Source organism: Piliocolobus tephrosceles, chromosome 14, assembly GCF_002776525.5.
Source record: "Piliocolobus tephrosceles isolate RC106 chromosome 14, ASM277652v3, whole genome shotgun sequence".
NCBI lineage: Eukaryota > Metazoa > Chordata > Mammalia > Primates > Cercopithecidae > Piliocolobus > Piliocolobus tephrosceles.
In genome coordinates, this window is record NC_045447.1 from 44,550,613 (window position 1) to 44,619,653 (window position 69,041).

General features: G+C 46.9%; 6 protein-coding genes across 12 annotated transcripts in view; 3 read left to right on the forward strand and 3 right to left on the reverse strand.

Moving 5' to 3' along the window:
- Positions 1–2,146, reverse strand: part of TMEM8B (transmembrane protein 8B) — a 25,560-nt gene extending 23,414 nt beyond the window's left edge. The window contains exons 1-2 of one of the 3 annotated variants that reach the window (XM_023203200.1): positions 2,059–2,146; positions 1,423–1,501 (exon numbers count right to left, since the gene is read on the reverse strand). Coding sequence is in view for 1 of the 3 variants with exons in the window: in XM_023203199.3 (XP_023058967.1) it covers positions 1,423–1,930 (508 nt within the window). In the remaining 2 variants the exon portion in view is untranslated. Of the gene's footprint in view, positions 1–1,422 lie in introns of all 3 variants that reach the window. The other 2 variants (XM_023203199.3, XM_026456149.1) reach the window with 2 other exon arrangements.
- A 3,157-nt stretch (positions 2,147–5,303) lies between these two features.
- Positions 5,304–12,799, forward strand: FAM221B (family with sequence similarity 221 member B). The gene is made up of 6 exons (XM_023203202.1): positions 5,304–5,901; positions 6,095–6,238; positions 11,265–11,375; positions 11,875–12,072; positions 12,259–12,378; positions 12,762–12,799. Exons 1-6 carry the CDS (start codon positions 5,304–5,306, stop codon positions 12,797–12,799), a joined length of 1,209 nt encoding a protein of 402 aa, XP_023058970.1.
- A 3,024-nt stretch (positions 12,800–15,823) lies between these two features.
- HINT2 (histidine triad nucleotide binding protein 2) lies at positions 15,824–18,351 on the forward strand. Its single transcript, XM_023203203.1, has 5 exons — positions 15,824–16,404; positions 17,528–17,668; positions 17,763–17,867; positions 17,973–18,045; positions 18,166–18,351. Exons 1-5 carry the CDS (start codon positions 16,324–16,326, stop codon positions 18,255–18,257), a joined length of 492 nt encoding a protein of 163 aa, XP_023058971.1. The 5' UTR covers positions 15,824–16,323; the 3' UTR covers positions 18,258–18,351.
- Positions 18,352–19,080: 729 nt separating this feature from the next.
- Positions 19,081–21,507, forward strand: SPAG8 (sperm associated antigen 8). 4 transcript variants are annotated; one of them, XM_023203217.1, is made up of 7 exons: positions 19,081–19,216; positions 19,316–20,165; positions 20,290–20,464; positions 20,665–20,710; positions 20,794–20,908; positions 21,037–21,099; positions 21,214–21,507. In XM_023203217.1, the coding sequence occupies exons 1-7, from the start codon at positions 19,179–19,181 to the stop codon at positions 21,394–21,396; spliced, it is 1,470 nt and encodes a 489-aa protein (XP_023058985.1). In that variant the 5' UTR covers positions 19,081–19,178; the 3' UTR covers positions 21,397–21,507. The 4 variants fall into 4 exon arrangements, with proteins under 4 accessions (XP_023058985.1, XP_023058988.1, XP_023058987.1 ...); XM_023203218.1 differs by having other exon boundaries at positions 19,179–19,216; positions 21,055–21,099; positions 21,214–21,396; XM_023203220.1 differs by lacking the exons at positions 21,037–21,099; positions 21,214–21,507 and having other exon boundaries at positions 20,633–20,710; positions 20,794–20,893.
- A 103-nt stretch (positions 21,508–21,610) lies between these two features.
- NPR2 (natriuretic peptide receptor 2) lies at positions 21,611–39,521 on the reverse strand. The gene is made up of 22 exons (XM_023203204.3): positions 38,030–39,521; positions 37,007–37,212; positions 30,908–31,021; positions 30,480–30,615; positions 30,154–30,248; positions 29,796–29,928; positions 29,486–29,570; positions 28,878–28,998; positions 28,641–28,715; positions 28,358–28,435; positions 28,010–28,114; positions 27,814–27,885; positions 25,570–25,729; positions 25,255–25,410; positions 25,007–25,175; positions 24,701–24,847; positions 24,087–24,210; positions 23,835–23,903; positions 22,623–22,797; positions 22,453–22,551; positions 22,093–22,184; positions 21,611–21,960 (listed from the first exon to the last, which is right to left on the reverse strand). The coding sequence occupies exons 1-22, from the start codon at positions 38,694–38,696 to the stop codon at positions 21,895–21,897; spliced, it is 3,144 nt and encodes a 1,047-aa protein (XP_023058972.1). The 5' UTR covers positions 38,697–39,521; the 3' UTR covers positions 21,611–21,894.
- Positions 39,522–68,879: 29,358 nt separating this feature from the next.
- RGP1 (RGP1 homolog, RAB6A GEF complex partner 1) overlaps positions 68,880–69,041 on the reverse strand; it is an 8,954-nt gene continuing 8,792 nt past the window's right edge. For both annotated transcript variants that reach the window (XR_002729814.1, XM_023203215.1), the window contains one exon: positions 68,880–69,041. This exon is cut by the window's right edge. The gene's annotated coding sequence lies outside the window, so the exon portion shown is untranslated.

The following is a 69,041-nucleotide window of genomic DNA, read 5'->3' on the forward strand; positions in this document are numbered from 1 at the left end:
TTCACAGCTTCGGTGATCTGCTCATATGATGAGCAGGCAGAGCTGAAGAGGAGTGTACATGGGCCAAAACATGTCCCCTCCCCTTCATACCATAACACAGGCGCTCAGAAGATACACTGGCTCACATGCACCCCACACACATGCATGTGTCTACACTCACCAACACACAAGCATGTACACATGCTGCCAGCCTTCCCACAATCCCTCAGTTACACACATAGACACATAAGTGGCCAGACATCTCTGCAGGGGCTATGACTTTTCATGTGCATTCATCTCCTTAAGTTTGTACACTGAACCAGGCCCCCAGAGCTCACTCATACCCACTCTCCACCCCCAGCTGCTCTGTTGGCTGTTATTTCCTAAGACTCCATCAGGCACATCTCCATCCTAGAGTGACACACACCAGAGCTGACTACGGACTTGGGCCATGAAGACTAGAGTCATTTCATGATGTAGCCATCTTCATGGCACATCCCTAGACCAGGACACCCCCTCCTCCTCCCACATTCCACCCATTAAAATATTGGACCTCTCTCCTGTACAAGTCACTTCCCCACTGGAGGGTGGCCCCTGACTGACGCCCAGCAAATAAGGAACAGTTTGTGGATAAAGCCCCCTTGTGGGCAGACTGGGGAGAAGGGAGGTTATGCTTTGAGCCTTTCCCCACTTGGGTCTGTTTTTCTATTAAGTATACATTGCAGTGGAGGGAAAAAAAAAAAAAAAAAAACCCACTAGTATGAGACAGGAATTAGGAAACCTTTTTTTTAGCCCCAGCACGCAGCCTATCACAAGCTATCTGAACTTGGACAAATTGCTCCCTCCCTGAGCCTCAGTTTCCCCATCTGTAAAATGGCCTCCGAGTTTCAGCCCTGCTCTAAAAGTATCAGGAATTATTCCTAGGCAAATCAATCTTCTTTGGAACAAGAATCATTACAAGAAGAAAACTCATTATAATGGCAATTAATCCATATTCATCTGTTTGCTACATATTATCTTTAAAACTCTTCTTCATGCTGTTTGAATGTATGCCCAATATCTCAAAGGTTTAGGCTACATATTCCCACACTGCACTAGGGGCTTCTGGTGTGGGACTGTCTCTCCCCCATCAAACTTTGTGAGCAGGGACAAAGCCCACAAGATTTCCCTGGAAAAGCAAGAGTCAAAGTGGGGTCAGGACAGACACCAGAAAAAATCTTGGAGTCTCTGTCCTAGAAACTGTAAGCCACCTGCTGAGCCTCAAACCCAATTAATTACCACTCTTTTGATCCTGCCAATCCCTCTGCTCTGTAAGACCTCACTCCTCTCTATTGCTCCCCAATGATCTAGTTCCCCAGGTCCCACCACTCCTGAATCTCTCCAGCCCACCCCTCCCTGCCGGAACCCCATTCCTGCCTCAATCTTCCCTGCTTCTGCACTCACCAGCCCCCGGGCCAAGGACAGAGAACAGCAACAGCAGCAATAGGGCTGGCGGCAGCTGAAACCCAGACTTGAGTCTAGGCTGGGAGAGGGGCAGAGTATGAGAGATGGGGGGGACTAGCGGGAGAGACTTGGGTAAACACAGAGATGAGGGCAAAGGCTGGGATAATGGGTTGGGCTGGGCTGGACACTGGGGCTTGAACAAGGGCAGGGAGTGGGATGGAAGGAGGGGCTGTGATGGGGACTGCAGCAAGGGACGGGGTTGAGCCAGGGCCTTAAGCAAACACTGGGAATGGGGTTGGGACAGGGCCTGGGCTGAGATTTGTGACAGGGGGTAGAACGAGGGCCGAGGCCGGGATGGGGGCCAGGCCAGGGGCAGGGACTGGAAGGGGGTCCTGGATGGGGACCTAGGCAGGGGTTGGGGCTGATTTGGGAAGCGGGGCGAGGGCGGGACTGGGGGCCAAGGCGGGGATCGGGATAGGACGAGGGGCCGGGACAAGGGCTGGGCCATGGCCCGGGGCGGGGGCGGGGCCGGACAGGCCAGCGCGGGGCGCTCGCAGAGCTGACCCGCGGCTCCGCTCCCCACCCCCGGGGGGTGACCTCCGGTGTCCTCACGGGCCCGGAGTGGGGGCCGGGGACCTGGGTGGGAGTTCAGGCCTGGGCGACTCCGGGCTGCGCTGAACCGGCGATAACCAGGCCCCGCGGCGGCGGCCTCGGCTTGACGTCGTATGACGCCCCGCCCCCCGGCCGGCTCAATTGGTCCCTGTCAGTAAAGCCCGCCCCCGCCCTACTCTATTGGCCTCCAACTTAGTCCTGCCGGGCTTCGAGGACACACAGACTCCGCCCCCGCCCCGCTACCCGAGACCCTGCCTTTCTCACCCAAGCACAGAGCCCGAGATCCCCTCAGATCCTCACAGCCCCCAACGACCGGCCCACAGATGTCTCAAAGGAACCCTATCCTCACAATCCCAGACTCCCCCGGATGTACGCACAGATCTCCGCAGACCCTACCCAGACACTCGCTCACAGAGATCCCGCAACACACACCCCACTTTTCAGAAGTAAACCCTCTGGGCTCGCCCCCTCGAGGCCCAATGCAAGCTCCTCAGGAGACCGCACCCACCGGGGAGGTGACTAGACCGCCGTTGCCACGGAGACTACCAGGCGTTCCAGTTGCCCTGGTGACCTGTGCCTACTCTCCTGGCCCGGGTTCCAGAGGCTTCAGTCAAGCCCCTCCCTCATTGGCCCTGGACCCCTTGTCCCTACCCAATTCCCCAGGTCATGCCAGATCGCCTTTGCGAAGTTCTGCAGATATCCAAGTCCCCTCCCCAGATAGCAGACTTTCAGGCAAGGCATTTCAACACTCCGCGCCTGCAGCTGGGGCACGTCCACAACCAAGAGCTTTCCCTCTCTGAGGATCAACACCTCCCGCTGTCATCCTAAGGCAAGGTCTTGACCTAAGGACTTGTAACAACCAAGCCAAAACCCAGAGGTAGGTAGTTTCTCCAACGGCCCTCCCCCTCATCCCCCTAAGACCTCTGTCTCTCTCCCACCCCTCAGTCCCTTCACATTCTGTACTTCTTGTTGTCGTTTGTTGTTGTTGTTGTTGTTGTTGTTGTTGTTGTTGTTTGAGACAAAGTCTCGCTCTGTCCCCCAGGCTGGAGTGCAGTGGTGCAATCTGGGCTCACTGCAACCTCCACCTCCCAGGTTCAAGTGATTTGCTTGCTTCAGCCTCCCCAGTAGCTGGGACTACAGGCACGGGCCACCATGCCCGGCTAATTTTTGTATTTCTCGTAGAGATGGGGTTTCACTATGTTGGCCAGGCTGGTCTCGAACTCCTGACCTCAAGTGATCCACCCGCCTTGGCCTCCCAAAGTTCTGGGATTACTGGCATGAGCCACCATGCCTGGCCCACATTCTGTACTTTTCATCCTTACTCTCCTCCTCCACCCAATTTCCTCCTCCCCTTCTCTTTCCCCTTCCTCACCTTCCATCCTCTGGTTCTCCACCCATAGGCCCCTTTTCTCTCTAGCTGACTCTGGTCATCTTCCTCCCCATAATCCTACCTCTGCCCCCAATTCCCTTCCCAAACGTCCACTTCAAAAAGGCTCTGATTAGTTTAAGGAGTGATATACCTAGTGTCTCTGGAACATGGGGGGAAAGTAGGGAGCATGGAAATTTAAGGCAGGAATCCTCAGGCTGTATTGAAAATGATGACAGGCCTTGAATGCCAGGGCCAAGAAATTTGGACTTAATCCTTTAGACTGAGTCATGGAATGTTTTTAAGCCCCAAAGTGCCAGTGTTGGGTTTGCACTTTAGAAAGATCCTGATTGGGTCAGGAAGGAGGACTACATCCTTACAGGATAAATTAGGTATATCCCCCTCCCCACAGTATCCTAGGCTCACCCTAGCACAACATCAATTTATTTGTATTGCCATTGTTGGTTAATCAGTCTTTCTCCCAGACTCAGCTCAATCTAGAGCTTAGCACAGTGGCTCAGTAAAAGCATCACATTAGGCTCTTTGTAAAAGTATAAGTTACATAAATCCATGAAAGAATGGGTGAATGGATTAAAATGCTGTAGATGGAAGTAGAGGGGCAAAGTTATCACACAAAGGCTGAAGATGATGAGAACTTGAATAAAATTGGAAGGGAGAGGAGAGAATGCATTTGGGGAATATTTAGAAGATAGGAAATACAGTTATTGGTGCCTATTTGAAGATGGAGTCTAAGGGAAACGGAGAAGACTAGGATAATTCCCAAAGTTCAGTTTTGATGCCTGTGGAAACACTCAGTTAGAAATGGCCAGCAGGGGCCAAGCATGGTGGCTCACTCCTGTAATCTCAGCACTTTGGGAGGCCAAGTGGGGCAGATCACCTGAGGTCAGGAGTTCAAGACCAGCCTGACCAACATGGTGAAACCCCGTCTCTACTAAAAATACAAACTTTAGCTGGGCATGGTGGCACATGCTTGTAATTCCAGTTGCTCGTGAGGCTGAGGCAGGAGAATCACTTGAACCCGGGAGGCGGAGGTTGCAGTGAACTGAGATTGCGCCACTGCACTCCAGTCTGGGCAACAGAGCGAGACTCCATCACAAAAGAAAAGAGAAGGGAAGGGAAGGGGGAGGAGAGAGGGGGAGGGCAGGGGAGGGAATGGGAGGAAGGGAAGGGAAGGGAAGGGAAGGGAAGGGAAGGGAAGGGAAGGGAAGGGAAGGGAAGGGAAGGGAAAGGAAGGGAAGGCCAGCAGGCAGGTGGATATGAGTGTGAAGTACAGAGGTTGAAAAAGGTCTGAGTTAGAAATTTGAATTTAGGAGTCATTGATACACAACTGGAAGTAGTTGAAGCTTTGAACAGGAATGACATCATTAAGGGAGGAAGATGTGTGTGGTGCTTAGACAAAACCAGGCTGAGTGCAGAGTCTTGCCTTATGCGACATAGCATTCCCCTGCACTCTTAGGAGCCAATCCCAACTTTGGCTTGGTATTGCCAGTCTCTAAAACTCCATGGTCTGACCGCCAGGGTTTTACGAAATGCCAAGGACCCTGCTCTTGGACTGGCCAAGTGGCGGTGTTCAGACTCCCTCCTGGGACATGGTTCTCTGCTACCATCTACTGATGAGATTCTAACTACTTCAGTCTTTCAATCTTTAAGTTCCACCTCCCTAACAAGCCACAGCAGCATGCCATATGAGGTCTGGACACATGGGTGAACCTCCTGGCATCACACTCTAAGACCCAGAGTTCATGTTGTTTCCCTCTTATATCTCAGGTGCACTGAGAATCTTATCCAAATTCCATAATGCACTGCGAACCCCGGGCTGTGCCCTGATTTGCAGGCCCTCTATTTCCAAACTAATGAAGCCTGTACCCTGTTCTACCACTAGATGGAAGCAGATGAGATCACAGAAGAGCCTCATACCACCATGGATGCAGAGGAGCACCCCATTTCAAAGGACCCCTCTGCTGAGGACTTACAGGAGAACCGTATCTCTGAAAGCTTCTTGGAGCCTTCTACCTCTGAGACCCCCTTAGAACCCCATACCTCTGAATCCCCTTTGGTGCCATCCCCTTCCCAGATCCCCTTACAGGCCTATTCCCCTGAAACCCATCAGGAGCCTTCCATCTCTGAGACTCCTTCAGGGACCCCTACCTATGAGGCTTCATTGGATAGTCCCATCTCAGTGGTGCCAGAGAAACACCTTACTCTTCCTCCCCAATCACGAAACTATGTCTCTCTGTCTTCCTCTGATACTTTGAAGGAAGACCTCTCCTCTGAGTTTTCTTCCAATGAGGTCCCATGGACAAGGAGGTCTACCCATCTCTCTGAATCTGAGAGCCTTCCAGAACACTCTCCTTCAGGCCCTTCAGCCCAGGTCCAAATAGACGCATCTGAAAAGCAGGAGGAAGAAGCAGGAGAGGTTGGAAAGGGAGTAGACGCCAGTGACAGCACTGATCACACAGCCCAACTTGGACACCAACTAGGCAAGAAGAAGAAGAAGAAGAAAGGAGTTAGCTGTAATTGCACCTGTCCTCTTCCCTGTCCTGTTCTCACTACTGTTCACTGTTCTTGACTTGCCCCAGGAGGAGGAGACTGGGTTACTCCTGGACATGGCCCCTTCTCTTAGTTTTAGGGCCTTCTCACTTCCCCCTGGTTACTCGTCCCCTCCCATCCTAGGTTACACAGCCCGCCCAGTGGTCCCTGCTAAGCAGACAGAGCTGGTGGAAGTGGCTAAGGCAATGCATAGAGAGGAGTTTGGTGCTCAGGTGAACAATCTTTTCCAGTGGGAGAAGGATGCAGCCCTGAATGCCATCCAGACAGGTAAGCCCATGTGGCCTTACAGAGGCCTGTGACAGGCCCATGGGCATCCTCTAATCCAAAAGATCTGGGAACCTGAACATTCAGCAGATAGCTGCCCCTTTTGGAAATAGCAATACCACCTGTGTGGAAAAGGAGCAGGCAAGTGGGCCAAGGAATACAAGGGTGGATGCAGACAAAAAGTGGGGAGATTCATATAAAGCCCAGGTAGAAACAGGTAACTGAACTAAAATTATTAAAAACAGAAGGGTCACGGGCCCACCGCAGATATAGGGCCTAGAGAGCCTACAGACCCTAAAGCAATGATGGCCCAGGACCCTGGACAGTCCCCAGGAAACTTGCTGTTCTGCTATGACAAAGACCTCAGTCCCTTTGGTGGAACTCCATTAAAAGGCTGACACCCCTGCATGCCAGGCCCATGCTGGGTGCCCAAAAACTTTTGAGTTCTGTTACCAAAGGGGAGAGCTGTGTCCTCTGGCCCTGCTGATTCCAAGCCTCAGCCTACGATTAGTCCTCCTGACAGTCCTGTTAGTGGCATGCTGCGTACAGATGAACTTGTAAAAACATGCCATCCTGTGCATGAGCATGTCTACCTGTGTTATGGAAATTCATATCTGTAGGGATTACCTTCAGTAAGAGGGCCACTCTGACCTGCTATAAGGATTCAGGTCTTTCTAGACTGAATTCAATAGTTATGACATTTATTTCGGTCCTTCATACTTCCTTTCCCTTTATGATGGGAACAGAGCTATGATGACAGGCCTAAAATATAAAGACAACTAGGTAATTCTAAATGCTTATCCCTCCTCCATGAAATTTACTTTCCCCTTTCCCATGCAGGGACCCTCCACCTCCCCGTCCTTGCCCCCCACCCCACCCCGTCCTGCCACCGAGCCAAGAAAGTCATAGTGATCTCATTTGTTTCCCAGTCTCAATTCAGGCATTGAAATAGCTTTGTTTGCTATATTAACATATTCGGTTACTCTTATTTTCTTGCAAATTCTGGCTGGCAAGGTGGCTCACATCTGTAATCCCAAAACTTTGGGAGGCTGAGCCAGGAGGATCACTTAATTGCCCAGGAGTTAGAGACCAGCCAGGATAAGATAGGGAGACCCCATCTCTATAAAAATAAAATAAAACAATCCAGGGATAGTGGTGCACACCTGTAGCCCCAGCTACTTAGTAGGCTGAGGTGGGCGGATTACTTGAGCCCAGGAGGTCAAGGCTGCAGTGAGCCGTGATTGTGCCAGTGTATTCCAGCCTGGGTGACAGAATGTCTCAAAAAAAAAAAAAAAAAAAAAAAAATGCAGGATGTGTTCAGTTCTCTTATTCCCCTTCTTAGAACCTCCTGTCTACTCCCCACTCCTCAAGGCCACTGTATTTCTTTTTCTTCTTCAAATTGAACTTCTTCATCTTCCTGTTAAACAGGAAGTTTTATAAAGAAATTCATGTCATTCAACCCTGAACAATTATATTTGAGGTCCCCTCCTAATAGTGGGGATGTTGAGTTCTGGGTAGTCCATAACAGTGTATGTGATGTGTACAGAAATATCAAGTGTAACCTTTGTTTTTATTCATTCAACAAACATTTATTGAGCACCAACTATGTGCCAGGCATTGAGCTAGCTATGGAAGTGGTAATACTGGTGGGGGTTCAAAGACAAAATACTTGGTACTCTAATGAGTACCAATAAGTACAAGGACAATTATAAGTCACTCTAATAATTCCTACAATCAAGGTTATCCTAGACTGCTGCATGAGCAGGAAAAAAGGGGCATCTTATCTGGAGTGCCTGAGGAACAATAAGCCTTGGAAGGAATGACTTCTCAGCTGATATCTGTAAGATGAGTAAGAAGAGGTGGCCAAGTAAAGAGTGCTGTAAGATGAGACATGATAGGGTAAGGCACAGCAGGAATCTACAGCAATGCACTATGCCTGATGCACAGAGTGGTGGGGAGAAGAGCCAGCTCTGTTCTAGAAGGGCAGAATTCTGTAGGCATTTCTGTGCCAAGCTAAAAGCTAGAATTATATCCTGAGGGCAACTGAGGGTCACTAGAAGGTTTAAAGTAGGACAATAACATGAGCGAATTTCTGTTTCTGAAAGATCACTCTGGCAATAGGATAGACCGGAGAAAGACAAGACTGGAGTTGTGAGGCTAAGAGAGGAGGTATGGAAAGGCAAGTGAATACATTGTGAGGCACTGGTCATAACCAGGTAAGAAGTAGATGGGCTTAGGTGGAGAGAAGTGGACAGGTTCAAAAAATGCTAACAGGCCAAGCATGGTGGCTCGCACCTGTAATCCCAGCACTTTGGGAAGCCAAGGTGGGTGGATCATCTGAGGCCAGGAGTTCGAGACCAGCCTGGACAACATGGTGAAACCCTGTCTCTACTAAAAATACAAAAAATTAGCCAGGTGTGGTGGTGGGCACCTGTAATGCCAGCTACTTGGGACGCTGAGGCAGGAGAATTGCTTGAACCCGGGAGGCGGACATTGCAGTGAGCCGAGGTTGCACCACTGCACTCCAGCCTGGGCAACAGAGCAAGACTCTGTCAAAAAAGAAAGAAAAGAAAAGAGAAAAGAAAAGAAAAGCTAACAAAGTGAAACTGACCATTGGAACACTGGATGTATAGGATAAGAGAGAGGGCAATGCCTGGAATGCCACCTAAGTTTTTGGCATAAGTGGTAGGATGATGGTGCCATTAACTGAATGCCTGGAAAAGGGTAGATGCTTGGTAGACATGTGTTGGATGAACAGAGGACAAAGGATGAGAGCCAGGTTTGGAGGGAATAATTGGGCATAAGACATTTGAAGTGCTTATGAAACATGCTGGCCCAAGAATCTAGTAGACAGCTGGTCATATGGGTCTGAAGCTCAGGAGAAAGGGCTAGGCTGGAGACATTGTTCCTGTAAAGACAGCTGTGTGTTTTATGGAGCCATACTATGCATAAAGAGATGTCATCATGCAAATGTGATTATGTGATTGTGGAACTGGACTGTATTAGACAGAATCAAAATGGCATCCCAAACAATGTCTCCTCCCCTGCCAGGCCTTGTCCACCCACAACAGGAAGGGAGTTTGGAATCAAGACAGAGAATAGAGGGTCCCACTGGAATCCACAGCCACCTTCCAATTGTCCCACTTTAAGAGCACTAACACTTGTAACAGAATCTGAAGTATAGTCGCCAGTCTCCCTGTTCAAACTCCAGTCTTCTTCATCTGAATGCTGGGCACTGATTCCTACACTAGTGCTTGGACTTGACTCCCCCTCCCCGGGCCCTCCAAGCAGGCCTTGATCTATGGGCCTCACCTCCTGTTTTTTTAATGTATCCTGCTACTCCAGACAGAATTCAGAACTCCTCTAGTGGAATCCTGGCTCCCGCCCACCCGCATTGTGACTGCCTATACCCTGCTCTCTCAACAAAGCCTCCCTGGTGTAAGGGGGCAGTGGCACTACAGGCAATCAGCATCAAGACAGAAGCAGCAAAGCCAAAAGGCACGTCTAGACAGGCTTTAGATCCTGACAGACTATGGGTAAGACAAGAAAACTTAATCTGTGGCACGGAATTGTGAATTCTGGCCCTGACCAGAGTCAAAGACCAGATGATGCCACTCTCCTCATTCATGTTACGGAGCCTCGGGGTTATGCCTGAATACTGGCTCTCTCTTCCTCTTGAAGGAATGAGCTCATTTGTTTAATCAGGCAATCTACATTCTCTCAGCAACCATTTTGTGCCAGGCCCTGTACTAGGATTAGAGATATGGGTGAAAAGACAGCTCCCTTGAAGAACTCATGGATTAATAGGAATACAAGGGAATGGCCTATTATAATGCACTGTACTGCGATGGGAGTAGCACAAGGAGCTACGGATGGCAAGAGGAGGAGCCCAGACAGACAGGGGAAGTCAGGGACACCTTTTTGGTGGAGGTGACATTTCAGTTGAGCCTTTAATTGGGACTAAGAATCCTACACCTGGAGGTCCACTCCATGGGGCCTCATACAGGATTCTTGGCTAGAAGTTGGGGTACTCTCGGCTCTCATGGAGAATGAGAAAATCTGAATGGTGAGGAGTACCACCCTCACCTCAAGACTGGTCACAAAGTCAGGGATTCAGACCTTACTGCTGAATACCAGCTCTCAAGGGTTGTGACCTCTTACTGGTGCCTACTCTCAGGGACACTTCTTAGCCTTACTTCCCTTTCCATGCCTCCTTGCTTAGCCTCACAATGTATAATTTTTGGTCTTCACCGCTCATGACTGCTACCTACCCCTTTCTCCTGACCCTTGAAGAACCTTTGGCAGCCCTTCTTAGGTACAAAGAGGACACTGGGACAATAGCACCAGGAACACAGAGGGAGGTATTAAGGTACCTGGAGACTTGAGAGGAAACCCTCCACCTACCTTCCAGCACCAGGGCTATCCAACCTCCTCCTCCTCTTCAGGACCTTCAATAACCATGCTCCTTAGGAGCCAATCCCATTGACGGTACACCTAGCCAATCATCTTCCCTTTCCCTCACCTCAGACACTTCAAGAAAACAAAGCAAAGTTCAATCCCATTGTCTGTACACTTGGCCAATCATCTTCCCTTTCCTTCACCTTAGACACTTCAAGAAAACAAAGCAAAGTTGGGCTTTAGTGGGATCAGGAGAGGAGATGAGAATCCCTGTGGTCACAGAGAACTCAGTGAGATTCATGTTCATCCTCAAACAAAATTTCATCTCTAATCTTCCTGCTCAGAAACTGAAGACTCTCTTGAGTCATCTCTGGCAGGCTGACAGAGATGGAGTGGATCCTGGGTAGAAAGAGAACTGAAGACACTTGTGGGGTAATGAGAAAATCCCAAGGAAAAAGAAAATCTAAGGGGTAGAGGTGAGGACTTTCAGGTGGAGATAAAGATACCTGGGGGTGGGGAGAGGTAAGTTCCCCCCACCCCCTCACCCCCATCAAGGGATAGGTAAGAACACTTTGGGGGAGCTTAGAATTTTTTTGCTTCTCACTTTTCCTTATTAATCCTGCACACCTAGGTCTCTACATTGGCTGGCGCTGCCCCCATTACCTATGGGACTGTTTCCGGATTGGGGATGAGTCCAGATGCTTTTGTGGACACTTGTTGAGAGAGCACCGGATCATCTCAGGTAGGGGAGAACTGACCAGCCCCTCTTGAGCGTGGAGGAATAACTGTACTCTGTCATGTCTTGGGAAGTATGAGAGAGAGCATGTGGCTGGGCACAGTGGCTCACCCCTGTAATCCCAGCACTTTGGGAGGCAGAGGCGGGCAGATCATAAGGTCAGGAGATCAAGACCATCCTGGCTAACATGATGAAACCCCGTCTCTACTAAAAATAATAATAATAATACAAAAAATTAGCCAGGCGTGGTGGCACGCACCTGTAGCCCCAGCTACTTAGGAGGCTGAGGCAGGAGAGTCACTTGAAGCCAGGAGGTGGAAGTTGCAGTGAACTGAGATCATGCCACTGCACTCCAGAGCAAAACTCCGTCTCAAAAAAAAAAAAAAAAAAAAAAAGCATGTTTGAGTGCGTAGGGGGTGGCGGGGATGGAGGATGGGGTTGGCACAAGAAGGCAAAGTCCTTTCAGATACTGGTCTAACCCTACCATCCATCCCCAATCCCACAGACGTATCGGTGCCCTGCAAGGTGAGCCAGTGCCGCTGCCTCATGTTCTGCTTTATCCCATCACGTCCAGAGGAGGTGGGTGAGTTCTGGCTCAAGAGACGGGCCACCTTTGACCCCAAGGCCTGGAGGGCCCAATGTCGCTGCAAACACAGCCACGAAGAACATGCAGCCAGTGGGCCCCATCCCTGCAGGCATCATGGTAACTTCTAGGGCAAGAGGCGTATTGGGAACTGGGTAGGTGGGGATAGGATGCAGTGTGGGGATCATGACGGGAGCGAGTATGAGAGCCTTGGGCATGCGGTCACTGAGGAAGAGATGAGAATGTGATCAGCTCCTGGGGATACCACCATTTCCTAAACGCTTCTTGGTTGCAATTTTGCCCCAGGCTGTTGTTGCGGCTGTTTTGAGTCTAATTTCCTCTGTGCGGCCTGTGACCGGCGCTGGGAGGAACATGAGACTTTCTTTGAGACCCAGAGGACCCGGCGACGAGGAGGGAGACCTCATGGTGAGGCAGAAACCTGGGACAGGGGGCCATTCCAGGGTCTGTAGTCAGAAGGCCAGGCAGGAAGGCACTCCCATCCTCAACTATCCCCTCCAGGACTAGCGCGCTTCCTCAGCCCACCTCCCCACCACCCACCTACCTGCATCCCACATCTGCACTGGTTTTCACCCCCAGGAGCAGACTATGTACCTTTTGCAGAGATGTCTGTGCTCCGAGAAGCCATCCTCAGCAACTCCGACTTCGAGGCCCTGCAGATACAGGGGCCCTCTGGCCTTCCCAGCTCCCACCCTAGTCCCCCGGGACTCCCTGCCTCACACAACCTCCAGCCTGGCCTCCCTTCTGACCCCCATACCTGACCCTTTCACCTCTGCTCTTCCCTCCTCCAGGGACAGACACTGTCAGCAACTGGCACAGGCCTTTGTGAGTCTGGCCCAGATCAGCAATAAAAGAGGAGTCACTGGAACCTGACTTGGCTCCATATGGGGCAGGTAGATCCCAGCCCAGGGAGAGACTGCCTAGTAACTTAGAGTTGACACCTATTAGGCACAGGAGAAAGCCTGGATCTGACCATCTGCCTCCATCATACCCACATTCAAGCTGCCTGCTTGAAGGAAAGTGGCTTCAAGGAAGCCAAAAGGGAGGAAGTTTCAAGAAGGATAGAGTGGGAAGTGATGTTAGATGCAGTTGGGGCACCAATAAGATAAAGACTGAAAAGTATCCATTGGGTTTTGCAGTTAGAAGATCTCTGGAAGCTTCAGAGAGTGCAGTTTCACACTGGTGCAGTGGAGGCAGGAGTCAAACAGCAGTGAGTTTCAAGGAGTCTCGTAAAGAAGCTTAAGTCAGACAATATCCAGAGGGAGTTGTGGAGTCAAGGAAGCACTTTTATAGAAAGGAAAAGGGAAGGAGGCCAGTAGACTAAAGGACCTTGTAGGACTCAGAAGAGAGAGAAGAGATACCTTGTGAGACAAGATCCCAGAGACAGAGGAAAGGGATGAGGTCAAAGTGGAGGTAAAGGGATTTGCTCTGGACGGGAGAAACACCACTTCCTATGACCGAGACGAAGGAAGAAGATGGAGCCTTCCCAGAGTTTCAGGGAACAAGAATCTGTGGAAGTTCCCCTCTGATGGCTTCTATATGCCCTGTGAAGTAGGAGATAAGGCCAATGGCTGGGGGTCCAGGGGGAGAGGGAACAGAGTAGGGAGTAGGAGACAAGAGAAGAAAAGGGAAGGTTTGGGAAGGCTAATGTAGGGAACTGGAGAAAAACCTGATCAGTGGGTAGTTTAGGATTTGGGCATGGTTGGAAGTGAGAACCTAGTTAGAGGAGCAGAGAAGCCAAATATTTAATGGGTTGATGATGTGAGGGTATCAGGGAGGATGATCAGGAAAACTAAGCAAAAGAAGGCGTGAGGATGTGAAGGGAGCATACGGTACCAAAAGGGAAACAAAGTGATGCCAGGAGGCAAATGTCAGATTGAAAACGGGAGCAGTCAAAGGAAGAGAAGTCTCTAATGAGGTACAGTAGCAGACATAGGGGCAGGGGTTGAAGTACAGGAGACAGTGTTCAGAGCCTGCAGAGCATAACACCTTTCAGATGAGGGCAACTGTAGGTGATAAGTGCTTGGAGTAGAGAAGACTGTGGGGCAGGGATCAAAATCAGTGAATGTGGGAAGCGACTAGGAAGTCCATAGGTTCTTATGGGAGTAGGAGATTCTAACACTAATAGGCTTTGTGACCCCATGCAAGTGACTGTCCCTCTTTAGGCTGAGTTTCTGAACCTGTAAAATAGGAATAACCTCTGTGTTGCCTGCTTTCTATGAGAACCAAAGAAATAACTAATTTCAAAGTGCTTTGTATCCACCTATCCTCCAGACTGGCTTCCTTCCTCTTCCTAGATCCCAGATCCACTTATCTCTTGCCCTTCTCCAGGACAATTCTAGGGTCTCCCAGTGTCCCAGAGGCACCACAGAGAACTGCAACCTCTGGGGCCCAGAGAAGAGGCCATTCATTCTACATTTCCTCACAATTAGGGGGGCCATCTGTTCCTCCAAAGGAAGGAATGTAATCTGGACTGCTAGGATCCCTGGGGAAAATCACAGAATCAAATGTCTGCCCTTTGGAGGAGAAAGGACTTTCTAACAATAATATAGCTATACAAAAGAGATTGTACTATCTCTAGAAGAGAGTTTCCCGACAGTAGTTATATGCACCATGATAACCATTCACCTAAAACTAATTCAACTAATAGTCAACAATAGAGTTAGGATTACTCTATTAATACTCTATGATAAACTCATTGAAGGAAATAACAAGCAGCTAATACAAACTATATTTACATAGACTGTACAAATATGAAAAATTGATTACACATGGGTTAGTATCATATGCAATACATAGTATTACATATTGTGAAAAAATGACAGGAAACACCAGATGTTATTCATTCAACAACTACTGAGCACCTATATGTATCAGGCCATGTGTTAAAAAAAAAAAAAAAAAGAGAAAAAGAAAAACCAAAGAAACACAGTGGTAACTTGTTCTATGTGATGTCAGACTAAAACTTACTTAGTGTCTGAGAACATTAGTATTTTGTGACCCCACGTTTCTTATGTCAAAAATATATATTCCAGCAGTGCAAACTTGACTCATTGAAAACGCCAGGCACCGGCCGGGCGCGGTGGCTCACGCCTGTAATCCCAGCACTTTGTGAGACCGAGGCGGGAGGATCACGAGGTCAGGAGATGGAGATCATCCTGGCTAACATGGTGAAACTCCGTCTCTACTAAAAATACAAAAAATTAGCCGGGCGTGTTGGCGGGCTCCAGTAGTCCCAGCTACTGGGGAGGCTGAGGCAGGAGAATGGCGTGAACCCGGAAAGTGGAGCTTGCAGTGGGCCGAAATCGCGCCACTGCACTCCAGCCTGGCGACAGAGCAAGACTCCGTCTCAAAAAAAAAAAAAAAAAAAAAGAAAAAGAAAAAGAAAAGAAAACGCCAGGCACCGAGCTAACTGTATCACACACCTTTTCTGATTAGAAAAGAACAATGAATACATACTCCTTTGCTTATTATAATAGTTGTGCGGCAAGATAGGACACTCCTATCTCCGCCTGCTCAAAAAAAAAAAAAAAAAAACATGCAAAAACCACAGAATTTTTAACCTATGGAGTCAATGCGTTAACAAGAACATAGAATTAAGGAAGAATTTCCCTTAGATAAGTACATTAAAATCTCCAAAGTGCTCAAGGGACTGAAACTGCCCTTGTGGAGAAAATGCTGCGCATCAGCCCCGCCAGTTAAAACAAACAAGCAAAAAACAAAAAAACACACCTCATCCCCGTTCACCTTTAGCCCCATCGGGTGGTTCTTGGAGCCAATAAGCGCCGGATGCCCCCAGAGCCCCGCCCTCCTCCTGGCCGAAGCAGCGAGAGGGTCTAAAATAGCCCTTTCTGCAGCAGGTGACGGAGCCACGCCCCCTTCCTCCCCGCGCACCAATAGGAACCAGACCTTAAGAGGACGAACCAAGAACGAAAAGCCCAACCCACTCGGGAGCCGCAACCTAGAAGCCAGGGTTGTGTATCAAATCCAACTAGGAGAAAATCCCACCTCCAGGCTCCTTAAATCCTTCCAATGGAGTGGAAGTTTCTCTCACAGCGAAACTAGTTAGGGGATCCAATGGGAAAAGAACGTTCACACGGACTAGAAGACGAAGCCAATGGAACGGAAAATTGTCCTCGCGTTGGTAGAAGCAGCCAATGAGATGAAAAGAGCCCGCCTCCAAAGTGGCTGCAGAGCCAATGGGGCGAATCGTGCCCAGGGGCGCGCTCCAATGGGGTAGCAGGGCTCGCCCGGCCGCCGCTACCCCGCTTCCCTGCTCCCGGACTCCCCACCCCCGGCCGGCCGCGGAGCCGAGCGCTGACCCGGGTGAGAGGTTCCCGCGGCTCCGGGAAGATGGCGGCAGTCGTGGTGCTGGCCGCCGGGTTGCGCGCGGCGCGCAGAGCCGTGGCGGCCACGGGGGCGCGCGGGGGGCAGGTGAGAAGTGGCGCGGGAGCGAGTAGGGGGTCCTGCGGGCCCCGAAGCCATCCGGGGCCAGGGCCCCCGAAGGCTCGCAGAGCCGCGCAGAGGTCCTGCCTGTGGCCTCTGCCCCTCCAAGGCACAAGCTCCGGGGCTGTGCGGTGAGGTCGGACTGGTGGCTGCAGAGAACGAGCTAGTGATGATCCCCGCCCTGCGCACGCCTGGTCGCCGAGGTCGGGACAGGGTCACTGCAGCGGCTGCCGCCTCTTTCCACTGCCTGCAGCCCAGCTGGCCCGGTGCCCCCTGCAGGAAATGAGCCTTCTCTTCTTGGAGCCAGTGCTCTGCCCTCGTCAGGCCTCTGGCCTCCTAATGAGCACTAGTGTTAACCTCTCTTCTGCACTTGCCAGAAGCGGCTCGGAGGTCAGAGAATTCATTCCGTCCCATTCTCCCCCAACGTGATGCACTGACGTCAGCCTTCTCTGAAACCCCTGGAAACTGGGACAGCCTTACCCGCAGTCCCCTGGGGCTAGGGAAGCAGAGGTCACTTAGCTGAACTCTTACCTCCACTCATTCAAGGGACAAGAGTTAAAATTCAGAGTCACATGTGACACCCAGATGAGGGGTCAACTAGTGTCAAACAGGGTGATTGCATTAAAACCTAAATAAAACAAGCGACAAGGCTTAAAGATCAGAAAACAAGTAACGGAAATAAGTGGAAATGTACTAAAAAGGTGAGAGTGGAAAGAGATTCAAGCCATCGTAAGAGATTATCGAAACCACCCTTTATTTTAGAAGCTGGGAGAAGGAATTTATCTGAGGTAATTCAGTGGTGTGGTAAGATAGGAACTGAGACCAAAATCCCCAGTATCTCATTCTAGATCCTTTCCCTAAACAGTGCTATATTTCATAGACATGTGAGCAGGAATCAACTGCACTGCTGAATCCTGGATAATAATACTGCCTGTTATCTAACCAGGTCCAGCACCATCTGGCCCTACCCTTTGCTGCTGGTGCTCTGAAATTCAGGGATTTTCCGTCTGGGTGGGAACCACGAATAGGTTCTTAGAAGGACGAAGTTAACAACTACCAGAGCACAGCTTCTGCCAGCTCCCTCCTTTGAATATGGTCGATCCACCTTCAGGTCCGAGGAGCTGCAGGTGTGACTGATGGGAATGAAGTGGCCAAGGCCCAACAGGCAACTCCTGGGGGAGCAGCCCCAACCATCTTCTCCCGGATCCTGGACAGGAGCCTCCCAGCTGACATTCTTTATGAGGACCAGCAGGTGGGGTGCTCTTAGGACCCATCCCCTTAGGAATGTTGTAGATACCATCCACCCTGTTGAAGTAATGTGGCCTCTGGCCTATCACTGCCCCCAGTGTCTTGTGTTCCGTGATGTGGCCCCTCAGGCTCCTGTGCACTTCCTGGTCATTCCTAAGAAGCCCATTCCTCGGATTAGCCAGGCTGAAGAAGAAGACCAGCAGGTGGGAAGAACAGGGCCAGGGTTTGGCTGGGAAGAGCCCTGGACCCAGCTAGAGGTCTTGCTCCCTATGAATGAAACCACCTATGTCCCTCTGCTCTCCCTATAGCTTCTAGGACACCTACTCCTTGTGGCCAAGAAGATAGCAAAGGCCGAGGGCCTGGGAGATGGATACCGACTTGGTGAGTGACTTTTGGCCCTTGGTCCCTCACCTATGAATTCTCATTCCTGCTTCTCAATATGATCTTCATTCTTTGACCTCTGCCATGATCCTGACTCCCTAACCCCAAGCTCAATTTCAGTGATCAACGATGGGAAGCTGGGTGCGCAATCTGTGTATCATCTGCACATTCATGTACTTGGGGGCCGGCAGCTCCAGTGGCCTCCAGGTTGAACCTGCCAACTGACCAAAGGACACCAGACTCTGGATGCTTGGATGGAAAGGGAAAAATTGACCCTGTGATGCTAATAAAACTGTTATCCCTTAATCATGCTCTCCTGTCTTTAATATAAAATGTTATACCACAAAGGGGAAAGAAAACTGATTCAGGGCTATGATGCCCCTTGACTGGTCTGAGTGAAAGACACTGAGGAGGGTCCAACCTGTGGTTAAAGGTTGCCTGCAGATACGTAAGTCTTCTTGACAAGTGGACCACCCTAGGTCAAGCTTCTAGAAAAGTTAACAGTAGGAATGAGCCTAAATGAGTAGGAAGAAACTGAAAGCCATAAGAAACTGAAAGCCCATCCTGGCCCTTCTTCAGAGGTCAAACCAGGTTCTAAGGGGGCTTAGGAGGAGGGTTGTCAATATGAGAATCTTTTATTAGAGGAGGAGTAATCACCCAAACAAAAGCGGCTGCCTTTTCACTATTCCATGTCTCACCATTTTGCTCAAGCTAGTTTGTTTATTTTCAACCTTAACATTTGTTAAAGACCCTACTCACTTTTGAGAATGAACTAAGCAAACTAAAGGGAAGCTACTGTTGCCTCTCTGCAAACACCAAGTAGGCTGTTACCTAATGCCACAGGCCTGTGCCTGTTTACAACATAGCCCCATAAAGCATCACCTTAGAAAACCGCAAAGACTGTTCGGGCGTGGAGGGCGAGGTCTTAAGCCAGCGGAACCCTAAAACCCGATCTGAGGCGGATTGCCGCTGGGACCGGAAAGCGGTCCTCCCTCACAGCACTAGGCTGAAGACTTCCGCCCCGCAGAGGAGTTGCCTCCACCCCCACCTGCAAGTCCACCTAACTCTACTTCTGCGCAGGCTCCAGGAGTTGTTTGCTGTCTCTATGGCAACCCGGTAGCTGGAGTCTGAAGATGGAGACCAACGAGTCTACGGAGGGATCGCGGTCGCGGTGAGAGCCGCAGCTCTGGCTGCAGGCAGAAGGGGACGAGGAAGGTCAGCGGACTTCCTCTGCTGCGCTTTTGACAGCCTTGTGTTTGCTTTCTTTCAGATCTTTAGACATACAGCCCAGCTCCGAAGGACTGGAGCCCACCTCGGAACCGTTTCCTTCTTCAGATGACAGTCCTAGGTCGGCCCTGGCAGCTGCAACCGCAGCAGCTGCAGCGGCTGCATCAGCTGCTGCAGCTACTGCAGCCTTCACCACCACCAAAGCAGCTGCATTATCTACAAAGACCCCAGCTCCCTGCTCTGAGTTCATGGAGCCATCCTCTGACCCCAGCCTTCTTGGGGAGCCCTGTGCGGAACCCAGCTTTACCCACAATAGAGCCCATGGGAGTCTTGGCTTTGAGCCCGTCTATGTTTCCTGTATTGCTCAGGACCCTTGCAGTACAACCGACCATAGTTCTAACTCTGGCGTTGTTCCAGGCTCTAGCTCTGGGCCTGTTCTTGGCTCCAGCTCAGGTGCTGGCCATGGCTCTGGCTCTGGCTCTGGCTCTGGTCCTGATCATGGCTCTGTCCCTGGCTCTGGCTCTGTCCCTGGCTGTGGCTCTGTCCCTGTCTCTGGCTCTGGTCGTGGTCCTGGCTCTGGTCCTGGTCATGGCTCTGGCTCTCATCCTGGTCCTACCTCTGGGCCTGGTCCAGGCACTGGCCCTGACTCTGAGCTCAGCCCCTATATTCCTCCAGGGTTCAGAAACCTGGGGGCAGATCGGGTCCCTAACTATACCTCCTGGAGTCAGCACTGCCCCTGGGAGCCCCAGAAACAACCACCTTGGGAATTTTTGCAAGTCTTAGAACCGGGTGTCCGAGGACTATGGAAACCCCCAGACATTAAAGGGAAGCCTACAATTCACTATGAAACATTGCCACGGGGCCAGTGCCTCCTCTACAACTGGGAGGAAGAGGTATTAAAGTTTTGGCCTGCTCCCTTTTCTTGAAGGCTGCCCTCAGTTTCTTAGGGGAGGCAGTAGTTTACGTAAGGGTGGGTACCAGAAGGGATATTATAGTCATTCAACTTGGGATCCACAGAGAGCCACCAACCACCTGGATCAAGTCCCAAGCATGCAGCATGGCTCTGAGAGTTTTTTCTTCCGACACGGACACCGGGGACTGCTGACTATGCAACTAAAGTCACCCATGCCCCGCAGCACCACCCAGAAAGACTCCTACCAGCCACCAGGAAATGTCTATTGGCCACTTCGAGGTGTGAAATGTGAGAGAGTGTAGGCTAGAACGAGTCCAATAGTCAGAGGGAAAAAGAGGAAGGAATTGCTGGTGGGGCTGTGGATTGTCCAATGGATATAAGGGCAGAACCCCAAGGTCTTTCTTCCTTTTCTCAAGTTAGTTTCTTCTGGGCCTCCTTCTTAACCAGGCCCACCCTGCCCACCCTCCGCCCTCTCACAGGGAAGCGTGAAGCCATGCTGGAGATGCTTCTGCAGCATCAGATCTGGTAAGGGATTGGGTAAAAGGGAAGAGGGAGGGGGAGGAGAAAAATTGGGTGAGAATGGCCTTGACACCTCTCGGGCTACATAGTAAAGAGGTACAGGCAGAACAGGAACCCACAAGGAAGCTCTTTGAGGTCGAGTCTGTGACACACCATGACTACCGAATGGAGCTGGTGCAATCAGGGACTCCTGCCCCAACAAAGGTGAGAACCTACTCCCCACCCCCTGCCACTTGCACAGCTGGGCTCTGACCGGCTGTGGTCAAGTACTGGGCCCAGAGGTTGAGAGAGAGGGCTGAAGGCCAGGAGTTACTCAGTACCCTCCCTCACAGCCTCACGACTACCGCCAGGAGCAGCCTGAGACCTTCTGGATACAGAGGGCACCACAGCTACCGGTGTGTGAGGGTGACTAGGTGTTGGGGGCAGAGTGGGGCAGGAAAGGTAGGGCAGAGTTGTTTTGTTCTGGCTTGGGGAAAGCGAGATCCATCCTCATTCTGGCACTCCTCCAGGGTGTCAGTAACATCAGGACATTGGATACACCTTTCCGGAAGAACTGCAGCTTCTCAACACCAGTACCCTTGTCTCTGGGGCAACTTTTGCCCTATGAACCTGAGAACTACCCCCACCAATTGGGAGAAATCTCTTCCCTTTCCTGTCAGGGAGGAAGGCTGGGTGGTGGAGGGGGTGAATGACTCCTGTCAGGGGTGAGGAGGGAAGTGGGATATGGAATATGGAATCTATTTCTGTCTGCACTAGAGAGGTCAGGAGGAAGTTAATTCTCACTGTACTTGAAGAGGCTTTACATAAAGGGTTCTCTCTCATCCCGAGACTGCTAATTTAGTGATTCTGTGAGTCACTGCGTGCATACCCCACAACCTTTCCTTGGGATTGCCCCATCCCACACTATGACATCAGAACTTTTTTATTATTGTTTTATATTTGACCAAAATATTCTGGTTTAGATACAGATATTTACAGAAAGTAGGGAGGAAGGAGACCAAGCCAGAGTGGGACAGGTATATGTACAGGGCTGAGCTGCAGAGGGCTACAACTTCCATATAAGGTAGGTTTTTTGTGGCTGTTTTCCATTACATATGAGAATGTCCATTTCTGGTGTGTACAGACATGGTGGCCACTGCCCACCCAGGTACCAGCAGCAGGAGACTGTCTGACTTGGGAAGAATGGGGGTTTACAGGAGTCCAGGAGGTCCTTTCCGCTCTCCTAAGAGCCAGTATGTTCGCATCTTTCCTTTTCCCTGGAAGTGGGAGAGTGGACATGATTCAGATGCTTCAGCATTAGTCCCTTTGTCTCCCTCTCTTTCCCCATGATTCCCATAATCACTTTCACCCCTCTTTCCCATGCCTCCCTCCCCATGGCCTGCCATCACCTTCATTTCCACATCCCCCCGTAGCTCTAGCTGGAAGCATCCTAGCTCATCTAGGGCATCCTTGGTGGTAGAGGAGACATGGATCTTCAGCGCTGGGGTGGGTGGGATAGGGAGGATGGTGGAAAGAGGAATCAAAGAAAAGGCAAAGAATTGGTGATACTGTATAGCACCGTGCCCGACCAACCATTCCAGGGAAGCTCCCAGACCTCCCAATGCATATCTATTAGAACCAAAATATGCCCAAGGATGCAACACTAAGGAACTATGGTCTCTCAGATTAAGAGATTGGAGGAACTATGAAAAGAAGAAAATGGCAAGATAAATTGAGGCCAACAGTGGGGTTGAGGGCTAGTGTCTTACCTTGACCATTAGACTCCATTCGAGAAGCAGTGTTCACTGTGTCTCCAAAAAGACAATAACGGGGCATCTTCAGGCCAACAACCCCAGCACAGACTGGCCCTATGAGAAGAAACAGGTTGGGAGAGTCTGGGAAAGGTGGAGACTAGGGCTGAAGTGAGAGTCAGCCTTACCAGTATGGACCCCTATGCGTAGCCTCAGCTGGTCATGGGGTCGGTGGCGGATGCGAAAGGAAGAAACTGCATCTAGTAATGCTAGGGCCATACGAGCAATTTCTGGTGCATGCCGTTGACCATTTCGGCCTGGGAGGCCAGATACCACCATGTAAGCATCCCCAATCGTCTCCACCTGATTGAGAGGGGGATTAAAAGGTCACCTCTATTTGTATCCATGGGAAGGGGAAAGAGTAGAGGGAGACAAGCTGGACACCATGATTAATCATCCTGACATCCTGGAGGCCAGAATATTGACTAGAAAATAAGTGCCATGGTCCTGAGAGTCTAGGAGAGACGAGATGTCAAGGGAATCTTTAAGTCCTCTTTCTCCACCCAGCCCCTGGTGAATACTCAGTAAATATTTGCTGAATGAATGAACACCCTGTCTGCAGCAGGACATGGACAAATAGGCTCTTCCATCAGGAAATGGGAAGCAAGAAAACAGGCTAAACTCAAGAGGACAGAGGCTGGCGAGGAGGTAAAGCAGGCCCAGTGAAATGACCAGACAGCCCAAACTGTCAGAGAGGAGGAAAGCAGGCATTTGATGTTGGTAATTGTACCAAAAGTATGTAAGAGAATGAATGTCATTGTTCTGCCACATGCCAAACAATGTTAGGCACTTTCCATACAACAAATCTATTGTTCCCATCTTACAGATAAAACAACTGAGGCTCAGGGAAATTCTGTTACTTACCTGTAAGGCCACACAGTTAGTAACAAGCCAATATTCAAATTCAGATGATTTTTACTCCCAAGGACAATAAATCCAACTCAATGACTTCAACAAAAAGTTTTACTTTTTAAAATATATTTTCCCTCACCCCACTAAATCAGTCTCAACCCACATCCTATATGATTCTTCCATGTCTGGAGAAGACTGGAGAGAAATGTTGGATAGGCTGTATTTATACTCCAGGGAGATAGAAGCTAAATCTCATGATGGTTCTGATTAGGGAAGCCAAAGAATTCACAAGAAATTTGACTGGAGTGTACAATGACAGTGCTGGAGCTACATCTGTTTACAAAGTACACTCCAGCACCAGGATGCTGGGGCCCCTGGAGGGAAAACTGATCATGGGGTGGGTAAGGTGTGTGGGGTTCAGGGAGACTGGCTTTCAAAGGGGGTCTCTATTAAAGAGTCTTCTATTGAAGAGCCACCCCAGCTCTCACCTTGTAGACATCAAAGTTGTCAATTATGGCATCAAAGCAGGTATACAGGTCATTAAGAAGTGTCACTACCTAAAAGGGATAGAAAAGCAGAGGCCCTGAAACTTGTACCCAACTTTCTAAGAATTCTTAACCCACGAGCCATCACAAGATGTGGGAACTCTAGAACAAACTCTTCTTCCCTGTTATCAGTGAGGCTTCCCCAGGTCCCTACCCACCCAACCCCACCCGCCACCTCTCACCCATGGCTCTCACCTGCATGGGGGTGCTCTCTGCTGACAATGCTGTGAAGCCAACAATGTCACTGAAGTAGATGGTAACACTGTCAAAGGCCTCAGCCTGTACAGTCTCTCCCCGTTTTAACTGCTCTGCCACTGAACTAGGAAGCAAGGGTGCTGTGTGAGCCAAACTCCAAGAGAGTAGGAGCAGAAGAGAGAGGGAAGGTGCATGTGGCTGCAGCAGATATGAGCTGAAACAAGAAAGCTGGGCTTTGCAAGTGGGAGGGAGGAAAGTGGCTGGGAAGACATTACAGTCTAACGCAAGGTAAGGCGCACAAGTGGCGGGGGCTTTTGAGGGGATCCTTGTGCATGGGAGCTGTCTCAAGTTGGGACTGTTTTACATACACTTGCTGAAGCAAGGGCATGGTAGAGCAGTGTTGTAAGAAGGGATGGGAAGCAGCACAGCTGATGCAAGAAGGCAGCACAGCTGATGCAAAGACAGAATGACAGCAACAAATCTATATCCAGGGGGACTCCCTGTGGCCAGCAGCATTCTGAGGGTTGGGAGGCGAGTTCTCAGGTGCCTGATGAGGCAGAGCCCCACAGAGCAGAATCCCAAAGGAAAATTCAGGAAGGGGGACAAAGTCTCACTGGGGTAGAATTTGGTAGAGCAGAGCCTCAGCCTTGCGTTTTTCCTCCAGATAGGCCTGTGTGCGTTCCTCCACCAGCTTCTCCAGGTTATTGGCATACTGTTCCATGCGCAGCAGGAGATTGTCCAATATGCTGGTGCCACCCTCCCTGTGGGGAGGCCAGGATATGGCACTTGCTCTAAGATTCTGAAGACTCCCAGGACTTCCTATCCAACCCACCCTCAGGGTCCCACCTGCCCCACTTCATGCACTAGGACTAATGAGGCTTCTATCCCTGGGAAGCCCCTGCCCCATAATGCCCTCTCACTTGTTAAAGCGTCGAATGAAGCCCTTAATCTGTCCAAAGTCTGGCCGCTCAGCTGGGTCCTGAGCCCAACATCGCTCCATCAGCAAAATTAGCTCTTCATTCAGTTGGGTCCGGTCAATGCTTGGTCGGAAATATGGCCGCTGACCATTTCGTACCTTCTGGACAATCTCTGAGGGTGATCAAAGGTTTGGATGAGGAACTGAGTTCCCCCAGGAAGAAGAGGCTGTGGGTAGTGGATTGACTCTTACCTTTGGGGCTGAGGTCCAGGCCCTCCAAGTAGAAAGGACCACTGCGAAGTGCTATCTCCTGAAGGATGATCCCAAAGCTATAGACATCAGCCTTCTGCATGCCTGTGGTTGGCAAGGGGTTCCCACTGAGCAGTTCTGGGGCAGTCCACAGCTTCTCTGAAAAGAGGAAACAGGCTGGCCAGGTCCCCCAAAATGAGGTACCCCCAAGCCCACCTGGGCTCATCCCTATATTACTGTCACTCCACCTCCCTCTCCCACCATCCCTAGGTGGAAAGAGCAGCAATATATAAAGTGGGTTGTGGGGGTGGGCCTCACTGGCATAGAGGGCATGGCTGTCATCAGGTTCAGCAGTTGATCGGAAGCTGGCCAGGCCATAGTCTGTGATTTTGAGCACAAAACGACTATCCACCACACAGTTGGAGGACTTGAGACTCCCATGCGATGAAATAATGCTGTTGTGGAGAAAGGCCATGCCCTGCAGGGTACAGATCAAGTCATGGGACTGGATCATATCTGGCTTAGAATACCCTCTCTCCATGAGATGGGCGCTGGCTAGCTGTCTACAGATCTTAGGTCCACAAAAATAATAAGCTGATTTTGGAAGGCATCCTTTGCAGCTTCCACTCAAGGAAGCAGGAAGAACAGAAGAGTCATCTCTTCCTGGTATCATAAGCAGGACACAGGCACCCAGCCACCAGGGACAGGGAGAATGCTTAAAAAGATGAATAAGTGGAGCTACCAACGACTACCCTGGAAAGGGCAGTCAATCTTCTGATTAGTGAAGAAAACAGAACTTGGGTAAAGACCAAAATGATATGACACCCATGGTGGCCTCAGATACCTGGCTACTAATTAGAAAGACATGACTTGAGACCCAGGTATCAAGAGTAGCTGGATACACCAAGGAAGACCAGTTGTAAACTCTAATGCATAACCATGTGTAGGTGGGCAAGTCCGGGTAGAGGAGGAATAAGATCTACTAGAGGGAATGCTGGATCAGAGAGAAAGTGCAGAACATCATAAAACAGAAAAACCCGGAAAATGGACAAAATCTGCTAAGCCAGTGCAGAAGCCTAAAACTGCTGGCTCCGTGGGTCCAGAGAGGGAAGAACATTTGCCTCCGAAGAGCTGAAAGACGGCCTTAAAGGCCGGGCTCAGTGGCTCATGCCTGTAATCCCAGCACTTTGGGAGGCCAAGGCTGGCAGATTACTTGAGCCCAGCAGTTCAAGATGAGCCTGGGCAACATGGCAAAACCCCATCTCTACCAAAAATACAAAACTGAGCTGGGCACGGCAGCACACGCTGTGGTTCCAGCTACTCAGGAGGCTAAGGTGGGAGAATCACTTGAGCCCAGGAGGTCGAGGCTGCAGTGAGCAGTGATCTAGCCACTACACTCTAGCCTGGGTAACAGAATAAGACCCAGTCTCAGAAAAAAAGAAAAAGAAAAAAAAGTCTTAATGATGCTCCCCAAAAATGAAACCCTAGGAGCCACCCAAGTCAGTTCAGGTGAGACAGAAAGAGGATACAAGGTTCAATATGCTAATGAAAAACATTTCTGTCTAAATGTTTAGCTCTGGACTTAATTCATAACTCTAATGTCTAATCTCTAATCTCTATGAACTCTTCCTTTTTATTTCTTTTGGTATCAACAAAACTTTTGGGAATCTCTGAAGTTGTGAATTTACTTGTGTGGAAACTGTGCAAAGGATGCCTTCAAAAATCACAGAATTAGGCTTCTGGCTTTGTTGCAAATCACTTTTCCACCAAATCACTATTTTCTCAAGAGTCATGTTTTTCTTATATTTATCATCACACCTCTAGTTGAGCATGACATTGGCTTTACTAATATTTTATCTCTCACTTGATAGCAAATTTTCACACACACAAAAAATACTTTTTAAATAATTTCATGAGAATTTAGGAGAAAACCAAAGCTAGCTTCAAATACAGCATGGGGTGATCCACTGGGATGCTCACTGGCTATGAGACTTATTTCAGAAAACCTGTCCAACTCCTGCAAGATTCTATTTTATGTTCCACAAATCCATGAGCCTCTGAGTCATTTGAACATAGCTGAAACCTAGTATAACAGAAGAGTACCAAAGGTTTTTAGTACAATCTTCCTTGGTTTCTCTTAGTTCTACTAGTAAAAGTTCCTTTTTTAAATTTCAGTTTTCTGAACAAAAGGGCAGACATGCCAAATATTGGTCAGAGAGTAAAATAATGAGAGGAAATATAGGAGATAAATATGTTCAGAGACCCCACTCATTTTATGAGCTTTTGGAGGTAAAAGAGATGATGGAAAGAGACCTGAGATATTTAAGACAGAAAGAAACTCTCTACAGGCACAGGACTCCTTGTGGCAGGTAAAACTCACTCTCCCAGTTATGAGTCCCAGACTCCTTGTTTACCCATTATTACCCCCCCCGCCCCGCCCATGGGAATAAGGGGAGATGAGAGAACAGGACTTTCAGAGGACTAGAAGGAGAAAAACCACAATCAAAGAACAGTGGAAGTGATTTAAAGTGGATGAACTTTTAAGGAGTGGGGAAGACTCACCTTAACAAGGTCATTAATGAGTGAATAACGAAACATCCAGTCCAAGTTGATGCTGTCATTTTCTAGAATATCCTGGTAAGTGACATGGAATAGATTGTCTGTCCTGGTCCCACTAGCTGTCACCTGACATAGAGTCAGTATAACTTTGGGTCTATCCTCCCCACCCCTGCCATAATCTCCTACACCTATCTCTCACCTGTAAACTCCCACGAGGACAATATTCAGTAACAATGCAAATGTTGGGAGGGTCTATGCAGGCTCCAATGAAGCGAGTGAGGTGGTTGAACTGAACATCTCTCATCTGGCAGAAAAAAAAACAATGGTAAGGATAAGAAAATTGGAAGAGTTAAAAATTAGATACAGAAACTTACCACTACATACGAGGACCTTTTTCTTAGTTGTATCTACAATTTTAAAATCATTTATAAATCAACCCCTTGCCCGTCTAGCCAATTTTACTATTTTGTAATAGTAAAGGCTGCTCCCCACTCCTCTTCCCCATCCCTGTTTACCCCTCACCCTCAACCCATCCTCCGTTACATACATGTTTGAGTTCGAACAGAACCTGCCGGGTCAGCTCAATGCGCTTCTTATTCACGTGTTTGATGGCGACAACATTTCCCTGATGGTGGGAGTGAAAGGGGAAAGGAAAATGAATATCAGAAGTTCTGGGTGCAAGGAAATGCTAGAGAGCAGTGGAAGCATCCAGGAGCTCAGCTGGGCACAGAGAGGGGGGTATGAGGGGCAGAGGTGCAGGGGCAGAGGTGGCAGATGGGGATGAGACAAGATGAAATGGTGGGGACCAGAACAAGCAGATGACTGTTCACCTTGAAGTGACCGGTGTTGGCAAAGATCTGGTATTTCCCATGGGCTGTCATGAGCGAGCCGTAACTGGATCCCCGCTGGGGCCAAGGGCAACATGGAGGCGGAAGGATGAAAGGAACATTAGATGATGGTGGTAGTGCAGGGGCTATCATTACAAGCCAATGTGCTGGGAGAGATCCAGGGTAAGAAGGGACAGGAACTCAGAGGGAGGCAGAGGGACAGCTGAGACAAGGGCTCACCAGCGACAGTGTGAGGCGACTGCCTGCACCTTTGTGATAACGCTCTGAGTTGCCAAACTGCAGTTCTTCCCAGCGAATGCGCCACAACATGCTCGCCAGCTCCTTCTCCAGCATCAGCTTTCTGTAAGGACTGCACACCTCAGTTGACCAGCAAGCCAAATCCTGCCACCCCCAAGCCAACAGCAGGGTTGCAGGGGCTTCCCTGCAGCTCCTGAAGCTGCAACTGTTACACTTAAGAGACAGGGCTGGAAGATAAGGCTGCATTCTCGGCATATTGGCACATGCCCTATGCTCACTAACAAACACAGAGATTGGGGGTGAAAGTTCTTTCCTAAAAGAAGACCAATGGAAAATTCACCTTTGATCTTAACCCCACTGAAAAACACTAGTTAGTATATCCAGTCTAGAACCAAAAGTAGAACAAACACCTAGGCTAAAAGACAACTAAAGAGAAAGGCTAGAGAGGAAGACACTGTTGGATCTAAGAAACAACCAGCAAATTAAGAAACCTGCTACCCTATCCCACATTATAGGGACCACCTGGCTTCAGCCAGAGGCTGTGTGGCAGTGGGGGTAGGGAGTAGGTCAGCGGGAAACACAGAACTCACCGGAAAATTAGGAAGCTGGAAACACCAAACATGATGAAGGTGATTCCTGTGCCCAGAGCCACAATTGCCAGAGTTGAAAGTGGAGCTGAAGGGGAGATAGAGACCCTGAGGAAGACTGTGTGTGGACTTGGCAGAATGGAGAATGGGGTGCATAGGTGCATAGACAGATTCCTTGGGAGTAGGAAGAAATGAGGGAGGGATGCAGACGTAAAGGCAGAAGCACAGTTAAGAGTGGAGGGTCAGTAAGGGTGGAGACCACGAATGGAAAGCAAAGGGAGGAAGGCTGCTCCCAGTCCCTGCACACACCCACTTTTATCACAGGATGGGTCGTCCAAGTCAAAGGCACAGGGGGGATTGTCCGAGGGAGGAGCCCCCTTCAGCCAGGGAATAGGCCGTCCCGTCCACCAAATCTGCTTCTCAGCTCCCGAGTAGTGGGCTGCAGGCTGTAAGGAAGCAAAAAGCTGGGCCCACAGGCCTACTCCCACCAGCCTCCTCCCCAGACCCCAGGTGTTTTGCTGCTTTTCTCCCCAGCCTACCACCCAGCCAGGATGCAGCACCAGCAGATAAAACAAGTCCCTCCTCTAGTACTTTTGGTTCTGCCCCCACTGAACCCTTGAAAGCTGGATTTTGCAAGGCCACAGTCTCTTCCCTGCCTCCTCCCCCATCACCTGAAAGTCCCCAGAATCCAGGTCTCCCATGGCCCACAGGACAAAGTCAGTCTCCCGGTCATTGTTCTTGTCCATGACAACCAGTCCAGTTACACCTAAGATAGAAAAGAGTGTCCTTACTGTGAGTTCTACCCTGGGCTCCTCTCCCACTCACCCATGCCTACGGCTCCCTCAGAGTCTGCCCCTCCCTGATCTTGAGGTGTGGGCACCTCTGCCACATTCACTAACCCCCACTAAAGCTGTGGTGACCCTGACATCTGTTTCTTCTTCAGCCCACTCTATTCCTGACATCAGCCCTCAGACCCCCATCGACCCCTCTTCATTACCATGGTATCTTCGTCCCTGCATCTTCTCCACAATTCGAAGTCCATCCTCCCGGGTGCCTCCTTCCTGTATTGTCTCATTCAGGACTTCAGCATATAGCAGGATCCCATCATAGAAGCAGCCAGCGATGAGGTTCATCTGGGGGTGGCAACTTCAGCAGTACTCTCCAAATGTCCTGCAAGGCCCCTTCCCCACTCTCTGGGGTCTCCCTTCTACCTAGTCTCTCTACTGGTTTGCTTTCTCCCTCCTCTCGTTCCTAAAGTGCCATCCCTTCCTAACTACTCCCTAGAGCAAAAGGAAAAATCCTGGATGGAGGTGGGTACTCCCCAAAGTTGGGCTTGCTCCACAGCCAAGACTTGATGCTGAGTTTGGGAGAGAAGCCCTTCCCCAAAGCCTGGCCTGATTCTCAGGAAGGGAGAGATCTACTTACCAGGGAAGGGCCCAGCTCCACACCAAAGTCTTCCCGGGCTCTTATCAGCAGACGATTCTGAAATTCCTGATACTCAGGATTTGGGGGTTCTCGGTATGTGATCACCAATACAGTCTGTACCAGCAGCATATGGGGAAGAGTGAACAGGATTCAAGATAGGCATTAGGGGAAGAGAAGATGCAGGACAGGGAAACTTGGTAAAATACACACAATATAAAATATACATGGGTGTGTCTGAAGACTTTGAAAGGGTTACTAACCTCTGTGTGTGTGTGTGTGTGTGTTGTGTTTCATACATCTGGGAAGAGGGAGTGTCAAGATAGGACTGGTTCTGGGGAGGTGAAAACTGGAAAATAATAGTCAACCCCATCCCCAAAGCCCAGCCCAACATCTTCCAGAGCTCCCTTCCAGCATCCAGGTTCCCACCAGGCCACCACAGCTCACATTGCTCCTCTGTCCCATGCTTTCTGGGTATCTGCTCATGACCAAGGACAACACCCACCAACAGCTCCTCTCTGAGGTGTTAATCACTGTTAATGTCATCAGTAAAATACTGACATTGTCATTTGGGCCACTTGAACACAGTGTCTCTGCCCAGTGAATTAAGAGAGATTTCAGGCCGTATGACAACTGAGGGAAATCCTTTGAGACAGTTATTCCACCTGTGAAAAGCTGTGTGCTCATCCATTTAACGTGTGGACCACCTACCACAAACAGCACTGTCCTGCTCACTGAGTAACAGATGTGTCACAGTCACATGCCCACACACATTTCACAGGTAAGCAAATGACACATGTGATCTCAGCCATGCACACATCTCACTGGTGCATGAGTCAGCATCTCTGTCTCTCACCAAAGTGCCTGCTTGGCTCCCATTAGTCTCACACGTTTCTCCTGCCTGAGCTGCTGGACCTCCCAGCCTCAGGCCCTGCCTCAGGCCACATAGTCACTGAGACCAATCTCTGCTCCAACAGGAAACTGGCATCACAACTTCAAGGAAAGACTTCAGTTCAATATATTTTGTGAAGCGTGACTTTGTGAAATGATAATTTAAAATCTGGTCATTTCTCCCAGTTTTGTTTATTCTGTCATTGAAAGTACACGTGGACCATAGAGATACGCTGCACTAGACACATCACATATGGCCTATTATGTATCAATTCATTTCAGATAGGAAATAATAAGGTCGATTTCTAATATGCATTCATTACATTAGACTGCAGCTTGCCTCAAGATATCATTATTCTTACTAGAGCATTTGGCTGCCTGATTACACACTTCTAATATTCTCCCAGTCTCAGGTAAAATTTTTTCAAAAAGACAAGGGAGGCCGGGCGCAGTGGCTCACGCCTGTAATCCCAGCACTTTAGGGGGCTGAGGTGGGTGGATCACCTGAGGTCGGGAGTTCGAGACCAGCCTGACCAACATGGAGAAACTCCGTCTCTACTAAAAATACAAAAATTAGCCGGGCGTGGTGGCACATGCCCGTAATCCCAGTTACTCGGGAGGTTGAGGCAGGAGAATCACTTGAACCTGGGGGGCGGAGGTTGTGGTGAGCCGAGATCATGCCATTACATTCCAGCCTGGGCAACAAGAGCAAAACTCCGTCTCAAAAAAAAAAAAAAAAAAGACAAGGGAACTGAGGAAAGGGTTGAAACAGTTCATTCAGTAGCACCTGTTCCAAGAATTAAAGAAAGAAGTAGAATATTTTTGACAAGCAATATAAAATGTCAGGAAAAGGCAGGGTGTGGTGGCTCACGCCTGTAATCCCAGCACTTTGGGAGGCCGAGGTGGGCAGATCACGAGGTCAGGAGATCGAGATCATCCTGGCTAACACGGTGAAACCCCGTCTCTACTAAAAATACAAAAAATTAGCTGGGCATGGTGGCGGGCACCTGTAGTTCCAGCTACTCGGGAGACTGAGGCAGGAGAATGGTGTGAACCCGGGAGGCGGAGCTTGCAGTGAGCCAAGATCGTGCCACTGCACTCCAGCCTGGGCGACAGCGAGAGTCCATATCAAAAAAAAAGGAAAAGAGCGAGAAAAGATCAGGTTCAACACAATTTATATTTCAATAAAGGCCGATGAAAAGTTTTTAACATATTTTTAACACAATTCTCTAGGTTGGCTGGTTTGCTAGGCTAGCAGTTATCAAACTTTTTGGTCTCATAATCACTTTGCACTCTTAAAAATTATTAAGGACCCCCAAATAAAGTTTATTTATGTGGACCATACCTATCAATATTGACCATCTTAGAAATTAAAACTGATAAATTTTGAAAATGCAAGAACACACAAGTACACCTTCTACAGCTGTCCAAGTGATGACATCATCATGCCATGTAACTTCTGAAAAACTTCACTACACAATCACAAAAGAACAAGCATGACAGGCAGATAAGATCTTAGTATTATTTTTAAATAGTTTTGACCCCATGGTCCCCCTAAACTGCTATGCTAGAACTATTTTTGCTGTGGTTACTAGTTATAGTTGTAGTACCAAAAGACAAAAATGAAAAAACAAACCAAAAAAACCCAACCTCAAACAATTTCTGGGTTTGCTCAGGTGCTTGAGATTGTTTAGATTGTTTAGGATAATTGTGTCCCATTTCACAGTGGACCCCAGGTGGAAAAAACAAGCAAAGGCCACCACAAACGGGTGCAGTGGTGGGTGGGTGCCAGCAACACACCTAGGAAATGTGCACCATCAGGAGGCACCTGCCTCTACCTGCGGACTCGCCCACTGAGACCTGCCCTGGCCACAGCAGGAGGGTGGTCAACAGTGGCCTGACAAGACGAGTGATCTCCAAGCCCTTGGTTTAGTGCTTTCTTCCATTCTTGCCACTGGTGCTCCCTGCATGTAACCCAATATCATGCTGGTCATGTAGGTTGTGACCTATGCCTGGGTTTCTAACCCTGCAGTCCTCCATTGACCAGCCTGGGCCTCTGGATCCTCAGAGCCTGGTCATCGCTTATTTAGTTCCACTCAATCTTTTCTTCCCTATCCTGGTTGATCACCTAGTTTACATTACTTGCCAGCTCTACTCCTGTCTAGATGAATCCCTCATCCTATCCTCCTCTCCCCAACACACACCTAATTCAATTCAGCAAATATGTGTTAAACACCTACTACATACTAGACATATGGAATATGAAGATAAGCATGATCCCTGCCCTGGAGCAGCTAGATCTAAATGGGACAGAAAAATCGTATCAACATACTTGATTTCAGAGCTGTCTCCCCAGCAGCCAGTATCAATACAGCATGAGCTAGGGCCTTTCCTTGAGCATGATACCCTCCTGGAAAAGCTGTGGGCATCTGTGTCAAGGCCTCCTTTCCTCTATTGCCACCTTTTCTAGGCTGGCCTGGTCTGGGACCTCAGAGGGCCAGTGTCTCTGGGAGAAGGGCTCTGTGCTCTTTCATCCTTGCTTGGCTGGAGCTAACTGCCCGACTTCCTTCAGCCCCTCCCCTGCTTCCACACTGGAAGGTGGGGGGGAGAGGCGGGGCACCTCATCACCCCTCAGCCCCACCTACCCAAAGCCTTGACCTTCCCGTCAGCATATTCCTGGCTGCCTAGTTCCCTTCGCTTGTGTTGCAGCAAAGGCTCCCTCTTTATTTCTGTCTGAATAATGCCCACAGTGAGGGGGAGAACTGAGAGTTAATTGATATAACTGATTATTGGATGACTAGATCCCTCCTCTCCCTACCCTTAATGCTGGGGACCCTTGGCTGGCCAATAATTCTCACAGAAGAAAGCGAGGCTTTTCTTCCACAAATAGAATACAGCCAGCAAGGCGCAGTGGCTCATGCCTGTAATCCCAGCACTTTGAGAGGCCAAGGCAAGAAGATCATTTGAGCCCAGCAATTTGAGACCAGCCTGGGCAATATGACAAGACCCCATCTCCACAAAAAATAAAAAATTAGATGGGTGTGGTGGCATATGCCTGTAGTCCCAACAACTCGGGAGGCTGAGGTGGGAGGATTGCTTCAGGCTGGAAGGTCAAGACTGCAGTGAGCAGCTGTGATCATACCACTGAACTCCAACCTGGGCAACGGTGTTGACTCAAAAAGAAAAAGGATATCACCAGGAAGATTATGGAGAGCTCCCATCTGAGAGGGCCACAGATCTTCTGAAGTCCACACCAGCTGAGGTATAATCCCCTCGTTCTTCTCTTCATAGCACTCTATTCCTTTCCTCTTTATGTTTTAGTAACACATCATAATATGTTTCTACATTTGTATTTATTTGCTTACTTGTTTACTGCCTGCCCATCCTACCAAATGTAAACTCCAAAAAAGCAGGAACTAAATCTGTTATGCTCTCCCTTGTATACCAGTACCTAGCACAGTGACTGGACATGATAGGTGCTCAGTAAATACTAATGAAATGAGTCAGCCTTCAAATAAATCAAATACTGACTGAATAATATGGGTAGTTCTATCATAGATGGAGTTAAGCAAAAGAGTAGGAAATTCAGTCCCACTTAGGGATTCTGGGATCATTTCCTAGAAGGGAAAATAACTGGTATGAGTCTTAAAGAATATGGAAGCATTACCCAGACAAATGTGAGAAGATTGTTTTAGGAAAACATTATAGCATAAACAAAACCTGTCCTGCCACTGCCCATATTCAAGTGTGACAGTCACAGACTCATTCTTAGGCATGTAAACAGCTATGTCATTCACAGTCAGACACACACTCGTCAGTCGCAACCAAATATATAATCACAGCCACATAAAACCTTACTCACTGGAGAAGAATGGCCACCCAGGTCCAGCCCTTATACACAGCTACTTAGAACCAAATAATCCCAGAGTTTAAAGGACCTTATGGTTATCCCATAAGCCACCTCCAATCCTTCTTGGTAAAAAGGAGGGATATGGATAAATACATGGGAAACACTTATATGAGGGAAGGAAGAGCATTCCAGACAAAAGGAAAAAGAACATAAAGGCATAGGGGCAGGAAGGCTCTGGGGTTGGGGGAACTCAGAGAGGCCTGGTGGGCTGCAGTTCTCAGCATGAGGGTACCAGGAGGTAAAACTGAAAAAGTGGTTTGAGAACAGACTGTAGAAGGTCTTAAATGTCACAGTAAGGAGTCGGGATTTTATTCTCTAAAACGCAAGTCACTGAAAGTTTTGAGCAGGAGTGAAATGAACAGAGTCATGCCAACATTCCCCACAAATTTTCTGAAATCTGAAATGTGTTTCTTTCCATTCCTGCTATCATCACACTAGTTCAAGCATATCACCTCACCCCCTTCTAACCTGTTACAGTTGGTCTCACTGCCCCAGGTCTCCCTCTCTTCTAATCCTGAATTCTGTCACTACTGTATATTTATCTCCACCAAAAAAAAAAAAAAAAAAAAAAGTCAAGGACCCCAAATTCAAGTCCTAGTGCATTAAGACTTAGAGCTCTCCTTAATCTGATTATAGCTTTGCAACTTTATTTCCTGTATCTCCTTTAAGTGAACCCCTCATTCTTGTCAGGTCAGTATCTTCTTGGTCTCTCAAACACGCCTATTCCTATCTTTTTCTCTTTGCTCAGGATGCCTGGATCTCCTCTCCCACTCTAACTATGAATATGACATCTATCATTAAAGTCACAATAGGGTCTCACTTCCTGTATAAAAGCCTTCCCTAAACACAGCCCACATTGACTCTTCCTCCTCTGAGCCACTAAAGTTCTTAGTGTCTGTTCCAGGACACATAATCATATCCTTTCTCAAACTTTGTCTAACTGTACCAGAACGATGCCTCACCTCTCCATAAAGAGTGGAAGCCCACCCAAGGGTAGGATCAAATCTTTTCCTGAACTTTTCTCCCCCACAATATAGCCTACTACTGGCACTTAGGAAAGTCAGTGTTTTAGGATTTTGGAGGCAGCCAAAGTCAGTCTTGGCAGCAAGCACACTAAGAGTCACAAAAGTAGAGAAGTAAGAAAGGGTGACACTAGACTCAGAACGCTTCTGTTCATTTTACTCCTGCGGCTCACAATTCCTCCCTGGTTCGTAGGGTTTCTGCGGGGTCTTGTGAGAGATAGGGAATTTCCAACGAAGCACCTCTTCCCCCTCCTCCTTCAGATTTGGCTCAAATGATACCTGAAAGGCCTCTCTGAGGGCCTGGGCCTGTTCCCGGGTGCGATTGTCCTGCCAGGGCCGGCCTGTAGCACGTGTGGGGCCTGCACGGAGACTCTCCCCAAAGACATCCAGGTAAAAGAAGACATAATCCCCATTGGTCAGATTCTCCCTCTGGGCCTGAAGCAGGATCTCATGCAGCATCTCCAGAGGGCCGCAGATATACACAACTGGGAGCAGGTACATGACAGAGGAGCACCCTGAGAAGGTATCCAGGTCCCCCACACAGCCCCCTCTCTGAATCACTAGGATGTCCCTCTTCAGCAAGAAAGAGAGTGCCCTAACCTATCAACCCCAAAGCAGATGCTCCACAGCCCGCACCCCTTGGAGTCCACCATAAGTACCCTGGGACCATATGGACCATCTGGCAGAAGTCAGAGCCTGTCCAGACCCCAGAGGAGCTGTCACTCTCAAGCCCCTCCCTTTCCCAGAGCTTCCCTTGCTGCTCCCCACCCAACCTGCCTCACTCCCTGACTCTTCCCTGCCCTTCCCTGGGCTCAAAGGCACCGACAGCACAGATTTCTCAGCATGAGCTTTACCTGTCTTTCCCAAATCTGCTGAGCCTTGAGCCCGTTCATGGAGCCCTCACTATTTTTACACCACCAAGGGGTCTTGGCACCCAGTCTGGGTGGTAGCTCTCATCACAGACAGGGCACATTTCAGAGTGGCCATCAATCACATTCACTACTCTAGGGCGCATACATTGCTCCTGAAACTCAATATCCCCTCATTTTCACATTCCACCTTGATACAAGCTTCACCCCTCATGCTCTCTTTTGCCTTGTTTGCATCTGCCTAGGGTGTCCACAAGCTCCCATCATGAAGCCTTGGCCCTCTCACAGGTGCTCTGTCCACGTGTGCTTCTTGATCCCAACCACCACATACAGCTGCTCAATGCCTATCTCCATCTACAGTTCCCCAGTGCTGAGCTTTAGGGACACAGCAACCCTCCTCCCCTGACCCTAAAATAGCCCGGGCCACACTCACTGCGCCCGTTGGCCCGGATGAAGTGGGTGGCCTGCTCAGGGCCCCCTGGCTCTCGGGCATACACCTGGTGCTGCACACTGAGGTTGCTGCCCTGCAGGGCCTCAAAGACGCCCTCGATGGTGAAGTAGTGAGGCCGGTCATCTGTGCGAGCATCCAGGTACAGCAAGGCAGCACGGGCAGTCCAATTGAAGTGCCCGTGTAGTGTCACCACAAACTCACCCAGCTTGGGAGCAGAGGGGCCAGTGCGAACCAGGGTACGATAATGGTCATTCTTAGCCGAAAAACCAGAGGCCACAGCACCCGCAGTCAGCAGGGGAAGGCGCCAATGGGAGGCAAAGCGGGCCACAGAGGCAGCAGGGTACACGCAACCGGGGCCTAACAGCAGGTCGGGGTCATGGTACAGCTTGAGGTCCACAGCGCTCAGTGGTGCCAGGTACTCAGAACAGGCGCCTTCCAGTTCGGAGCTGACAAACCGCAGGTCCACGGGCAGTGCCCGGCCCAGCGCCTCCACAGCTAGTGCCACAGCGGGTCCCACCCGTGGCCAGGCCCAGGCATAGCTCAGGTTGTGTTCTGGCAGCACCACCGCCAGCGTCAGGTTCCGCGCCCCGGGAGGACGCACCCCACCTGCCAGGGCTGCCACCAACAGCAGGAGTGATGGCAGCGCCATGGGGATAAAGCAGCAGCCCCACCGCCCCCAGAACTTGGGGCTGCTCTGGCCTACAGGGGAGACACGAACACCCCCCAGCCTGGAGCCTGGGGAAGAAGGCCAGGAAGAGAAGGAGGAGTAGGCTAGGTAGGCTGGGATGCAGAAGGTGCTGGGGGCCAGGGAGAGGACAGGGAAATGGGAGGAAGGTGGGGGGCGGGCAAGGAGTGGGCTACCAGCCTAAGGCAAGGACTGGGGGCTGAGAGCAGGGTGGCAGGGGGAGGGAGGCACCGAGGAGTCCTGCGGCCGGGATGGGGACAGTGAGAGGTGAAGTAGCCTGATGAATCCAAAGCTGAGAAGGAAAAGGGGATCTGGGACTGGGATGGGGTGGGGGTGGGGGGCGGGTGGTACAAAGAAACGGCCTGGGGGAACCTCACAGCTGAAAGGGCCGGGAAAGCAGGAGGGCGCTGCGACACATAGGACCAAGGGGGTAAGGTGGGAGGGTGCCCGCGCCGCGGAAGGACGGACTGGGATCATGGGCAGGCGGGGAGCGAAGCGAGGCCTGGGCCGGAGGGCAGGGGAAGGCAGGGGTAAATCTCCCTGTGAAGGCTTCTTCCGAAGCTCCTGCTTGGACTAACGGGCCCGGGCGCTGGTCCCATCCGGAGCTACGGCGGCCCCGCCCGTGTCCCCGCTCCTCTCTGCTCCGCTTCTCCTGGGCCCCGGCGACCGGCGCTGCCCGGCGCTTCCTCCCGCCCCCCGCCTGGGCCCCGCGCGCGCCGCTCGTCCGGGTCAGGTCGCCTCGGCCCGGCCCGTCTCCGCTCGCTGCGCCGGCGGCCGAGTGCGACTCCCCCGGGCAGGCCGCCCGCCCCCGCCCCTCCCCCGCTGCCCCTCCTCCTCCCTCCCGGCCCCACCCTCCGGCGCCGGCTGCCTTCCCCCACCCCCCACCCGGGCGCCCGGGACCGCCAGGTCCCAAACCCACCCCAGTGAGCACTTGGGGGCTCCGCACCAAGGCCTCGCCGACCAGCAGGATTCCTGGGCGCTCCCTCACTCTCAGGGCCTACCCCGGTCTCCCCCACGCCCCTGGTCCCCCCGCCACCTCTCCTTCCATCTCACACACGCCGGCGACCCCAGGGTTTGTCCTCTCCCCCTCGCTTAGCCAGCTCTTCTTGGGTCTCCCCTGTGAACTCCCTGAGTCCCTCAGTGGCTCCAGTCTCCAGGAAGCTGTCGAGGATCCCCAGAAGTGTGGTGTCCTCACCAGCCCCCCCACCTAGCAAACCATAGCGCCCTCCCGACGGCAGTGCAGCTTACTCCACCCGGGACCATGCCCGCTCCCTGGACGGGCCCCTCCAGCAGCCAGGGGCCCCTGCACCACACTTCCCACCAGTCCTTAGAAGAGGCTCCTTCTTACTTGGGACTGAACCCTAGGCCCCCCGCTGTCCCCCTGCCCCCCCCCCCCCCCCCCCCCCCCCCCCACGCCCTTCCCGTGTCCTCAGAGGCCCACCGCAGCTCGCCCGGCTTCCTCCACACCATCTGCTCAGTCAGGGCCTCGATTTTCTTTTGTCTCCTGCACAGTGCAGGCTGGCGCCTGGGGAAAGCCTGTAACGGACGGGCGGGACACCCCCCGCAGTGGAAGCCCATCCACCCTCTCCTGGGGTTCCACCTTGCTCCTAGGCTTCCAGCCTTAGGAAGCTCTCCCCGGGGCCCCCATATCTGGAGTGCCAATCTGACCCCAAGAACAGCTTGTGAGGGATGATCTCATGGTGGTTGAGAGGGACTGCTATGGGACCTTGGGGATTTTTCTCCAACTGTCATAAAGGACATGCACATAAGCCCATTCTCTGCCCGCGCTGAGAGCCACGGTTTCTCTTCCCCTTCAAGTGATTTCTCCAGAAATCACCAAGAGCGCTCCTGGAGCCCTGGAGTGGGGTGGGAGTGTATAGGGCGAGGACGGGCATGGTTTCCCTGAGATGAAGGCGACACCTAGTGGTTTGGGGGGGAAATTAAGAACAATGCTACTTTATCCTTAGGCACGGTATTTATTGAACACGGGCTGCCTAGCACAAGCTGTAGCTGTGAATACAAAGAAAGCCGAATGATACAGCTCTTACCTTTGAGGAACATACATTTGCAATCCCTGGGGCACAGAGGCCAAAAGCAGGCCGCCCCTGACAATGTTCTTGCCTCAAGCCCAGTAGAGATGGAAGCCTCGGGACAGCTCCTTCTCTAACGCAGAGGGGTGGTAACTCTAGTTCCAGGCTCCCAATACTGTAGTGAAAAGGAATTTGTCCTATCTGGCCAAGGCAAAAAAAAGGAACAGTCAAAAGAATGACGAGACAACATGAGAAATAGTTTAGACCAAGTCAACCAAATAGAATAATTGATTTTTAAGCAACTACTCACTGTTTCACGAGACAAGCAAATCCAAAATGACAAAATTCCTGAAAGAATTACAGAATGGCAGGGCTAGGAGGAATCATATAAATATATTGTTTAGCCCTCTCATTTAAAGATAATTGAAAACCAAATCCCAGAGAGGAAAGTCGCGGTGTCTTTACTTGCTCCTCTCCCCCAATCCCACATGGCTTTTTAGTTGCAAAAGAGAGACTAAAATGCAGGTTTCATGGTCTCCAAGGAGAGGCTCTTTACAGATATTTTGCTGACTCATGGAACTTACCACAGAAAGCTGTGCTTACAGTATAATAGCTACCAAATACCCAGGTGAGTCTCTCTGGAACACCTGCAGCCCTCAGTGAGGATCAGCCACCACTACCACTGTCACCCAGACTCCTAAGCAAGTACAAGTGCATGATATGTCATTATTCTGAACATTAAGAACAATTCATTATGTTAGGGATTAAACATTCAAGCATCTTGCCTTTCCCTCTTCCTTCCAATTGGCCACTTAACTAGAAAGTAGGAAGGGGCCAGGTGCAGTGGCTCTTGCCTGTAATGCCTATAATCTCTATTAAAAACCAAACAAATCAATCGGATATGGTGGCACGAATCTGTGGTCCCAGCTACTTGGGAGGCGGAGGTGGGGTGATCACTTGAGCCCAGAGGATAGAGGCAGCCTGGGTGACAGCAAGATCCTGTCTCAAAAAAAAAAAGGAAGTGGAAGGAGCCTGGTGCAGTGGCTCACACCTATAATCCCAGCATTTTGGGAGGCCAAGGTGGGAGGATCGTTTGAGGTCAGGAGTTCAAGACTAGCCTGGCCAATAAGGTGAAACCTCGTCTCTACTAAAAATAGAAAAATTAGCTGGGCACGGTGGTGGGCACCTGTAATCCCAGCTACTTGGAAGGCTGGGGCAGGAGAATTGCTTGAATCCAGGAGGCAGAGGTTGCAGTGAGCAGAGATCACACCACTGTGCAACGGAGCAAGACTCCATCTCAAAAAAGAAAGAAAAAAAGAAAAAGAAAACACAAGTAAAAACTAAAAAATCAATTTTAAAAGACAAAAGGGAAGTGGGAAGGAGTGGGGAGATAAAAGATAAATCACCTAATGAAGTTTTTTATTAACATACAGTGAAAGGCTTTTGGTATTTATTTTTTCATGTTTGAGGAGAAGCTGAAAATATTAGATAAATGAGAACTTCGGTTATGTATATATCCCACTATACAAGCTATCACTGCTCTCATTGATATGGACAATAATATTTTGGCTGTATTTGGTGACCCTGCTGCAATACATAGAAAACCTGGGGAATCTAGATTCTACTGGCCTAAGCAGCAACCAGCTAGGGTCCAACTTTCTCTTTGTAGCACTGTCATGGCCTTCCTCTACTTCACAGACAGATACCAGCTATAATTTCTTCTGGATAGGGTCAGTCAACACCTTATCTCTTTTTTTCTTTTCTTTTTTTTTCTTTTTTTTGAGATGGAGTCTCACTCGGTTACCCAGGCTAGAATGCAGTGGCACAATCTTGGCTCACTGCAACCTCCACCTCCCAGGTTCAAGTGATTCTCCCGCCTCAGTCTCCCAAGTAGCTGGAATTACAGGCACCCGCCACCACGCCTGGCTAATTTTTGTTTTTATTAGAGACAGTGTTTCACCATGTTGGCCAGCTGGTCTCGAACTCCTGACCTCAAGTGATCCACTCGCCTCAGATTCCCAAAGTGCTGGGATTACAGGCATAAGCCACTATGCCCAGCCCCAAACACCTTATTTCTGATGCAGAACTAAACTGCAGAGCATCAAATTGGCCAGCTGCTAGAATCTCCTATGGTTTCCAAGCTGCCCTGTTCCTTCTTCAAAAGAAATCCTAATCCTGGTTTCACTCAGGCCAAAGGTGCCTTAAGACCCCAGCTGAGCTCTGCAACCACCATGGGATTCAGGCTCATGCTAATCTTCATGACAGGCTCTGATGCCCCAAACTGACAGCATTAAACGTTTTATAACTGACCTATTTGTGCAGCTGAATCTGGATCCTCCGGTTTATTCTACACCAGATCATGCCTCCTAGGCCTACAGAAATCCAGAAAACAAAATATCTTCCAGGCTTCTCTCTGCTGACCTGACTAGCAGAAATGGGCTTTGACTCCATGCAGTTATCCCCTACACACAGACAGACAGGTCCAAGAGAACCTGCCAACAGAGGGCAGAGAACAGCCATGGAAAGGTAGATGAAATAAGGAAGGAAAGATACACTTCAGAACACATCTCAATAGGAAAAGGAGAAAGTAATGTAGAAAAAGAAATATACTAAAGTATATAGAAAGCAAATACAGACTTTATTCAAATTCTGCATTCTTTACTTTAGTCCCATAAGGGAGAGACAGAATCCTGAAATCAGGTCAAACCTCTAGTTCCCCTCCAACTCCTACTTCCCTCCCAGCCACGCAGCAGTGCACAGTATGGTTGGAGATCTAAGATCCAATTCATCTTCTCACAGATATTCAACAGCCTCAAAGGGCTGCTATGGGCCAGGTGTGGTGGTTCATGCCTGTAATCCCAGCACTTTGAGAGGCCAAGGCAGGCAGATCACCTGAGGTCAGGAGTTCAAGATCAGCCTGGCCAACATGGCAAAACCCCATCTCTACTAAAAGTACAAAATCCAGGTGTGGTGGCATGCACCTGTAATCCCAGCTACTCAGGAGGCTGAGGCAGGAGAATCGCTTGAACCCGGGAGGTGGAGGTTGCAGTGAGCTGAGATCACACCTCTGCACTCCAGCCTGGGGGACAGAGCAAGTCCCTGTCTCAAAAAAAAAAAAAAAAAAAAAAAAAGCAGGGGGATGGCACTGCTGTGATTGTTTAAAGGGTCAAGGGTTTTTACTTTGAATTCATACACATCTTTGTAAGTTCAAAATGTTTTCAAATCAGATCCCAGCTTCCAACTTACCTGAATAGATATATGTTTTAAAAGACAAACAGGTATCATATTCTAAGGGCCAGAAATATCAGCTTTGTGAAAATACAGTCCAAACAAGTCATTTTCCCATGGAAATCGTTTCATAGACAGCCAATGATTCCTTAGAGAGGAATTTAAGAACTGTCAGGAGAAGCAACCACATACATTTATTTTCTTGATGATTCAAGCGCCAGGTGAACCATATTTCACCTGTCTGCTCCATCTGGGCCTGGACGGGCACCTCTGTGAGTCTCCAGGAAGGCCCTGGTGGTCTTCTCTGCCGTCTCACACTTGGCCCATCTTCCTAGGTATATAGATTGTTTCCCTATTTTCCTATTCCACCCTTTGTCATTATTACCAACCCCAGTAGTTATTTACCACCCCTTGGGAGCGTCCAATAGCATGAAGTCTCAAATATAATATTCCCTGAAATAATCTCCTCCCTACTCAATTTGAAATTCCACTTCTTCGCCGGGCGCGGTGGCTCAAGCCTGTAATCCCAGCACTTTGGGAGGCCGAGACGGGCGGATCACGAGGTCAGGAGATCAAGACTATCCTGGCTAACACGGTGAAACCCCATCTCTACTAAAAAATACAAAAAACTAGCCGGGCGAGGTGGCCGGCGCCTGTAGTCCCAGCTACTCGGGAGGCTGAGGCAGGAGAATGGCGTAAACCCGGGAGGCGGAGCTTGCAGTGAGCTGAGATCCGGCCACTGCACTCCAGCCTGGGAGACAGAGCGAGACTCCGTCTGAAAAAAAAAAAGAAAGAAAGAAATTCCACTTCTTCACAAAATCTTTCACTGAGGAAAAAGTGGTAAGAGGCAAGTGGCAAGAGGGAAAGGTGTCCCCTTGCCTTTTAAGCCTGCTAACTCTACAAATATCTGGCATAAAAAGAGGCAAAGGAAACATGGTTGTCACTGCTTCTAGAGACTGGAAATGCACTAGTCACTATTTTAATCTGCTCTGCTTAGAATTTTCTATGGAAGCCAAAGACTGGGAAGAAGAGGAGAAATCTGAAGCAAAAATGGACAAAACTGTACTGCAATATGTCATGAAGAACAAAGAGAAGCTAAGCAGTGGTGATGTAAGATTGGTGGGCAGACAGACTGAAAGCAAGAACCGTGAAGAGGTTCCTGGAGAAACCCAAGCCTGAAATGCTAAGTGCCTAATCTAGGATGATGCGATAGTAATGGAGAGAGGAACAAATCTAAGGTAATTTGAGGAAAGAAACAACAGGATTAGGTGGCCAACTGGACATCCAAGACGAAAAACAGTCAAAGGCAGGAGTCGCAAAGGCAAAGGTGGTCATAGGCCAGGCAGGAAATGCAAATGGGAGAAGGAGCTGAGTGGAGACTGGCAAGCCATGAACCCTGGCTCCATCTAAAGTGGATGCTGGCCCTGGGATGGAGCCCAGAGTGGCCAGTTCTTACTCTGTGTTCTCTCTGGGTCTCTCCAGTCTCACTTCCCTCCAGTCCAGCCTCCACGATATGTTCAGGTGCCAAAGCGACCTTTTGAAACAAAAACCTAATTATGTCATGTCACTGCTTAAAATTTTTAAATGGTCCCCCCTGGAGGCTATGTTTTTCACACTGTTATTTTTAGCAGCAAAACCATTCCTTCAGATGAAAACGTACACGTAAAACAGAAAAAAAAAAAAAAAGCCCAGCTGCTCCAGATGAAACAGTGGGGGTGGGCCCAGAAACCCTTCGCCTTCACCTCATTCTCAAACAGAACCCCTGAGGCACCTTCAGGGAACCTCTGGGCAGCAGCCTTCAAACAGTGGTGGCACAAAAAGGCTTTCCAGGGACTATGTTTGTGTAGATGGCTTTAAGGGAATCCATCTCCAGACCCTGAACTTCCTTATGTACTCAGTCCCAAAACTGATCTGCCTGAGAATGACCTGTGCTCACAACAGTTGTGCTGACAACAACCCTCCCAGTTTACAACAGAAAGGCATGTCCCTCCCCCAAGCCAAATTTTATTATGACGAATTATTCTAGGGTGTAAAAACTTTCGGAGCACCAAGAAAAAGGATATATATATCAAGTATTGGTCTACGGAAATTTGTGAAGATGAATCAAAGTGCCTTCAATGAATGGGGCTGCCGGTCTTTCCCCCCCATATCCATGTTCTGTGAAGAGTAAAGCTTGGCATTAAAATGGGGTGTTTTCAACTGAGCGGGGTGGTGTGTGCCTGTAGTTTCAGCTACTCAGGAGGCTAAGGCAGGAGGATCTCATGAGACTAGGAGTTCAAGTTTAGCCTGGGCAACATAGTGAGACCCTGTCTTCTGTTTTAAAAATATAGAGAGACAGGGCAGGGCACGTGGCTCACACCTGTAATCCCAGCACTTTGGGAGGCCGAGGCGGATAGATCACAAGATCAGGAGTTCAAGACCAGCCTGGCCAAGAGACCAGCCTGGCCAATATGGTGAAACCCCGTCTCTACTAAAAATACAAAAATTACCCAGGTGTGGTGACAGGCACCTGTAATCCCAGCTACTTGGGAGGCTGAGGGAGGAGGAGAATCACTTGAACCCAAGAGGCGGAGGTCGCAGTGAGCCAAAATAGTGCCATTGCACTCCAGCCTGGGTGACAAGAGCAAAACTCTGTCTCTAAATAAATAAATATATAAACATCCCTATCTCTCACCACTTACAAAAGTCAACTCAAAATGGATTAAAGACTTAAATATAAGGACTGAAAACCATGAAAGCACTAGAAATAATTTCAGGAAAAACCCTTCATGACATTGGACTGGGCAAGGATTTTTTGGATAAGATTTCAAAGGCACAGGCAACCAAAGCAAAAATGACAAACGAGATTGGATCGCATCATATTAAAAAGCTTCTTCACAGCAAAGGAAACGGTCAACAAAATGAAGAGGCAAGCTACAGAATGGAAGACAATGTTTGCAAATTATACATCTAAACGGTTAATACCTAGACTATATAAGGAACTCAACAACTCAATAGCCAAAAAAAAAATCCCAAATAATATGATGTTTAAAATGGGCAAAATAGACATTTCTCAAAAGAACACATACAAATGGCCAACAGGTATATGAAAAAATGCTCAATATCACTAATCATCAGGGAAATGCAAATCAAAACTTCAATTAGATATCATCTCATCCCAGTTGGAATGGCTCTTATCAAAAAGACAAAAAGTAACAAATGCTCATGAGGATGTGGAGAAAGGAGAACCTTTCTACTAGTGAGAACATAAATTAGTATAGTCATAATGAAAAACAGTATAGAGGTTTCTCAAAAAATTAAAAACAGAACTACCATATTATCCACTAATCCCACTAGTGGGTATTTATGCAAAGGAAATAGTACGCTGAAGAAATGTCTGCACTCCCATGTTAATTGCAGCTCTATTCACAGTAGCCAAGATATGGTATCAACCCAAGTGTCCATCAACAGATGAATGGATAAAGATAATGTGGTATATTTACACAATGGAATACTATTCAGCCATAAAAAAGAATGAATTCCTGTCATTTGCAGCAGTATAGATGAGCCTGGAGGACATTACGTTAAGTAAAATAAGCCAGAAAGACAAATACCACAGGATCTCACTCATATGTGGAATCAAAAAAACAAAAAAACAAAAAACCTGATCTCTTAGAAGTAAAGAGTAGAATAATTGTTACCAGAGGTTGGGAAGCATAGGTAGGAAGGGTAGATGGGGTGCAGTGGGCCAACTAGTACAAAGTTACAGATAGACAGGGGGAGTAAGTTCCAGTGTTCCATTGCATAGTAGGGTGACTTTGGTTAACAATATTATTGTATTTTTCAAAATAGCTACAAGAGAGGATTTTGAATGTTCCTACCACAAAGAAATGATAAATTTTTGAGATACGAATTGCCTTAATTTGATAATTACACACTATACATGTATCAAAACATCACATTGTATTTCATAAGTATGTATAATTATTGTCAATTAAAAATAAACTAAAAAGAGAAAATTAAACTGAAAAGTTTTACAAGCCACAAAAATACTTCAGCTACGTTGAATAAAATCCATGTATAAAAAAATTAAGGGCTGGGTGCAGTGGCTCACACCTGTAATCCCAGCACTTTGGGAGGCTGAGGCCGGCGGGTCATGAGGTCAGGAGATCGAGACCATCTGGCTAACATGGTGAAATCCCGTCTCTACTAAAAATACAGAAAATTAGCCGAGCATGGTGGCGGGCACCTGTAGTCCCAGCTACTCGTGAGGCTGAAGCAGGAGAATGGTGTGAATCCGGAAGGCGGAGCTTGCAGTGAGCCAAGATTGCACCACTGTACTCCAGCCTGGGGGACAGAGTGAGACTCTGTCTCAAAACAAAATTAAGTAACTAGCCAGGCGTGGTGGCTCACGCCTGTAATTCCAGCATTTTGGGAGGCTGAGGTGGGTGGATTACCTGAGGTCAGGAGTTCGAGACCAGCCTGACCAACATGGAGAAACCCCGTCTCTACTAATAATACAAAAATTAGCCAGGCATAGTGGCGCATGCCTGTAATCACAGCTACTCGGGAGGTGAGACACAAGAATCGCTTGAACCTGGGAGGGAGAGGTTGCATTGAGCCGAGATCCACCATTGCCCTCTAGCCTGGGCAACAAGAGAAAAACTCCATCTCAAAAAAAAAAAAAAAAAAAAAAATTAACTTATTTCATAGTTGGTGTACTTTATTCAATAAAATAGTTAAAAGTCTACTTTATCTGGCCTGGCACGGTGGCTCACACCTGTAATTCCAGCACTTTGGGAGGCTGAAGAGGGTGGATCACCTGAGGTCAGGAGTTTGAGACCAGCCTGACCAACATGCAGAAACCCCATTTCTACTAAAAATACAGAAAGTAGCCAGGCATGGTGGCACATACCTGTGATCCCAGCTACTTGGGAGGCCGAAGCAGGAGAATCACTTGATTCCAGGAGGTGGAGATTGCAGTGAGCCGAGGTCGCGCCACTGCACTCCAGCCTGGGCAACAAAGAGAGACTCCGTCTCGAAAAACAAAAACAAAAACAAAAAATCTTGTAATAATAAAGTTAGATTTCAATTAAAATTGTGTGAGTGGGTTATTATTTTAAGGAGCTCATGAACAAAAATGTTTGAGCTCTGCAGCTCAAAATAACACTTTGAAAATCAGTGACCAAACAATGACTCTTGATGCTACCAAACCTAAACCTTCCTTCTAATAATTATTTTCTAACGGCACCTTTACTAACTTAAAATAAAATGCATAGATAATACAACCTATCTCTACACATAATTTCAAAACATCAATAAAATGTCCTAACTGTAATATAGAAGAGAAATAATAGCCAGGCATGGTGGCGGACGCCTGTAATCTCAGCTACTCGGGAGGCTGAGGCACAAGAATCCCTTGAACCTGGGAGGTGGAGTGTGCAGTGAGCCGAGATCACGCCACTCTACTCCAGCCTGGGCAACAGAGTGAGACTCTATTTAAAAAAAAAATAAAACTTGAGAAATAAAAAACAATAACTTATTTTTTTAAATACATATTTCAATATGTAAATGGTTGCATATAACTGTGATAGAACACCAAAGGAGGCACTCAACTAATTGTAATTAGATGCTTCCATCATCTAATTACAAGGAATGAATAAATTTTGATTTAAGATACCAGAAGCCACTCCATAAAGAAAGATACGGCATTAAACACCAGCGTTAGGATAAGCAATAACAGACCAGATGTATTTATATATAACACCCTACACAACTGTTTGGTGCAGTATTTGAAGACTGTGCAGAACTCAGGATATCTAAATCATGCCGAATGCAGGACATTTATTTGACACCTAAAAGGTATTGCCAGTGTCAAGGTACAAGGATTAACAACCAAAACAAGGTAAAATTCCTTCTCTCATGGAATACATTCTTAATTATGTGGAACTGTCCTCACATTGCAGAGTCTAACATTTGTGGCCTCCAACTACTACAATGCCAGTAGCACCCACTCTCATCACTATAGCAACCAAGAAAATGCCCCCTTCCTCCCCACCCCCTCCCGCCTGCCCTCCTCCCTCCTCTCCCCTGCCCCCACTACCTCCTGCACACCCACCACCTGCCAAAGTGCCCCTCCAGGAAAAGTACTACCGCTGTTCAGAGCCACTAGCCTGCAGGGTGGAGAATAAGAATCTCAGCCCACCAGGTGGTCCTGGCTCCATCTTCCTCTCCAGCCTCCTCTGCAGCCACATATGCCTTCTAAACATATAGAACTATCTATAATCCTCTAAGTGGGCCATGTTATTCCATGCCCATGGGTTTTCTGTCAGCCTGAAATGTTTTCTCTTCCCTTGCGTTCTAATTATTCTTCTTTGAGGTTTAGTCAGGCCACTTTTCAATTTAATTTAATACATTGGTTTTAAAGTAGGTACTTTCTACCCCATTAGATTGTGCATTCCATGAGAAGGAATTTTATTGTCCTTAATCTTTGTACCTCACATTGGCAACACATTTTAGAATTCAAATAAATGTTTTCTTAATGGATATATGAGTATGGATGAAGGGATTCACTTTATTTTTATTTTTTTATTTGTATTTTGAGATGGAGTCTCACTCTGTCACCCAGGCTGGAGTGCAGTGGTGCCATCTCGGCTCACTGCAACCTCCATCCCCCAAGACTCAAGCAATCCTCCCACTTCAGCCTCCCAAGTAGCTGGGACCACAGACCCACACTACCACACCTGGTTGCTTTTTTTTTTTTTTTTTGTATTTTGTATTTTTGGTAGAGATGGAGTTTCACCATGTTGCCCAGGCTGATCCTGAACTCCTGAGCTCAAGTGATCCAACCTCCTCAGCCTCCCAAAGTGCTGGGATCACAGGTGTGAGCCACTGTGCCCAGCCAGGAATTCACTTTAAAAGAAAAAGAAATTCCTCTGAGACTTCAGGGAAAGGTGGGACAATGGATTCAGGGATAGATTTAGTGATGGATAAATTGAACTTATCTGTTGAGCATTGAGCTTGGTCAGGTATAAACATAACCTGCCACTCATCACAGTCTTCATCTGTGCCATGACAAATGTCTCTTTTGTACCTCTTCACAACATCATGGTCAGAGTCCATAACACTCTGCTTCCTTTTGGTTATTTAAAAACTCAGTCCAATATGGCTTCAAACTCCAGTCTCAGGTCTAATGCAGAACTCATCTTAAGCCATGGCTTAAGGAACCTGTGGTGGAGAGGAGGATATGATCCCTTCTATTGATTCTGCTCCTCCTCTTCTAGTTCTCTAGAAGGTTCTCCTGAAGGGTTTTAGCTCCTTGGTGGTTGGGAACTAAGACGAGGGAAGGGAGGAAAAGAACAACTCTCTTTTTATTTAACAAGATAGTTATCACAAACCACTGTTTGCTGACAGTCCATGCCAAACTGTTGTTTGGCAGATGTCAAAATGCTATCTTTCTTGGGCACGGTGGTTCATGCCTGTAATCCCAAGGCATTGGAAGGCTGAGGCAGGAGGATCACTTGAGCCCAGGAGTTTGAGAACAGCCTGTGCAACATAGGGAGACCCTGTCTCTAAAACAATATTTTTTTTTAATTAGCCAAATGTGGTGGCACATGCCTGCAGTCCCAGATACTCGGGAGGCTGAGGCAGGAGGATCACTTGTGCCCAAGAGATTGGGGCTGCAATGAGCCATGATCACAACACTACACTCCAGCCTGGGCAACAGACCCCATCTTTAAAAAGGCCCCCAAAGTTCTGGCTTCTAAGTTACCCTGACCCTTGCACTTCCCCTCCTTCCCGCAGCCTAGGGATGACAGAAAGTTCCTAAGGTTGCTAATCTTCCCCTGCATTGCCTCGCCTTCCCTTGAAAGGCTTCTCAGCTCTTCCACCATATTCACAGCCAGTTAATTCTCTGGATTAAATGCCCTCTGGTTTAAATGCTCAGAGTCAGTTCTGTTTTCCTGTTTGGACTCTAAATCTGGCAGCTAAACAAAAAAAAAAAAAATGAATTTACTACACTGAGAGCAAAGACTCTGGCTCCAAAACTGCCAAGTTCAAGGTTCACTGCTATTAGTGTGGGTCCATCCAGATGGAGTAATATAGAGGAGTGAAGAGACAGAACTAATTTCCCTTTTCTCCCAAAGGAACACAGGAGAGAAAATGAATTTGGAGAAAAGAGAGAGAAAAGGGCATTATAAATTTCCTGCTTCCCAATCCTCGGGACAATATGAGGAGGGGGTTACTTAAAAAGACAAGGATGTGACTGAAGCCCCCCTCCCACCAAAAGTTGGGATGAGTCAAAGAGGGGAATTGACCTATATAAAAACCAAAAACACTAAAAAGATTATAGTACTCCCCTCCTCCAAACAAGAAATAAAAATAAAATCAATAAATTCAAATTTCCCCATAGCAACTACTTCCTTGTTTTTTGTTTGTTTTGCTTTGTTTTGTGTTTTTTCGTGGTTTTTTTGTTTGTTTTTTGAGAAGGAGTCTCGCTCTGTCACCCAGGCTGGAGTGCAGTGGCCCGATCTTGGCTCACTGCAAGCTCCATCTCCCAGGTTCACACCATTCTCCTGCCTCAGCCTCCCGAGAGAGGGAGTCTCACCGTGTTAGCCAGGATGGTCTTGATCTCCTGACCTCGTGATCTGCCTGCCTTGGCCTCTCAAAGTGCTGGGATTACAGGCGTGAACCACTGTGCCCGGCCAACTACTTCCATGTTTTTAAAAACACATCAACATCCTTTCCTCCAAATCTATTTAGTACCACTGCTTTGCTGAGCCCCTAAAGGCACACACTTAGTCTGCCTACCGGGTCATCCAGGAAAAGGCCTGTGCAGCCTGGCCTGACCAGAACTGAGCACAGTCAGTCTCTCAGGGAGGGAGGTGTTTGCTGCCAAGGGAGAGCAAGGTGCTGAAGCTGAGTCTCCTGAGGACCCAGCAGTGTTAGAACTGGGGTATGACCCCTTCAGAGTCCCATGTCCATTCAACCAAAACCAGAATAACCCAGATTAACCATTCACTCCATTCAATCAAATTATAATAATTTTTTTCTGTTTTAATGAAATTTATCATCAAAGAATAAAGTTTTTGCACCAATACACGTTTTTAAAGTGGCTTTAAAACTGAAATAACAATGGACTATTTTTTCACATAAAAAAAGATCTTCAGAAATAATAATATGGGCCAGGCATGGTGGCTCACACCTGCAACCCCAACATTGTGAGTCCAAGGCAGGAGGATTGCTTGAGCCCAGGAGTTCAAGACCAGCCTGGGCAAATAGCAAGACCCCGTCTCTTTTATTTATTTTAAAAATTAAATAAATAAATAATTTTTAAAAAGAAACCTGGGGTTGGGCTTGGTGGCTCACGCCTATAATCCCAGCATTTTGGGGGCCCAAGGTGGATGGATCACCTGAGGTCAGGAGTTCGAGACCAGCCTGGCCAATATGGTGAAATCCCATCTCTACTAAACACACAAAAATTAACCAGGCCTGGTCCACGCGCTTATAGTCGCAGCTACTTGGGAGGCTGCGGCAGGAGAATCGCTTGAATCCAGGATGCAGAGGTTATAGTGAGCCAAGATAGCACCACTGCATTCCAGCCTGGGTGACAGAGCAAGCCTCCATCTCAAAAAAAAGAAAAAGGAAACCTGGAACAGTATAAATCAAAATGTTAAGAGTGACTGTCTCTTTAGGAACAGTATGTGTTAGAATATATATATATATATATTTTTTTTTTCTCTTTCTTTTCTTTTCTTTTGTTTCCTTTCTTTTTACTTAAGACAGGGTCTCGCTCTGTCACCCAGGCTGAGGGGCAGTAGTGCGATCTCAGCTCACTGCAGGCTCAACCTCCTGGGCTCAGGCAATCCTCCTGTCTCAGCCTCCCGAGTAGCTGGGACTATGGGCATTCACCATCACACCTGGCTATTTGTTTTTTATTTTTTGTAGAGACAAGGTCTCACTATGTTGCCCAGGTTGGTCTTGAACTCCTGGGCTCCAGTGATCCTCCTGCCTCAGCCTCCCAAAGTGCTGGGATTACAGGTGTGAGCTACCATGCCTGGCTGTATTTTTCAATAATTATGTATTACTTTTGTAATAAGAAGCTACATGTGGGTTTTTTAAGGTACCACAAGGATGAAAGAACACCAAAGGAGTTTTTGTAAATGTCACTGAAATAGGTCTGTAGTCTCCACTTACTGAATACACCAGTAAAGTCTGAGAGTTTTACATATAAATTTGCAGCATATTTGTTTATAAAGAAATATCACTGTAAAACACAACTTTATAGCTCTTTTATACAACCCCACCACAGTTAGTATGCAGCTCAAAAAATATTTGTTGAATAGAATTGAGTAGTCTAGTATAAAATGTTTACAAATGATCTAGCTGAAGAAGAATATAGTGGAGTTGTTAGTTTGCATATGACAGTAAGTTCCTCCAGTTACACATCAGTCACATTTGATGTTACTGTCATCTACTTAAAACTCTTACTATGGTTTCTACAATAGCTCATACTCGTAGTCATCCTTCCATCTCAATATCCAGCTGATGTCTCCCCATGATGAAGATCCTCTTCTTCCTCTGAGCTCAAAGCTCCCAATCTCCAGGCTCTAGTCCTCAGATTTCTGCATTCTTCTTTCCACACTCATTTCCTTGGTGAGTTCATCCATAACCATGCCATCACCTGTCACCTTGATGCATATAACTGACAGTAGAAAATGACCTTGTTTCACTGGGTGTGGGCATATGTGTCATTGTCACTACATATGTAAGGTATCTCAAAATTGCACAACAGTAATTAATAGAATTTTGTAGTACAACTCCCCAAGGAAAAGACTGCTTGGAAGATTTGAGGAAGAGTTGTTGGCACAAATGGCAACTCCTGCCTCCCCTCCCCCAAAAGTAAATCAAATAAAAATAATATATAAATAGAAAAAAAGTGAGCAAAGCATGTGTTTAAAATTCTCAGGCTAATGGTGTTATACCTTGTTTGGGGAAGGAAGGAAGAAACTATGTAAATACAATAATTGGCCAACAGAAGGTAGAGAAAAAAGGTCTTAGAGTCTACCTTTTTAAAACTCACTTACATGAACAAAGTACACATTTTTATCAATCACATCTTTGTTTTTTAATTTTTCTGGCAGTCAGTCCCAGCCAGCTGATCAGATTACTCTCGTGTACTCAGCTTTAAGGCAAACCTAACTGCCTCCCTTCTCTTCCAATTAGATTTCTCCCCTTAAGCTTCTCCTACATATAAATTACAAGCCACCACTTAAACCCAGGGTATGTTAAATTTAGGTTCTGAAATAAGCTAAGAGCTAGCCTCAGACCCAATTCATAGAACATAGAGATTATAGATTTATGGAATTAGAAGACAGCAATTTTGGGCTAATTTTTCATCAATCTTAACTGAAGGGTAGAACTACTAACCTTAACATCTAACTAATAAATATGTTTCAGACAAGCAAAACAGGAGAGAAGGAGATGGTTAAGGAGAACAGAATTTCCAAGGCTCAGAACCACTAACACCTCCAGAAGGGGTAAAGGAAGCATCTAATCGTATCTAGGCCAATAAAGCTGGGCTGTGTTCTGGAGTGACTGCTTTTTAGGGCAGTGCGTAAGGACACAGGTTCCGGGACTTGCCAGCCAAGCAGAGGGGTTACTATAAATATTTGTTATGGAAGTTACTCCTCAGAAAAGGAGTGCTAGCCAAACTAAACCAAGATCAAGAGCCAAGGAGAATCAACTGGGCTAGAGAATCAGAGGGGCAAAGATAGAGGCACAGACACAGAAAAAAAGTAAGGTCAGCTTCTAGGAAGTGATAAGAGGGCAATAAAATGAATGGGATGCTTCAGATCCAGAAACTGAAATTCACTCTGATCCTACCAAACCTCACCAGGTTAAAGGTTTACCTTGAAGGTATAATACACCTGCGTGAGCACCTGCTCTTTCCTCTGAACCCCTGCTACTTCCTGGAGTTCACGTTTTCTTCTGATTTGACAGGCAGAAGGTTGCTGTGTTTATTAGGGAGAGGCTTAGGGGAGGCTGGGAGCTCCAGGTGTGCTCCTCTGATCCTCTGTAGCCTACCCACTCATTCAATTATTATAAGTAACCTGAGCATCTCCAGGAGTGCAGCCAAACACTCTGACACTCCCCTACAGCTGACTGTAGTGGTACACCCTCCATGACACCACACTGTCCAGGATTTTTCCAACCACCTGGCAGCTGTTTCTCAGTCTCTTACCGACTCTTCCTTCTCTACCTGCCCCTGGGTTGATTGATGATCCTCAGGGATCTATTCTAGATGTTTTTTCCACTCAACTCTCTCTCTGTCTACGGTAATACCTATGCCCGCTGCTCCAATAACCAATTTCTATATGCCAAGAATGAATCCCTAGTCCATTTCTATCAGCTTTCAAATCATATATCTAATTGTCCACAGGATATCTTCACTTGATATCTATCAAGTGAAGACAGATAGATAGAAGGTCTTGCAAGAACTTCGAACTCAACATCCAAACCAGACACATGATTTCCCTACAAAATATATTCCCACCCAGTATTCTCCTACTCAGCAAAGGACACTACCATCCACATAGGTGCTCAGCCAAAAGCCTCAATTATCCTTGAATTCTCCATCTCCCTCACTACTCTCCACATCTAACCCTTACTGGACATATCTCCAAAATATGCCCCAAATCTATCTTCTCTACTACCTCTACCCTATGCAATTCAAACCACCATCATCCTTCATCTGGACTAATGTAAAAATACCTTAACTTGTCTCCCAGCATCTAGTGTTGATCCACTCCAATCCACACTATAAAACATTCAAAATGCAGTGCTGGTAAGAATCTTAGGCAGAGAAACTGAAGCAGTCCCTGCCCCCAGGCTTGGCAGTGAAGGAGCTGAAATGAACCAGACATGCAGATTTGAACTATATTAAAATTTTTTAAATTCTTTTTTTTAAAATGCAATACTGGTAAAGTCACTCCTCTGCATAAAACCCTTGAATAGCTTCCCATTGTGCTTAGGATGAAATATAAACTGATCCTGAATTTCAAGGTGTCCCATGGTCAGGTCCCTGCCTCTCTTCAGCCTCGTCTCACGTCACATCCCTCTTCCTCACCCTCTATACTCTAGACACACTGAACTTTCGTTCCTTTAATCTCTCTCATCTTTGCACATGTTGTTCCCTCTGCCTGAAACTTTCTTCGCACTTTTCATCTGATTACCTCAAAATCATTCTCAGGTCACAGCACAAACCTCCCTGCTTCCTTTACAAACTGTGTTCCCCCAAAAATGTGTACTCCAATAAGACTCTGTATTTTCTCAGTAACATTTCTGAAGCTTAATATTGTTCAAACTTCATTGTATTCGTGTGTGTTTATTCCCTTACCTCTACAAAATACTGTGTCCTCAGTGCCCAGCACGGTGTATGGCATAACAGACTCAATAACAGAATGAGTGAATGAGAAAAAAAAAAATGAATGACAAAATCAGGATGAGTTGAGCTCCTTAGGGTGAGGAGCAATAACAGGTGGATGCTGATGGAAACAGCATCAAGGACAACAAGACAAGAACCTGTCCTCCCAAGTCTGACAGGGCCAGGTACAGTAGATGTGTTTCAACCACATGGTTCTTTCTTCCTTGGCAATGGGTGCAGCCAGGGCTGTGACACTGGTGGTGCTGAGGCAGGTACACATGGGCACGCAGTGCCCCTGCAGCTGAGTGCACCTAGCTCCCTGCTCAGCTAGGCCGCTTGCTACCTAACTTACCTCAAATGGACCCAATCAGTCCCCGTTGGACACTGTAAACAGGCATGCATCATTCCACATTCAGTCCTGTCTCACTTTATCGAGAGTGGTGGGTGAGCTGAAGGCACCCTCTACTCACATGAAGGTCTTGTGCATCTTCATAATTGCCTACATTGTCCCTCATAAGCCCCAAACCAGTTTAACATAGTCCTATCTGATCAGTTAATGTCTTTTTAGGTACTGCTCAGACTCTCTTGAATAAAAATTGCTCAGTCTCTCAGATAGCAACCCCTCTCTTGCTTATCTACCTGAGATGGATCTGGATATATCAGGGGAAGGGGACTTCATAGCAGCAGGAAAAAGTTGCAACCCTTAAGCAAGTGCTCCTCCAGCTTCTTAAGATCTCCAGGCCAATGTTCCTTTGCCCCTGTTTGCTGCTTACTCTGCTGGCAACCATGGTCCAACTCTGTGCTAGTGTAACTCTAGGGTCTCTCTCAGCCTGGAGACAGCCTGAGTGGTACCCTCTGGCAGAATAAATTGCACTGTCTTCCCCGGCACTATTTTTTCTGAGTGCGGTTGTGATCCTATTGCACCCCTCAGATGCATGCAACAGAAACCCTTCATAGTCTCTGTGCCAAGGGCTTCCCTGTTGCACATAGGGAATGCCCCACATCTTGACCTCTAGGGTCAGACATCTCCATAAAGTCTCACTGATGTCTCTTTCAAAATAACCTCTCCACAGTCAGGCACAGTGGCTCATGTCTGTAATCCCAGCACTCTGGGAGGCCAAGGCGGGTGGATCGCTTGAGCTCAGGAGTTCAAGATCAGCCTGGGCATCATGGTGAAACCTCATCTCTACAAAAAAGACAAAAATTAGCCAGGAGTGGTGGCACATGCTTGTGGTCCCAGCTACTTGGGAGGGTGAGGTGGGAGGATGCAGTGAGCCACTGCACTCCAACTTGGGCGACAGAGCCAGATCTTGTCTGAAAAAAAAAAAAAAAAAATTCTGGCCAGGCACAGTGGCTCATGCATGTAATCCCAGAAATTTGGGAGGCTGAAGCAGGCAGATCACCTGAGGTCAGGAGTTGGAGACCAGTCCGGCCAATATAGCGAAACCCTCTCTCTACTAAAAATACAAAAACTTAGCCGGGTATAATGGTGGACGCCTATAATCCCAGCTACTCAGGCTGAGGCACAAGAATTGTTTGAACCTGGGTGGCGGAGATGGCAGTGAGCTGAGATCGTGCCACTGCACTCCAGCCTGGGCGACAGAGTGCAAAACAACAACAACAAATGTCCACTTAATGTCTACGTTTCTTTTCCTATTATCTAGTTCCAGTCTTACCAGGCTATGTCCAGGCTCAGCAAGAAAGAATGCCATGATGAATTTAATGATATCTGCTATGGACAGATGATAAAGGAGTCAAGCCATGAATAGTGTATTTGCTGATATAATCTGTTTCCTCAAATCCATCAATATAAATTAATCTGCCCTCTTTATTTGTATCTACTAAAATCCCACTCATCATCCAAGACTAGGTCATAGAGCTCATCCTGCTCTGACTTAACACCATTTATTATTTGGCTATTTAATACTGGTATTAGTTTATAAATGTTAATAGTAAATAGAACTTATTTTTGATACTTGAAATGGCTTGAAGAATGGTGGTATCATTAACATAAAGTATGACTTGTTTTAAGGAATACATGAATGGCTAATTATAGAAGGTATCTGGTCCTCTGGCTATCAGAAGAGAGATCTAAGAGTTCTCCAAAGGTAGTATTAATGAACTCTTCTGGAAAACAAAAAACAAAAAACCAATTCACTTAAACCAAAGAAAAGAGCATTAAGTCTGGTCATTACACCTCAATAGTAACAGGAACATGAGATCATTTGATATGATTCTGCAGCCAGTACTGCTCTACCACATGACACATTGTATTATAGTTGGCTGTATGCAGCCCAAGATTCTCTTTTCTCTGCAGATCAGTGACTCTTCACGGAAAGAGGTTCATGCTCTATAACACAATAATATTAAGAAGATTACCAACAATCTAAAATGCTTCCTTCAATTGAGGATTTGAGAAACCACAGAGAGGCAACAACATTTTTCTTGACTTTAAATATATACAATGGATGCTTATTATAATAAAAACACAATTTTGCCCACTCCAATAAAAACTCCAAGGGAGCAAGGACATTGTCTAGTGTTTTCATTACTGTAACTCCAGTGCCTGACTCATAGTAGGTAATCTATATATATTTTACTACTGAACAGTTACTACTTAATAAATATTAGATGAAGATAATACACAGAACAAAAGTTTAATATTTCTATTCTACAACCTGTCTGTCATTTGAAAGAGGCAGTCATCTTTATTCCAGATTCTTCCTTTCCTACTGTGTCTTTTGTGCAGTGAGAACAAAATTAAGCATGCAATCAAAATGGATCATAGACATAAAAGACCTAAATGTAAAAGCTGAAATCATAAAACTTTTAGATATAGGAGAAAATGTAGGGAAAAAAAATCTCTGTGACCTGGTATAAGGGAAGATTTCTTATGCAGGATACAAAAAACACTAGCCATACAAGAAAAAAGCAAAAAATTAGACTTCACCAAAATTTAAAATTTCCGCTCCTCAAAAGACACTATAAAGAAAACAAAAAGGCAAGCCACCAAGTGGGGGAAAATATCTTTAATTCATATACTCACAAAGGACTTGTATCCATATATAAAGAACTCTTAAAACTCAGTAAGAAGCCAAACATTCCAGTTTTTTACATGGGCAAATAATTTGAATAGATTTCACCAAATATGAGATACTGATGACAAAAAAGCACATAAAAAGATGCTCAAAGTCATTAAACATTAGGGAAATGCAAATTAAAACCACAATGAGGCAGCACTACACATCTACTAGAGTGAATTTTTTTTTTTTTTTTTTTTTTTGAGAAACTGATGATACTAAGGCCGGGTGCAGTGGCTCATGCCTGTAATCCCAGCACTTTGGGAGGCCGAGGCGGGCGGATCACAAGGTCAGGAGATCAAGACCATCCTGGCTAACACAGTGAAACCCCGTCTCTACTAAAAATACAAAAAATTAGCCGGGTGTGGTGGTGGGCGCCCATAGTCCCAGCTACTCAGGAGGCTGAGGCAGGAGAATAGCCTGAACCCGGGAGGTGGAGTTTGCAGTGAGCTGAGATCATGACACTGCACTCCAGCCTGGGCGACAGAGCGAGACTCTGTCTCAAAAAAATAAAAAAAGAAACCGACAATACTAAGTGCTGACAGGGATGCAAAGCAACTGGAACTCCCATATAATGCTAGTAAGTGGAAAACTGTACAGACGCTTTGGAAAACAGTATGGCACTTCTCTTTTTAAAAAATCTATCTTATTTTATTAATAAATTAGTAACTTTTTTTTTTTTTTTTTTTTTTTGAGACAGGGTCATGCTCTGTTACCCAGGCTGGAGTACAGCAGCAAGATCATGACTCACTGCAACCTCCGCCTTGTAGACACAGATGATCCTCCCACCTCAGCTTCCCGAGTAGCTGGGACTACAGGCCTGGGCCACCACACCCAGCTAATTTTTGTATTTTTTGTAGAGATGGGGTTTCGCCATGTTGTCCGAGCTGGTCTCAAACTCCTGGACTCAAGCAATCTGCCTGCCTTGGCCTCCCAAAGTGCTGGGATTACAGGCATGAGCCACTGCACCGAACTGGCAGTTTTTATTTATCAAGTAAAACATTCACTTACAACAGGACCTAAGATTTCACTTCTAGGCATTGATCTTAAAAAAATGCAAACATATGTCCACAAAGACTTCAATGTGAGTGTTCATAGCAGCTTCCAAAAAAGTGGAAAATAGCCCAAATATCCATAATCAGATGAATGAATAAATAAACTGCTATATGTCCATACAATGAATTATTGCTCAGCAGTAAAAATGGACAATTTTTTTTTTTTCTTGAGATGGAGTCTTGCCCTGTTGCCAGGCTGGAGTGCAGTGGCGCCATCTTGGCTCACTGCAACCTGTCTCCTGAGTTCAAGAGATCCTCCTCCCTCAGCCTCCTGAGTAGCTGGGACTACAGGCGTACACCACCACGCCCAGCTAGTTTTTGTATTTTTGGTCAAGACAGATTTTCACCATGTTGGCCAGGCTGGTCTCAAACGCCTGACATTCCATGATCCGCCCACCTCCGCATCCCAAAGTGCTGGGATTACAGGAGTGAGCCATCGTGCCTGGCCAAACTATTAATATACATAAAAACATGAATAAATATCAAATACAGTGTGCTAAGTTAAAGAAGCCAAACGCAGAATGCAGAATACATACTCTGTGATTCCATTTGCATGAAACTCTACAAATCTACAGTGATAGAAACCAGATCAGTGTGGATTGCAATGAGTGGGGAGTAAATGCAAAGGGTAATAAGGAAATTTGGGGGCAGTGGTGGGGTGGTGACAGAGATTGGGAAGATGATTACACAGGTATATACATCTGTTAAAACTCACTGAATTGTACATTTTAAATGGGTACATCTTCTTGTATATAAATTATATTTCAATAAAGTTGAAAAAAGTATTTTGAAACGATTATTTAAAAGTATTTTTTGTTATCAATAGTAGCTGGCCAACAAATCATTATAGAGATTAAGCAGCCCATTGGTAATATAAGGTTATCCTTGCTCCATTAGCCTTCTGAAACATACCAGAAGAACAAGTTCTCTGTCAGTGGAAATGGAGGTTAATTTCTTATTCAATTCACAGAAGTTAAAGAGTGTGAATATGTACACTTCTCATCATTAGCTTAAGTCAAATTTTAAAAAATCAGACCAAGCAATAAGAATTAAAATTAACCTTTTTCCATTGAGGGAAAACTAAACACTTCTTCTTCTTCTTTTCTTTTTTCTTCTTTCTTCTTCTTTTTATTTTATTTTATTTTATTTTATTTTATTTTATTTTATTTTATTTTATTTTTGAGACAGTCTCACTGTTTCCCAGGCTGAGTGTGGTGGCATGATCATGACTCACTACAGCCTCAAGCTCCTAGCCTCAAGCCATCCTCCCACCTCAGCCTCCTGAGTTAAAAAAGGAAGTCTCTCTTCCTCACCTCTTCTCCTTTCTCAATCTCTCTTATTAGAGTTAATGTCTGTCATCAGTCTGATGTGTTTTCTTTCTCTTTTTTTTTTTTTGAGATGGAGTCTTGCTCTGTTGCCCAAACTGGAGTGCAGTGGCAAGATCTTGACTCACTGCAATCTCCATCTCCCAGGTTCAAGCGATTCTCCTGCCTCAGCCTCCCAAGCAGCTAGGATAACAGGCATACACCAACACACTCGGCTAATTTTTGTATTTTTAGTAGAGACAGGGTTTCGCCATGTTGGCCAGGCTGGTATCAAACTACTGACCTCAGGTGATCTGCCTGCCTTGGCCTCCCAACATGCTGGGATTACAGGCATGAGCCACCGCACCCAGCCTGATGTGTTTTCTTCCAGGCAATTTCTATATATTCATTCTTGTTTTAAAAAATGCATGCATGTGAGATATAAATAGGATTATATTATTGGTATTATTATGTAACTTGCTTTTTATAGGCTGTGATTGTCTATTTCTTTTGTATCTTCTTGTCATGCCTGATTAAAACCGTACACATGAAAATCCTGCCAAAGGTGAAGTCTAGGAATAGGGAGGAACTCAGTTAATCTCACTATTACATAGCCCATTAATTACTCATAATAGGATGGATTTAGGCTCACATTCAGCTGAACAATGAGGATCCTAAAGAATACTAACACAAGGCTAGCCTGAAAAGTTCTTATAAGAGACAGGGAGAAGGTTCTTAAACAGGGAAATCTCAGGATGAAAACAATGTTCCAAGAAGAATAAAATGGCAACAGTATATATAATATAGAACAGAATTAGACAGCAAGGAGACTAGTTAAGTGGCTAATACAGAATAGTAGATTAGAAGAAATGAGATTCTGGATTACAGTAGTGGCCAGTAGAATGGAGAGAAGCTTTTACTGAATTCTAACAAGGCAGACTTGTAGAGCAGAGGAAACAAAAGATTTGAACTAGAAGAGCTAGATTTGAGTCCCAGCTCTGAAATTTACTAGCTGTGTGACCTTTGGCAAGACACTTCTTCCATATCTCAGTTTCCCTGTCAATAAAAGGAACATCTTGAAATATCAGAGCCTTTAACTTTTTTTTTTCTTTAACAGCAGAACTATTTGTTTTTGTTCAGTTAAAATCTTCAAGGAAGCCAGTACATTTAATTTGTAAAACAAATAAAAGCAAGATTGTTCTGGTTGAAGCATAGGTAAAGGGCTCAGAGCCTCAGCTAGCCTTCATTTCAACCTTGTCAGCCTCTTCTGAGGCATCCTTCAGAAATCTCCAGACGGCTGAGGAACAAAGTTTGAGAAATCTCTAAAGACTTTACTATCAACTCTATTATCACTTACTTAAGGGGGTAAAATTGACAGAGGTGCCTAGAAAAGTAACAATGAATCTAATAGTGTCACAGAATCACATGACAGAAAGGGCAAATTGACTCTTCATAAATCTGCCTGCTTCTTCTTGCAGGTTGAACCCAATTTAATGTCTAAAACCTCATCTAACCCTTGTGCAAACGGTCATCTAACCCGTATATAAACAATATGGCCACAATTTACTGCCTAACAATTCAGCTCATTCCACTTTGGGGTCCTCAAATGAGTCAAAAGTTCTTCCTCATCAAGCCAAAACTTGTCCCCCATCACTAAATAAAAGTTCTTTATCTTCTGGAACTAAACCAAGTAAATCTAATCGCTCCTTCATCATGACAGTCCTTCAATTGTCTGAGGAGAGCTATCACATCTGCCTTATTTCCCTGTATTCTCCCTTGCTCTGGCATGGCATGAATGTCCCAGGGAGGCAGCCTGCTCCTGTTTTGGATCAAGTCGAATTTTTTTTTTAACAGAATCTCACACTGATCTCAGCTCACTGCAACCTCCACCTCAGGTTTAAGTGATTCTGCTGCCTCAGCTGGGATTACAGGCATGTGCCACCATGCCTGGTTACTTTTTTGTATTTTTGGTAGAGACGGGGGTTTCACCATGTTGACCAGGCTGGTCTCGAACTCTTGACCCCAAGTGATCTGCCTGTCTTGGCCTCCCAAAGTGCTAGGATTACATGTATGAGCCACCACGCCCAGCCTGAGTCAGTATTTTTAAGCATCTAAGCGCAAGTAGGTTTTCATTTATTCATGGCTTTAAAGAGACTTAATTAATCAAGCCAGATGATCCTCCTTTAAAAAATGACTAGCTTTGATAACTAAGTGTAAACAGAACCCAAATTCATTATTTGTTTTTGTTGTTGTTGTTGTTGTTTTTTAGACAGGGTCTTGCTCTGTCACCCAGGCTGAAGTGTAGTGGCACAATCATGGCTCACTGCAGCATCGACCTCCCAGGCTCAAGTGATTCTCTCACCTGAGGCTCCCGAGTAGCTGAGACTACAGGAGTGCACCACCACACCTGGCTAATTTCTGTATTCTTTTTTGTAGATACAGGGTTTTGTCATGTTACCCAGGCAGGTCTTGAACTCCTGGACTCAAGCAATCCACCTGCTTCATGTTCCCAAAGTGCTGGGATTACAGGCATGAGCCACTGCACCTGGCCCTAAAATACTCTTTTCTTGCTAAACATTAGCTGCTTCCAGTGTCCTAGAAGTAGATTGCCAAACCTTTTGGCCCAAAGCAAATTGTAAAGACATTTAGTTAGGGATGCAAAAACATCTAAGACTCAAGGTTCAGTGAAGTAGGCATAAATAACATAAATAAAGAGAAGCATCCTGATTTCAAAGCTTGCATCTAACAACCAACTCCCAGAGAAATGTAGTTCTCATGATTACAAATTCAGTTATCACCAAAATGACATGAAATATCAATACTAGAAGGAAAGCTTCATTCACCATTCCCTATCCCACCCACCTCATAAATCTACTACCAGGTCTGTGAAATCAGGATCTGTGGCTTGGGCCTCAGTATCTGCCAGTCTGGGTAGTTTGGGGGATGGGGAAAAGGAAGTATGACTGAGTCCCTAAGGATAAAGCAAGCCAGCATAGCCACAGTCCGTGATGCCTGTGGGAGCACTGAGCCTTTACAGTTTCCTGTGCTCCAGTTGTCTTGGTAACCTGAGGCCTCCTTATTTGTGTTGGCATCGTGGGGCCAAAAGCAGAAGCAAAGCTGGAACACCAGGAAGACTTGCAGGGAAAAAAAAATGTAGATAATGCAGCAGTTATGCCACAGGAGGGTCAAGCCTAGGGCAGAAGAAGCCTAGGGCAGAAGGTAATTACCTGGTTGGGGGTGGGAAGGTAGTGTCTTGTAAAAATCAGATCTGGGTTCTACCTTCAGTGTTTCTGATTCAGTAGGTCTAGGATAAGCTCAGGAACCTGCAATTTTAAGAAGTTACCACCTACCAAGTAAGTCAAAGACCACACTTTTAAAACTCCAGCTACAAATCAGCAGTTAGGAAAAGAAAGTATAACCATTTAATCAATTTCAAAAAGCTGATATTCTAGCACAGTAATTCTCAACACTGGGGTAGAGGGCATATTTTGTCTTCCAGGAACATTTGGCAGGATTTGGAGACATTTTGGTTGTCACAACTGAGATAGTATTACTGGTATCTACTGAGTAGCTGCTAAGCATCCTACAATGCGCACAGGACAGCACCCCACAACAAAGGATTATCCTCCAAAATGTTAACAGTGTCATAGCTGAGAAACTCTGTACATGAGGATATTCCGCTCTCCCAACAACCACCCCCTCCCCTCGCTCATCAGCCTCAATCCATTGGAAATCAATGCTACACAGTTTAGGTCACAATGCAGAGACTTATGTGAGATCCCCTGAAAAACTTTTGAGACCCCAGAAATCTTTTTCAAAATAGTGAATTTCATTACACAGATAGATAAGGAGAAGATTAGAACAGACAATAAAGGAAAGTAAGTACGGGCAACAAGGGTGAACCAAAAAAGGAATCAAGAGAGGCTGAGGCACTGGGTGACAGCAGCGGGAAATCAATGTTGCCCCTCAGTGAATGCAGCCCATTTGTAAAGAGATGATAAACCCATGAAAAATAACATAGGCACAAAAAATGAAGAAGAAAAAAAAAAAAAAGGAAAAATGGATAAAGGAACTGTGTAGAAGTAGCTTTAGAATTTGTCAAGTGTAAATCTGGATGAAAAAAGGACATTAGAGATTCTTCTGCAAAAGAATGCTTAAATAAAAATTCTACAGCAAAGACAACAGGACTTCTAGAAGGAGGTCAAGAATTATATCAGAAAGGAAAAAAATTCTAAGTATTTACAACCCTCTACTCCTAATCACCCCCAAGATAGGTGGATCCAGAAACTGCACCTTGGTTTTACTGAGCAGAGATCATGAGAGGGAAGGGAAAGTGGAGAAGCAATTGCATATCAAAGAATTCTTTTTTTTTTTTTTCTGGAGAGAGGGTCTCACTCTGTCACCCAGGCTGGAGTGCAGTGCAGTGGTGCAATCTTGGCTCACTGGAGCCTCAGACTCCCAGGTTTCAGTGATTCTCCCATCCCAGCCTCCAGAATAGCTGGGATTACAGGCACGCACCACCACGCCCAGTTAATTTTTGTATTTTTAGAGACAGGGTTTCACCATGTTGGCCCGGCTGGTCTTGAACTCCTAGTCTCAAGCAATCTGCCTGCCTTGGCCTCCCCAAGTGTTGGGATTACAGGTGTGAGCCACTGTGCCCAGCCTATCATCTATTGTAATAATTTAGAAATCTGGCACCAGGATTATGAAATTCACTATACAGTGTCTGGCATAACACCAAGCTTAAATGGTCACTCAGTGGGCTTCACAATAATGGCCACTTTATGCTTCTGAATGCAAAACGTTGGGAGAGTTTGAAGTGGATATGAATTTGAGAATGTGTTTTGTTGTAGGAAAAGTAATGGAAACATAAGCATCTTTTTCTAATCACAGGAAAGTTTAAGGCTTTGGTGAAAGCAAGCATAACTGAGTTTAAAAACTCTCTAGAATAAGAAAAGGGTAATAAAAGAGGAAGGAAGGCAGAAGTGGACCATGCAGAATAAACAATCAAGCCTAGCTTTTTAAAAAATCTGAGGTCTTATTAAAGAGAAAGGAGGAAAGGGGAGGATTTCAACATAAGAGTGTTAAAGGTGGAAAAGAGCCAGAAAGGACTGTGGGCTTTAAAAAAAAATCAGTGAAGCAGTAATGGTGTATGTTGGCAAAGAGAAGTGTAGAGTTGAGAGAAGGGAGAGAATTTATAGGAGAGGAAGTTAGTGTGAAGTTTTCCTCTCAAGATGCCCAGCAGAGCAAAGAAGGAATGAAGGCAAAGGCCACTGGGAACAGGGTAGGGCTGGGGCTAAAACAGCATGGGAGAAAGCAACAGGGCCCAAAGCAAGATATTTTTCTTTTCTTTTTTTTTTTTTTTTTAATTATTAATTGACCCAGATTTGCTTGTTTGGGACCAAAGGCAATGCAAAGTTTAAGGATCCTTATAATTTATAAAGTAATCGCCTTTGGCCCAACACAGATCATAAGGATCATGACAGAATTAGTGTCTCTGAGACAAATACAAAATACCATTTTAGTGTTGATTTTAGAAGAGAAGTCAGGCTAATAAATTGCTCTGTTGTAGAAATACCATGGTGAATTAAACAGCTTTAACTTTTTCTGTCAGCCACAGGATAAATACAGAAACTGTATAGTTACATACACATCCACAGAAGATAGTAGCCTAACATATATGCTAAAACTGTGAGTTGTTTGTCTTTATATACTGTAGTCCAAGGCTCCCATTCCAAGAAATGTTTTACTTGGTTCAAAATATATAGGGCCGGTTAGAGGGCTACACAGAAAAAAGGTTAAAAATAAAGACAGTAAAATGAGGGAGAGGAAAAGTGGAAGTGCAGCACTACTGATCCAGAAAAACTGAGGCATCAGTCACAAAGAATTCAATCAAGTCAGTGAGGGGAAAATGGCAGAAAAGTCAAACAAGAAAAAGGCTCAACAACACCATATTATTAATCTGAGAGCCTCACTTTGGATTTTAAGTCAAATATTGAATTAGATTGTGCAACTCTTCTATTTTTATTTTTAAATTTTTTATTTTTAAAAAATCCACCAAAATTACCTAAATCGTTTGACAAATAGAGTCATACAATTTTAAATGACTATAAAAATGTGCAGATCAGTGCCAAATTTTTTGGCCAAGGCTGAATGGCAGACAGTAATCCAAGAGGCAGACAACCTTGCTTTTAAACCATCCGTTACACG

Excerpts from the sequence above, each read along its gene's own strand:
- FAM221B (XM_023203202.1), top strand. The coding sequence starts at position 5,304 with ATGGAAGCAGATGAGATCACAGAAGAGCCTCATACCACCATGGATGCA. Across the intron at positions 11,376-11,874 it reads AGAGCACCGGATCATCTCAG|ACGTATCGGTGCCCTGCAAG; the intron begins GTAGGGGAGAAC and ends CCAATCCCACAG. Across the intron at positions 12,379-12,761 it reads ACGAGGAGGGAGACCTCATG|GGACAGACACTGTCAGCAAC; the intron begins GTGAGGCAGAAA and ends TCCCTCCTCCAG.
- SPAG8 (XM_023203217.1), top strand. The coding sequence starts at position 19,179 with ATGGAGACCAACGAGTCTACGGAGGGATCGCGGTCGCG. Across the intron at positions 19,217-19,315 it reads ACGGAGGGATCGCGGTCGCG|ATCTTTAGACATACAGCCCA; the intron begins GTGAGAGCCGCA and ends GCTTTCTTTCAG. Across the intron at positions 20,465-20,664 it reads TGTCTATTGGCCACTTCGAG|GGAAGCGTGAAGCCATGCTG; the intron begins GTGTGAAATGTG and ends GCCCTCTCACAG.
- NPR2 (XM_023203204.3), bottom strand. The coding sequence starts at position 38,696 with ATGGCGCTGCCATCACTCCTGCTGTTGGTGGCAGCCCTGGCAGGTGGG. Across the intron at positions 28,115-28,357 it reads TTCTGTTCGAACTCAAACAT|ATGAGAGATGTTCAGTTCAA; the intron begins GTATGTAACGGA and ends TTTTTCTGCCAG. Across the intron at positions 24,211-24,700 it reads CTCTACCAAATTCTACCCCA|TTCAGTGGCAGAGCAGTTAA; the intron begins GTGAGACTTTGT and ends CTTGCTTCCTAG.
- HINT2 (XM_023203203.1), top strand. The coding sequence starts at position 16,324 with ATGGCGGCAGTCGTGGTGCTGGCCGCCGGGTTGCGCGCGGCGCGCAGA. Across the intron at positions 17,669-17,762 it reads TTCTTTATGAGGACCAGCAG|TGTCTTGTGTTCCGTGATGT; the intron begins GTGGGGTGCTCT and ends CACTGCCCCCAG. Across the intron at positions 18,046-18,165 it reads GGGAGATGGATACCGACTTG|TGATCAACGATGGGAAGCTG; the intron begins GTGAGTGACTTT and ends GCTCAATTTCAG.